Consider the following 60,948-nt stretch of genomic DNA (forward strand, 5'->3'; position numbering starts at 1 on the left):
AGGTAAAGGGGCTCTCAAACTCACCCATTGCATATTTCTCAGTATAGGGGTGATGCATGGCTGCAGAGAAGAGAGTTTGGATAAATTGGAACTGTATCAAATTCCTGCAAATGGAAGGTGAAACACCTATAATCATAGAAATACAGCTACAGTACATATTCCTACCTGAGAAGACTGGACAGTGCAAGGAAAAGAAGTCACTTGCCTCACTGTATGAGTTATTTTCTTCATTGAAACGAATGAAGGCAAGATGGATATCTTTCGGCTTGTGGTTTTTGCAAAAAATCAGTGCACCCATGGCAGGAAAGGCATGCTCATGGGAGGAGCTCTGTTCAGTGTTGGCTGTGAGGTAAGGTCACCAAATAACAAGCATGGAACAGCATCATCAGAAGTGACTCACTTCCGCCAACGGGCCAACATTCCTAAGGTTCCAGGATGTCGTCAAAGAGCACCAATTGCTGTGAACCAAGGGTTGGAACCCACAAGTCTGTGGGTGGCATTTCCCATTCAAATCTTAATAGTCACAATGATACATGTTATGGAAAGATCGGTGACAGCAAAGTCTGGACTAGGCTAGACTTTCAGAAATCTGGTGGATGTGGCAAATGCTAACCACTTATACATAAATTCCTTCTGGAGGACAGCAACGCGGTGAGCATGTTTGCATGATGAAACTGAATGTTTTACTGCATCATTTGCTATGTAGTCCCACTTCTCACACAAAAGTAACTCAAGGTAAATAGAATAAAACATCTCCCGAGAGACTGCCAGACTCTCCACACGCACCTTGACTTTCCTGTAGCATTTTGATGGAGTGTGCATGATGACCACTTGCATTACCTTTACATGAACGTTGAAAAGAAATGTCATGGGTTTCTGGAATTTACTTTTAAGTATTAAAATCAAATTAATAGTGTGAAAATAAATGTAAATATTATACAGATTAATACAAAATAACATGCACTCGCTTTTGATAGCTTTTGGAATCAATTTGGTCATTTCTTTCAAGTCCCAGGTCAGTAATCATTAAACAGAGTGGAGCAATCCATTCACAGCATGAGTAGAAACCACCAGCTTTCAGTACAGTGAGCAGTAGCCAGAGATGGTGGGTATACATTTCACTTATTGAATATTGAATTTTACCTGCAAGTTACGGTTGCCAACAAGGGCTCACGGAGGCTCACATCTTGGTGTGCACAGGCAGGTATTGTGGAGGTAAAGGGGCTCTCAAACTCAAACCAAAATATGATGGGGCATCAGCTAAGAAATCAGACAGGATTTTTTTAAGCATAACATTAGGAAAGTGCTTGTAATTTATCATTAGGGAGCATGATTCCCCATGGCATATTAGGTGCCATTGAGTTGGAAAGCTACAGAAAGATGTACCACTGGTCTAAGGATTCATGGGAAGGGTGTCCCACTAGATGGATCCAGAAAGCAACAAGAGCACAAGGACATGGTGGCTCTGGTATCATTCTCTGAGTGTTTACTACCTCCCAGGAAGTTTCCAGATAAGCTCCAAAGGAGCATCACTGTTGGTCCCTGATGTCTCCATGGTGATCATGGAGGACTCTGGGGAACCCTACACAATCAGGATCCCATCCACACCTGTAACCTGAGACTTGGAGGATAGTCATATAGCTCACCTCACTCTGGTTTCTCTTCAGGCCTCCCATCCCTGCTGGCTTCTATCACTTTCCTGGTGTGCTCAGACTTAGGAGTTTCAAGTGAGGTTCCACATTTTTGCCAGAAGCCCTTGGAAATAAAGTCTGATTCTAGAAAATTACGTTTTTCCAGTCATGAATAGTAGTTTTATTTTTGGACCAAAAAAAACTATTGATTTTTTTAAGATTACACTAAATTATCCTGTAGAGGAATTTTAATCCAGCAATATGGCTGCTCTGGCAAGGGATCACATCCGAAGGCCTTCTATATCTATGTGAGCTGGCTGGACTGCAGACACACTCTGGATTATAGTATGGTCTGGCTAGAATACAGACACTGCTTTAGTACACACCTTTAAGCCCAAACAATGGAGGTAAGGTTAGTTTATAGAGGCCATGTTTGAAAGTGACATCTAACTTAGGGTCAGACAAAGTGATGAATCAGAGAAAGAGCTGACAGATGAGTCACAGATACGATACACCCATTCTTATGAGGACAGGACAGGTAAGAGAGGCTACTTAAGAGCAGCACAGGGAGAGAAAGGGGTCATGTGTGTGACAGTTTTACCAGGACGGTTTTACAGAGACAGGTTGTAGAAAGAACAAGCGAGACACAGGTGAAGACAGAATGAGCCAGAAAATGAGAAGGAGCCAGAAGATTAATACATATTGCCAGAATAAGTTTTAGGCCAGGCTGAGCAATTCAGTGAGAAGCCAAGAGAAGCCAGTTTGAATCAGTTGGCTTGGAGAGGTGTTTGGGCCACAACAGCTGAATTGAACCGGTCAGTGAGAATTCAGAACGACCCAGAAATGCTTGAGAAAAGCTCTGATCTCATCATCCCTTCATCAGAGGGAATGAAAACAACATTTATATTATCCAGAAAAGTTGATTTTGCTGTGGACAAATTGAAAACACAAAATCAGCTGATTTGTTCGGAGAAGAAACTTGGGGTGGCTTCACTGTCTTTCCACATCAGACCCTCCCAAAATCAGAGTGAGGAATGACTAGGTCATCAAACTCTGGGAGAATGGATGTATACAGTTTCTAGAAAGAAGATTTGCAACTATGTAATACAGTTACTTTAAGTTCTTGAGTGGGTACTGGTCTATGTCTTCTATGTGGCATGAGTCACTCCAACTGGTAGAAAAGCAATAGCACAAAAAAATCCACACCCGTCACTGTGATGTGGAGTATATTCCCCAAAAGATACCCCTGAATGTGTGTCCATTTGGAAGTAGGATCTTTGAAGATGTCTTCTATTGAGATGGCCAAGATGACTTCCAGTAGGCCCTGATCCAATGACAGGCATCCTTATACAGAGAGACTCGGGACTCAGAGATACAGAGAAAGGGGTTAGGTAGTGACAGAGACTGGGTGTAGCTGAAGCCATAGCTGGCCACAGATTGCCAGTGCTCTCAGAAGTTAGTTAGGAAATGGAAGGCAGGATTCCGCAGTGTACCTTTTACAGGGGATCATGGCTCTTCAACCATCTTGACCTCAGACTTCCGACCTCCAGACCTGTGAGAATACACTCCGGTTGTCCTAGGCACGCCCGCTTGTGGTAATTTGTCATGGCAGCTGGAAGAAATTAGCATGACCTTCGAATTGCCTCCAGTCAATCCATCTCATCGTTTTCTTCAACACCCCCCACCTTCCTCCAAGACACTGGGGTGTGTTCTGGGGCTGGAGACATGGAAACATCTGGCTATTGTTTTCACTGAACACACATACTTCAATCATCGCATTCTTCCATGCTTGGGCAGATTGAATTCGTGATTTTTTTTTTTGTGGTACTAAATACCCTGGTTGCTAAGAGAAATTAAGAGAAACTCAGAACGAGCAGAAGGAACAAAATAGAACATACCAGGTACGAGCTGCTTCTTTTGGCATCTAAATTCTTGTCATGTGTTGTGGCCTTTGCTTGGCTCTTCATCACCTGGAAAATTCCCATGGTGAAACCTTCTTAAACAGCACCCCCTTGTCTTTCCCTTTTCCTGCAGAATTAAATTCCAAATCCCACCTCCAGTGAATTTCTGTGATTTATTTTCTCCCTACATCTCTCCATGTCCCATATTATCTGGCCCTTTAGTTGACCCTTGGGTGTGTCATTCTCAACTTTCTTGCCTTGTCCTGGATGTCCCTTCTTCCTCTCTGTCTAGCAAACTCTTTTTCATTCTTCAAATCCTTGGTGCTCAAGGAGATAGGAACATAGCTCAGTGGTAGAATCTTTGCCTACCATACACAAGGCTCTGGGTTCAGTTCCTATCCCTGTACAAACAGAAAAGAAAGTTAAGTGTTGAGTTCTTATGAGTCCCTTGTGCTTTTGTATTTTCTTACAGTTGTGTTTGTTACAAAGCAAGCCACATTGTTCTTATAACAATTTGTTTTCCCAAACTAGGCTGTAAGCTACAAACAATGATAGCATAGTATTTTCTCATGTTGGGGGTGGTTTCCTTGCAACACTCAGCAAGGGCTGCCACAAAATCGTGGGTAAGGCCCATGGAACTTTTGAGTAGAATGTTGGTTAGCAGAGGCTGAGGCATGGATGGGATGAGCAAAATCTAGTCTGTTGGTGCTAAAAGAGCAAGCTTCTGGTATGCTAGCACACAGTAGGGCAGCACAGAAAGCAATACTGTACGGAGGCTTTTAAAAAGCTTAAGGAAAAAATTTGAGTTTTCACAATAAAGAAATGGTAAAATGTTGGACCAAAGAAATGTGTTTAATCTGGTTTAAATATTGCACTATAGATATATGCATTGAAATATGACACAGTGCCCCATTAATTCATACAATCCTTTTTTTATGTAGTTAGAAACAAATGGTAAGTGGCAGTAGTTGTCCTTTGGATGGATGGATAGATGGATGGATGCATGGATGGATGGATGGATGGATGCTCTGAAAAGACGGGATGACTCTGAATGGAAGATGATCTGAGTTAGGGCCGAGCTTCCTCAGGGAAGCTGGGGAAGACAGGTGCAGAAAATGGTTTACAGAAAGCAGAAGGCTTTGAGAAATGACAAGCAATGTGACACAGAACACAGAGGGCAGGGGTTTCTTTTTCAGGATTTTAGCAGCTCCCCCTCATTAGTCATGTAAAGGAAATGGAACAGCGGGGAGAGTGGAAGAAGTGATAAATTAGCTCCGTCCTCACCATATTTAACTTAGCTTTTCAACAAGTCTCTGGTACAAGGCTGTGCTGCCATTTTTCCTGGGCCTTAGAAGGAGGAAGGATCCTGGAGTCCCAGCCACCATGGAAGACTTACATACAAACAGGTCCCTAATGGCCACAAATATTTAGTGAATATCCCTTACTGTACAACCTCTTGCGTGATCGAAATTATAAACGAATAAGACTTTATAAAACTGGAGAAAGTTATTTCAATGGTTGTGGCAGAAGAAGCCAGGGCCACTGCCCAACAGAAGCTGAGAGACCTGTAAGGACAGACCACAAAGGAAAACATGACCCTGTCGGCCTTAAATTGCATCATCTGCTTAATAACAAAGCAGGGTCTTAAAAAGTCAACATTGCCTCAAAATGTTTTCACAAGAACTCATGGGATAACCTACGACCATATTTTCATGGTCAAATAGCATGAAAGAGACGATAATGATAGTAATACTAACAATAAATAAATAAACAATGCAACGACCCCATATTCTACTTTTCCCAGTCCTTTGGACTTGAAATGCTAACCGTATTTTTCTAATATTCATCTCTAGATCTTACCCATACCCAATATGCTTATGCCCGCATAGCTTAGATTTTTTTTTGACAGTAACATCTGATGTTTCCAGCACACTGTATCCATCTTTTCCTCTCACTGTGGTGATTTTTTTTGAACAACTTTTAGCAACGCTAACGATTTAGATAGCACAATTGTTCCAGCCGTGCTCACCTTGCCCTGTCTATTTCCTCCACCACGACACATGAGTTTTTCCTGATTTACCAGGTCATCTGCTTTATTCATTCTTCTAGTTGAAACATACCGATCTTTAATAATTTCCAAATGTCCCCTCCCATGTGCCATATGTGAACTTGTGCAGCTATTTCTGTCATGAGACATGCTTTGCCAAGAAAGCCCCATATTCTATAACGCTATGTGCCAAAACATCAGAGTTTATGGGGAGAAAATGAGGTTGAAGGAAACTCTGAAAACAGGTACCGTTCTGTCATCAAAACAGTGGGCAAAGTAACGACTGGCACGTTTGGGCATCACCTTGATCATCCAAATGGGTAGTTCAGTATGACTGGAATTTTCTTTAAGGATTCAAGATGAACATTGAGACACTACAGGTGCAGGTGGAGTTCTAAACGCAGCAGGAAGAGCAACTGGCTGTAAACCAAGAGCTGTTCAAGGCTAATGGTGTGCCTGGTTAGGTAAGAGCCTCCGGTTCGAAGCTCATTTTATGAATTTTTTGAAATATAGTTACTTAACAGGAAGACTCTTGGGAAGATGAGAACAGTCTCCCAAGCCTCACATTAAAAGCATTGGTCTGGGACTGTCAAGTTGGCTAAGTGGGGAAAAGCCCCAAGTCTGAGCAAACCTGAGTTTGGTCCCTGGGACTCACATAATCACATGGAGAAAGTCTACTTGTGCAGATTGTCCTCTGACCTCCACATGTCTGTTGTGGCACTGCCCAATGAATACATAAATGTGATAATTTTTAATTGGTCTGCAGGTTTAACAATGCATAGACAGCCAGGCCTGGTAGCACATGCCTTTAATTTCAGCATTTGGGAGGTAGAGGCAGGTGGATCACTGTGAGTTCAAGGCCAGCCTGGTCTACAAAGAGAGTTCAGGACAGCCAAGGCTACACAGAGAAACTCTGTCTCGAAAAACCAAAACCAACTAACCAACCAAACAAACAATGCATAGACAACTTCACAATAAAAGTGTCTGTAAAAGTCTCTCCAAGAATGGTGGGACACAAGTGGCAATTGCGTGACTATTGGAAGAAAACACCTAAACTCATGAGGCCAGCATAACGTCAGTTCTGTGGGGGAAAGAACAGATAAGGGCAAAGGGGCATGTGACAAGTCCAGAAACAAAGGAACACCAAATAGTCAAGGCTTGGGTACTGGGGATGAGAGAAAGCATCACTTGCAGATAAGAGTCGACACTGCACTATGGAGCTTTTACTCGCCCCATAGAGAACAAATAGAGGGAGCTCACAGAAAATTCTGAAGGCTGGGAATGTGACCCTGAAGGCTGAAACGTGTCTCCTAGGAAAACACGTGCTTAGGGAAGAATGTTCCGGTGGAGTTTTTGCCACTAACCAGGCAGTGCTAAGTTGGTTCAAGGACAAGGCCCCAAATTTAGGAGAATCTTCTGGAAGGTGAATCAAAACAAAGGAAGAAAGTGACAATAAAAAAACAAGGGAAAGAGAATACCCCATAGCAGCCAAATAGAGATCTGGGAGCACTTAGGAGAGTGATCGTATTGAGAGCTTGGAGCACTTAGAAGCTGAGCAACAATACTTCTGAGCACTCCATGTGTCTCAGTTAATGTTCTGTCGCTGTGAAGACACGGCCATGGCTACTCTTACAGAGTGTTTAATTGGGGCTGGCTTACAGTTTCAGAGGTTTAGTCCATCATCATCATGGCGGGAAGCATGGCAGCACACAGGCAGACATGGTGCTGGAGGAGGAGCTGAGAGCTCTACACCTGGATCCACAGACAAAAGAAAGAGAGAGGCTGTGGGCCTGACTTGGCCCCTTAAAACATCAAGGCCCCATCCCCAGTGACACACTTTCCCCAACAAGGCCACACCTAATCCTTTCAAGCAGTGCCACTCTCTGGTGACCTGATAACCAAACATTCAAATCTAGGAATGGGTACTTTATCAATGGAAGAAAAGCCTTCTTAACCATGTCTTGTAAGTTTAGAAAACCTAATTTTAAAGTGTTAAAAGTACTTGAGATCTGTTCTGTAATAATGTCCTCTGAGACTGAAACATTCCATCCTACCGGGATGCTCACTAAGCAGGAAGGTAAACAACTCAAAATAGCTTCAGGAAGTCCCTAAAACTGACTAGATTCACTAGGTCCCTCCCTTCCAGAGTAAACAATAAAAGCTAAGAGTCCCCTCCAAGAGAGGCAAAGCCAAGCTGCAAAGAAAACTAAGACCAGAACAGAGGCCTGAGAGAAGCAGAAACCAGCTGAGCTGCCTGGAAGAGATTTAGGCCAACTGAGGCACCTGAAAAGAAAGCTCTTCAACCTGTTGAGCTGCCTGCGGGCTATGCAGTATGGTCCAGCTTTTGTGACCTGCCATCCATTCTGCGTGGGCTGTGGTGATACAGCTGCCTTTAAACCATCCCTGTTCCTGTCAGTATAACCCCTCACCCATATTTCTCTAAGTAACCACCCAAAAAACTAATTGGTTCACCAAATCAGACTTTGGAATGTCATGGGTTCCCCACTGGAAGTGAGTAGATCTACATGTTGCACCTCTCCAGGAAAAGTTTTTGTCGCAAGCAGCATCAAATTTTATCCTAAGATACTGTTTTAAGAGGAAAACCCAGAACAGAGAAACAGTCCTTCAGAAATAAAAGCATGCCAGAAAGACCTGCTTAAAAAACCAATCAAAAATACCCTTTGCTGTTACAAGATGACACAAAACACATCAAAACACCATAGTGTACAAGATGGAAAAGAACAATATACTTCAAGTGATAAAAAAAAAAAAACAAAGTTAAAACCAAGAATCAGAGATGAAAAATAATTTCAGAAACAAAAGTCCAAACCCAGACTTTTTTTAAAAAAAAGGATCAATAACCACAAGGGACACTGCTTTAGGGAAAGTAAAAGGTGAAATGGGACACAATTTGGAAAACCAGAAACAAAATAAGAAATAAAAAGATTTTTTTAAAGGCCAGTGCTGAAAACAGGGTATCTAAGTCATAGATATTAGGAATCTAAGAAGAACCCATCTCCTTGCCTACGTATGAGGTGTGCGGGATGCACAGAACCATTAAAGCTAGTTTTCTGGTCATTGTATGGATCAACATAAGGCATTTGCAAATCTTCCTTCTTGCCTTACTAGTAGTGGCCTCTAATAGAAAGTTATAGAGAATCTGTGGCCCACATGAGGCCTCTCTACGCCTTTACATTTATATCTCTGCCAGTCTCAGAACTATTCCCATGTAGTGGGATTAGGAATATAAATTACCTGCTTGTTCTGTAGTTTGAGTTCTTTATATCCCAATTGTGGTCCCCTCTCTCATCCTCTGAGGGGCACTGAAGACAAGATAGTATAGTTTTACAACCAAGCTTAGTTGGTTAAGGGACAGGATCATTTTAGATAAAGATAAAGAAGTTAAGCTATTAGAGTTAAGATATGATAAATATTGAATATCATTCGGAAATTTAGACCCCACAAGACAGGAAAGACACTTACTTCAAATGAGACGAATGCAGATGGCCAAGTCACTATGAATGTAACATGTATAGAACTCATTATTCTCATGATTGTCACATGGTTCTCCCTGCTGTATGGAGTTTGTCTTATACATGTGTAAAAAAAATTTTTTTAAACATCAAAAAAAAAAAGAAAAAAGAAAAAAAAAGAAGAACCCAAAGACAAAGATAAAGGAAGATATTAAAGCTATTTTCATTAACCGCTTGTTAATGTCTTCTTTCTAGTGTTAATCAGCTTTTCAAATCCTTTGTTTGTTTGTTTGTTTGTTTGTTTGTTTGTTTTGGCCATTGAAGAAAAATAAGCTATAGCTCAAACACTCAACTTTTACAAATCTCTAGTAGAATCAAAGACTTAATTAAAAGGCACGAAGTTCGGTTCCATAAACTTATTGGCAGTTTTATCTTCATAATGCATTTTATCTCGTTGCAGTTTTTCTCTACCTATTAAAAAAGTTTACAATGCGTCCATAGAAGCACTTTGATGTGAGCAATAATAGTTCACTAGAGCATGATGGGGCAGGCCCGATAGTCCTATAGCACTCAGGAAGCTCAGCCAGCCTGAATTCAAGGCCGGTCTGGGCAACAGAGAGCTCATGACAATGGCAGACTAGATCAGCGGTTCTCAACCTTCCTAACGCTGCGGCCCTTTAATACAGCTCCTCATGTTTGGTGACCAACCGCCGCCATCCCAGTTATGCATTTATTTTTGTGGCTACTTCGTAACTGTAATATGCTACTGTTAAAAATCATCACAATGTAAATACCCGTGGGTTTTGATGGTATTAGCCAACCCCTGTGGAGAAGGTCATTCAACCCACAAAGGGGTTGTAACCCACAGGTTGAGAAATGCCGGGCTAGATAATTGTGGGTCCCCTGTCCCCTGTGCACTGGTAGTGTGAGGGTGCAGTGGAGCTGGGGAGCAGGGTCTCAGCAGAGGTGAGTACAACAGGTATGAACGACCCAAGAAACTATGTCCGAGAACGTTAAAAGAACAAGGCAGGAAATGCACCAAATTTGCATGTACAGACCTGAGTGAAGACAGGCTACTGTTAATGATGCACCAATTCAGGTGTCAAAGCCTGCAGGAGGAGGCAGGGACTTTTCAAGCATATCAGTTAGATTAGCAGAGGGCTGCTCACATGATTTCTGAGAAGCCAGTTCTCTGGCGGTGAAACAGAAGCTTAACTGATTCTAACATGGCTTTTGTCTCTATGGAGTTGGGTTGGTCCAGGCCTGATTTGGGCAGGAAGCAGCGCCACTCCTGCAGTGCTTTCTGAGAGTTGTCTAGGGGTGTGGGCAATGCTCTCCCATCACTCATCTGGCTTGGGAACCTTCAGATAAGGAGTTCAAAACTAGCCTGAACTATACGGCATGACCCTGTCTCAACATACTAAAAAGAAAAGAATGGTTGTTGTTCTCTGGGGTATGTACAAAAGGCATATATATGTATATATAATATGTGTGTGTGTGTGTGTGTGTGTGTGTGTGTGTGTGTGTATAACATAATGATATGTGCTATCAACTATAAATATATGGGCTGGAGAGATGGCTCAGTGGATAAGAACACTGTCTGTTCCTCCAGAGGCTCTGAGTTTAATTCCTAGCAACCACATGGTGGCTCACAACCATCTAATCTCAAGTCTGATGCCCTCTTCTGGCATGGAGGTGTACACATAGATAGAACACTTATACATAAAATAAATAAATAAATAAAATTTTTCCCTTAGTGATGGAATATGGCTTTTTAGTAAAAATGATAAATGAAGTATAATGATTAGACATTAAACAAAATACTTTATGGCAGAAGAACCTGACTAATGTAGTTAGAACACTGAAAGAAAGAAAATATGAGTGAAATATTTTATACCTAGCAAAACTGACTTTCTCAAATATGAATGGTACAAACTACCAAAATTTAGGTAATATGGTTTCATGAGTCTTTCCTGATTAATTTAAATGAGAACAAGATTCAAACACAAAAAGTTCCAGAGAAATGTTACTGTAAGCTTTAGTAACGAATGTAAAAAACACAAACACTGTGTAACAAAAAATAGTGTGATATATAAGGACTGTGGGCTTTAATGATTCAAATATAACACCAATGTTTTCTACTAGGAAGATGACAAAAGAAGAATACACATTATATAAAAAGCCTATTTTCAGTGATTATATTGGTGGTACACATACTTGGCCTATTATTCTGAGACTATTGTGTAGTATAAAATAAAGTATACCCATTGATAAAACATATTGTAATTATATCTTCCCTGTGAGTCTAAGAACAAAGAATCCTTATTACAGAAGAAAAGAGACACAAATATACAACATAAAAAGATGTACAAACATCCTGTGTGATAACTTTGAAGTAGAAATGGACAGCTCAAAGCACAGAGATTTCTATCTTTAAACGTATATTTTCTAATTCAGTTCACAAAAAGACCTAGAAAAAAATGTATGCTGTTAGCTTTTCTGGTGTCAAGGTTGTGGTTTTCCTTGAAAGGAAACCAGAGCTTTTGGAAGAAAAAAATGATTTCAAGTCATTTGTCATTTCAAAAATGTTAAGGAGGAGGAGGAGGAGGAGGAGGAGGAGGAGGAGGAGGAGGAGGAGGAGAAGAAGAAGAAGAAGAAGAAGAAGAAGAAGAAGAAGAAGAAGAAGAAGGGACCTAAAGAAAATACACCCAAAGAGTTGAGGTTTATAAACAATTTAAAGCTTTTTAAACTTGCAATATTTTAAATGTTTTCTACAATGAATCTGTTTCAAGAAAATAAGACCTTTAAGTTAAAAAGATGGAGAACCAAATTATATTATGAGAACACACATGTAAAAATAAATGTATTCAAGTATATCTTTGGAAGCCTCATCAGTCACTAAAAGCAGCAATTTGAATTATTCTTTAAAGGAACCCTTCTCTGAGGGAGCTGTGTATACATGTGTCTCTCTTGGCAGGAAAATTCTTCAAGTCTATAGGCAGAAATGGCCTTGGGACCAAGTTAAGAAATTACAGCCCAGCATCCCGTGTGTGAGACATGAAGCTCTCCCTGAGCCTGCTGCAGCGGAGGAATGAATCATATTCTGTCAGCTCTGTGGGGGAGCAAGGGCACAAGGAAGAAGCGAGACCTCAGCTTTCATTTTCAATGTATCACTCAGCTCTGGGGATTCGGGAGCTACAGACAAATGTGTTCCAGAAGACAGCATTCCGAGTAAGTATGAAACGGAAGACCATACCTCCCACCTGAAGTCTCCCATCACAACCACGGCGTAATCCTACCTTCCCTCATCGTCTGAACAGGAAATAGGCAACCCACAGCGTCTGCGGTAAAAACGTTCTTACAGGAAGTACTCCCAAGTGGCTTTCAATGGCCACAACAGATTGCAGCGGCCAAAGATGTACAAGGACAGGTGGACTATGGAAAGGTGAAGCCATTTAACCCTCTACCTTACACCCAAATTCTCTTCCCAAGTCAGTGACCCGGAACTTCAATTTTCTTCCTACAAAACGACGCCAATCTCACTTGTGACCTCTTTTCCAGGGGCGTAATAAAGATTAATGAGAAGATGTTTATAAATATCTTTAAAACCCTCGGGTGACAAGGAGTTGTGTAAGTGTGAAGTTCTGTGTGTGGAGAGCTATCTCAGAATCCACAGAAATAGAGAGAAGCGGGGCGGTGGGGGGGGGGGCTCAGAAGGAGGCTTCAACTCTTTAAAATACAGCGCGGGTCGGTTTCTCGGTTGTTGCGGGTGTTATGTAGGTCTCTGACTGCAAGTGACTGAGAAGCGAACAACTACAAGATGTAGGGCAGGGGCTGGTCCCTTCCGAGAAGGTCCTGTCTGCTGTGTCCGCATCTGAACGTGCCTTGTCTATCGCAGGAAGCAAGACGACCGACTGAAAGTGAAAATCCAGGAGTCCCTCCTTGGAAGGACGTTCTAAGTTCTCTGAGGGTCGAGGCGGGCTTCTCAAACCTACAGTTTACAAGGGTCTGAGGGATGTGGACACAAGGGGCATGTCTCGGGCCTCACCTTTTGAAACTAACATCAGTTGGACCGGAGTTTTGCCCAGAAATCTGCATTTTAATAAGCTGATTTTTATTTGCCCCAAGCTCTGAGAACCAGTTTACACCTTACAGTCTGAAGGTCTGTAGTGATCTGAAAGATTACCCGCAGAAGGCAAGGAAGTGATGGGGAATCCGAAGTTGAATCCTACTAAGTTTTGCCACAGAACAGATAGTGGGAAAACTATAATAACAGAAGGGAGAGAAAACTAGGCTTCTGGGAACAGACTCTACGCACAGTCCTTCTTGTACCCAGACCACCAGATGTAGACTCTCTGGGGCTGTATCCTTAGATGGAATTAATAAATAGTCTATAGTAAGGCTAATAGTGTATACAGTAGACACATGTGGCTGGCGAACATTTTAAAACATCACTAATTAGAAATAAATCATTTTATATAATATATGACATATTTTAATGTGTGCTGCTTCATGTTTTTTAAATTTGCTACATATTGAAATTTTTTAACTCTTACTTTATTTGAGCTATTAAGATTAAATCCATCCTTTTTTGCTTTTTGGAAACACATTTACCTGAAGATTTTTAATTACTTATATAATTTGCATTATATTTCTATTGAATAGTCCTGTTCTAGATCAATATACTGTCTGAGTCTTAATTTAGAAGATTCTTGACCTTGGGGTATCCTCTGGTTAATACTGGTGTGCCAAGATCTGTCTTCAGCACTCTCTTAGCAAGGTGACCTCATTGCAATGGGCCCTCAAGAGAGATACAGAGTAAGGTAGGTCTGGCCCAGCTCGTTCATCAGGACAGAAAGCCTGCCAAATACACACTTGCCTACAGTATAGAGCCGAATGGTGGGAACTGCTGAATAACTGCAAAGATAAAAAGCATCTGGAGCTCGTGACAGCTCTACACTGTACTACACTGTACAGTAGCCTATGTCTCCCACTGTCCTGTTCCTTCCTGGTCATGATGCTGAGGGCAGGATGGCATTGGAGCAAGTATGAACCCTCTGGTTTTCTCCTGTAGACCTACCCTGTGTCTGACAGAAGCCTGCTCTATCCTAGCCACAGCACCGTCAAAATGCACTTTTGAGAAGTGTTTCTTTAACTCAAGGTGTCAAAATCACTGCTTAGGTTCTTTTAATGGGTGGCCTAGATACCAAGAAAGATACAATTAAAGCATTAGCAAACTTCCCTTTAAATGACAGAACAAGCAGGGATAAGCTTGTAGGTTATTTGAGAGTATGGTAAAATTTGCACCTAGAGAGAAGTGTGAGAGCAGAAGATTCTCACCTCGTCAACTAAACTAGAACTGCAAATAACGATTCAGATGAGCTCCGACTTTTTGGCGTCTTGGGTGCAATAGTGCCCTAAAAATTCTAGAAAGACGAAAACACTTACCAGCCTCCATCTTTCCAGCGGGCTCATTGGAACCCCTCGTATGCCTGCTTTCTGAACCAAAAGTCGCAGAGATGCCCACAATGACAGTGACAAGCACTCTACTTGAATCCTGCAATGTTCAGCTCGTATCCATACTGATGTCTTTAGCTCGTGGCCATAGCAACGTCACTTCATGGCCCACATTATAGTAGCACCTTTGCTCCTAGGAGATGATACCGTGTATGGTAGGGAGGGAAAAAGGACTGAGTCTTCAAAATTCAAACTTCACTTGGTTCAGGTGTATGTCAGTCCCCCAGCAGATGATACTGGCCAAGACCAAAAATTAGTATTAGCTGATAGAGAAACTAGGCTCGCCTTGCCCAAATGAGCTACCCTTCACTATGGAACCCAGAGGAGCCCTAGGGTCCTAATCCACCGCTGTTCTAAATTGAATGTGGCAACCCTGGTTAAGCAGAAGAAAGTGGGTAAAAAATCACAATCATGCCTCCTAGCCACATAGGCTGTGCGGTGGCAAAGTATTCCTCAGCCACACGGGTCAGAGGTCAAGAACTCTCCCCGTTCCGCCATTTTTATTTTACTTATTGTGATTTTTTTTTTTGACAGGAAATGGGAATTCGGTTGATAATTACCAGGCATACAGATAAGGTTTCCTCATTAAAGTCTCATTAAAAAAAACCATGAAAATAAATCATCGCAAGTTGGGAGAGAAAGACAATCTTCTGTTTAGACTTTTTCCATGACCACTCAGACCGATTATTTTTTTGTCTTGCAGCCAGCAATTTTATTCTCAGCTAGTGTAGGGCCTGATAATCATAGGAAAGAATTTAGAGACCTCACAGGACTTTTCTGATTTCAAGTTAATGGCTTGGTATGTCAAGGACATGCTGAGCCTGGCAGAATAAATTATGAGACCACAGCTGAAGAAACACAGAGAAGGAAGCCCATGCAATGCGCATACATCTGTAGATATGGTAGGAATATAAATAAATATGACAATTTGGAGAAAATTGAGGGGGTCCATTTGGCCGGTCCGGGAAATCAAAGCTGTTTAGAGCTACAGGAACACTGATGGTACCCAAGGAGATGAGACCAGAAGTCCAAACAGACCACTTCCTCACTCTGTCTCCAGAATGAGCTCCTTCCTCGAACAGCTCAGTCTCAAAACTCTCCTAGCAATTTCCAACCAAGCCATAGGGCAGGAGGTTTGCAGTTTTTTCTACTGTAATTTCTCTGGTCCTAAGTCTTAGCTCTTCCTGTACCAACAAACGTTAGCTATGGCCATCAGGGTCTTACATGTAATCTCTAGAAAAAAATCCCTGAACCTTGGTATGTTGTGGGCATTCCTGGTGGAGTGGGGATGCCTAGAGCCACTTCCTCAAACTATCTAGAGCAGGGACAGCAACACACTGTACAGTTGCTTCATAATTTCGGAATAAAAGGAGTCAAAAGGAACTTGTTTAAATGCAGCGCTATACCTGCTGCCATGCCCTCCACCATGGTGGTGATGCACTAAGGCTCTAAAACTGTAACCAGCCCTTCATTATATGCTTCCCTTCGTGAGAGTTGCCATGATCATGGTGTCTTTTCACAGTACTAGAACAGTGACTAAGACAGTAGGGATGTGTTCTGAGGGTTATTCTTGATCCCTGACACTTTAATTTCTTTTGTCCATCATGAGGTAAAGAACTTCCTAGCATAGTACTCTGCCAACATACATATATTGACAAGCAACCATGAACTGGACTGTTGGCTCCGATCCCTTAACGATTCTACTTTACTGGGATTTATTAAAGGCATGTACCTCCCTTTCAACCCGACTACCCTAAACAGGAGGGAAAGGAGATTAAGGGGAACAAGAATGAAACATTCTGGGTATCAGTTCCGATACCAAACCTGGAGGTCTCCACTGAGCTCTCTGCTGCTGCCAAAACCTCCAACTCCCCAAGCCAAGCCGTGAGATGGAACCTCCAATTTCTCTCTTAGATTGCCCAATGTCCTTCTCCTCTCTTTTTCTCTCTTCTCTTCTCTTCTCTTCTCTTCTCTTCTCTTCTCTCCTCTCCTCTCCTCTCCTCTTCTCTTCTCTCTCTCTCTCTCTCTCTCTCTCTCTCTCTCTCTCTCTCTGTCCCCCTCTTCCTGGCTTCCTCCTCCTAATCAATGATCCTTTTGGCAATACAATATCCTTCTCAGAATTGCAGGCCACTGTGTTTTGTCTTGGGCTGATCCTTCCTCTTGCTCTGAGTCTATACTAAGATCTTTATCAGTTTGTAGAGACAAAGACTCAGCGGGGTCAAGCATCCCAAGACTATTTCCACCTTGGACCGAGACTAAGGCAAGGTGGCATTCTCTTCACACTGGACTGTTTGTTTGTTACCGCAGTGAGAAAAATAACAACTCAGAAAACTGGAAACAGAGAATCTGGGTCTTTGCTGTGATTAAACAGGACCTTGTGTTTAATCTGTGAAAGTTTTTTTTTTCTTAAGATTTATTTATTTAAAAAAAAGATTTATTTATTTATTATGTGTACAGTGTTCTGCCTCCATGTAGGCCTGCATGCCAGAAGAGGGCACCAGACCTCATTATAGATGGTTGTGAGCCGCCATGTGATTGCTGGGAATTCAACTCAGGAACATTGGAAGAGCACTCAGTGCTCTTAACCTCTGTAGCATCTCTCTAGCCCTCGTGAGACGAACTTTAAAGCATTTGGAGACACAAGCAAGAGAAATCCTAGAAAACTGAAGTGGTGCTTGATGGGTGATTCTGGTAGGAGTTCAGATGCCAATAGAAACGCTGAGAGTAGAGTTTGTTGTCAGGAGGTTTCTCGAGAGAACAAGGCCTCTAACAGAGATTGGACTAGTAACCATTTGTGCTCCATTTTGACCATTAACTTATCTATATTTTGTCTTTGTCCTGAGAAACTTATGTGCAGCTGAGTTTAAAGATGGTGGGTGGATTAATTTGATAGAATAAATTTCAAGGAAATCCAGCATTCAGAGACTAGCTACCTGCTTTGGGCCAGATTTATAGTGAGCATGAGGACCTAAAATCAGAACAGACAGACTTAAAAGACTTTTAGTTTGTTTAGAAATTTAAAGCCAAGTTAAGTCTGAAAAAGTCATAATTTCTGAAGAAGTTAGAACCATTTTTAAAGAGACAATTAGTTTGCATTGAGAAGTTTCCTTGAAGCCACCTTATGTAGGCTCACAGATCTGAAAGATTAAAGTCAGTTTGCCACTGGTTCCAAATTAGGTAAATCCATAAAAATATCCAGACAGGAGCTGAGGTGGAGTTGGTAAGGAATATTAAAATACCATTTAATAGATACAGCTTCTTTTTTTGGTGCTGATAAAATATCTGAGGTTCCATAGAGGTTGCACAGCATTGTGACTATACCCCATGAAAGTGAATGCATGATTTAGAATAGCTTATAAGTGCTATGTGAATTTTATCTCAGTTAAAAAAAAACCTGAAAATAAGATAATTTAATAAAGCACTTGTTATATTTTCTATAATAAAATTATTATTATATGTTATATAATATGTCGTTTTATTAATATATAATACAATTAAAATATGCTAATAATAAAGATAATCGGCTGGTTTTTGTTATTGTTGTTTTTCTGCTATCTTTTTTTCTTTTTTTTCTGAGCGAGAGGATAGATGAGATGCTGCCCCATGGGCCCAGGTACGGAGAAGAGTCAGTATGGGGAAGAGTCAGCTTCGTTCTGAAGAGACAGAGACGGGGCACTCTGAAAGCCTGCACAGACACTGGCAGAGCATTGAGGAGTAGTGCTGAGTGAGAGGAACTCCACGCATCGCATCATAAGGGGTGAGTCCAGCGGAGCACAGCCGGGCAGGGTGGGTCCCCGCAGGGGAAGAAGCCCAAGCCTCATCCAAAAGTCGCATTTCACTTCGTGGAACTGAAATTAAATGTCTTTTACATCTTGGTTTCCTTTCATACACTGATCTAATTTGGTTTATGCATTATTTACTAGGCAATGTTTTTTTCTGTTCGTTTTCTTTTTAAACATTTTCTCTCCTAGCTAGGTGTGGTGGTAATCCCAGAGTCCAGGGAGGCAGAGGCAGGTGGATCTCTGTGAGTTCGAGGTCAGCCTTGTCCACAAAGCAAGTCCAGGGCAGCCAAGGCTACACAAAGAAACCCTGTCTCAAAAATACAAGCAAACAAACAAACAACCAAATTCTATGTTTCCTCAATTTTCTTCCTCTAGGCTATAATTTTAGTTGAATTTCTACTTTATCTTCTTGGTTTAGTTTCTTAAAATCTCTTATGTTCTTGTCTTTTATTCCTCTCTTTACATTTACCTGATTTTCAGATATTTTCTCGTTATGGGGAATTTTTAAATGTCTTCTATTATCATCCTCTTTTCCTGTCCATTCCTTTTATTCCTTTCTCCCTTGCTTCTCTTCTGTTTTTCTACTTTCTCCACCGCCTTCTTTCTCATTCACTTACTATTTCCACATTCACCAGCGGTAATTTTAAGCATCACTCCTGCATCAGCTTTGCTGTTTCCCGGTTTGTGGTCCTTGGTGGTGCATTATGGGGCTCTCCTTGTTCTAAGTGTATTTCCATGCCTTTCGTGGCTGGATGTTGCCGCTGTTCTCACAGCTTGTCTTCTCTCTCTTCTGGTGTCTGCTCATTGAGCCTCCAAGTGCAGGCCACTCAACCAGGAGATCCTCACATACTGCGGGAGATATTTAAGTCAATGGATATGCAAATCACAACACAGAAACACCAGAAGCAAGAAGAGCAGGGCGACGCGATTGCTCTACAGCATCCTACATCCTCAACTACTGAATTCAGAGATCCTGACCAGGTAAAATGCTGGGTGACAGCTTTTAAAATTTTACTAGCAAAAATGGTCAGTGGACTCAGAGAAGATACAAACACACAAATTAATTTAATCCAGGAATTAAAGACAAAAGTCAGAAGCATAGAGGGAAAAATTGTAAAATAAATGAGGAAATTAGCAATATAGATGAAAAAGCAACATGAAAAAATTCAGCAAGGAAACTGAGGTTTTTATATTAATAAATCAAATAAAAATGTTGGAAATAAAACAAATAAATCAAATAAAATATGTAGAATAGTGCATCACCAATAAACAGGACAAAGCAGAATAAGAAATTGCATGGGTGGAACACAGGGTCAAAGAAATGCTATATTCAATCTTCAATGAAGAGAAATAACTTAGCATGGTGAATATGTAACAGTGCTGAGATACAACCAAGAGATCAAACATAAGAACTCACAGGCTATAAAGGATTGAAGTAAAACAGAAAACATTGAGAATCTATCAAATTATAGCAACAAAAAAAAAAGTCTTAAATTTTGAGAAAAGAGAAATAGACATCCAAACACAAGAGTATTTAAAACTTAAAGCACACATGTTCAGAGAAGAGCCTCTGTGTAACATGTTATAGTCAAGATGTCAAAAATATAAAGCAAAGGAACAATATTAAAGGTTATGAGAGGAAGATGCCAACTTGCATACAAACACACCAGAATAACATCATCACTCTTATCAGCAATCCTGAAAGTCAGGACAGCAGGGGATCACATAGTTCAAGCCTTGAAAGTAAATAACTGTCAAACCAAGATACTACCTCCACCAAAGCTGTTTCCCAAAATGGACACATAACATTTTAAGATTTATTTCTTTTCTTTTTGTTTTATGTGTATGAGTGTTTTGCCAGCTTTTTTTTTCTCCACACAAATGCAGTGCTCACAGAGGCCAGAAGTGGGTGTTGGGTCCTTTGAAAGTAGAGTTACAGATGATGGTGAGCTACTATGTGGGTGCTGGGATTCGAATCCAGCTCCTCTGCGAGAGCAACCGATGCTCTTAACTGTTGAGCTATCTCACCAGTCACAATGCTGAAGTGATGACTTTTCAAGGTAAGTATAAACTAAGGCAGTTCAGGCCTATCAACCCAGTACTGCAGAAGATACTTAAAGAAATACTGTACACCGAGAAAGACTGCCTTAATAATGAGATCATATGAAGGAATAAATTGCATGAGAGGAACAGACAATCAGAACAATCTAGCAAGGGTCCATCACGTTGAATCCAGTGAGTCAATAGACTTCAAATATTGATGAGGAAGAAAGAAAGGAGCGAGGCGCTACTATCACAGCAAGGATGAGTGGCAGCAGGTAGATGTGGCAATTGGAGCAGCAGCCTGAGAGCTCACATCCTGAACTAAAAGCAGGAAAGCACAAGAATGCATTGAAAATGGCAAGGTGAAACCTCAAAGCCTGCCCCTTGTGACATACCTCCTCTAACAAGGACACACCTCCTAGAACATATTCCAACCGCTCCACCAACTGGGGACCAGAATTAAAACATTTGAGCCTAGGGGTGCCACTCTTCTTCAAACTACTGCACGCAATAAATGAAAGACCTAACCTAACTGACTGTATATAAGAAGGAGGAGGAGGAGGAGGAGGAGGAGGAGGAGGAGGAGGAGGAGGAGGAGGAGAAGAAGAAGAAGAAGAAGAAGAAGAAGAAGAAGAAGAAGAAGAAGAAGAAGAAGAAGAAAACTCTATTTATCCTCTGGCTCCAAGAAACATACCTCACTCACAAAGACATTCAAAATCTGATTGCCAAAAGGTAGAGATTAATGTATAAATAAATAAAAGCTGTCTTTGTCAGGGTTTCTATTGCTGTAATGAAACACCATGACCAAAAAGCATGTTAGGGGGAAAACGGTTTATTCAGCTTACACTTCCACATTGCTTTTCATCACCGAAGGAAGTCAGGACAGGAACTCAAGCAGGGGAGGAATCTAGAGGCAGGAGCTGATGCAGAGGCCATGGAGGAGAGCTGCTTACTGCTTTGCTCAGCCTGCTTTCTTATAGAGCCCAGGACCACCAGCCTAGGGATGGCACCACCCACAGTGAGCTGGATCCTCCCCCATTGATCACTAATTAGGAAAATGCCTTACAGCTGGATCTTACTGGGGCATTTTCTCAACTGAGGATTCTTCCTCTCTGATGACTCTAGCTTATGTCAAGTTGACATAAAATCAACTAGTACAGAAGCTATAAAAAGTAGCTATTCCCATATCTAGTTTTAAAAAAAAGAGACTTCAAACCAAACTAACCAGAAGGCATAAAGGAGTACATACTGAAAACTTGAACAATTCGTCAAGAAGATACAACATTTTTCAATATTTATTTTACTTTTAAAATTATGTGCATGTAGGTGGATATGTGCACAGGAATATGAAAGCCAAAAAGAGGCTTCAGCATCCCTCGGAGCTGGGGTTTTAGGTATTTGTGAGCCACCCACCTGAGTACTAGAAAATGAACTCAGGTTTTCTGGGAGACCAATAAGCACTCTTAACTGCTGAGTCCTACCTCTGGTCCCTAATAGGTTCTAGTTTAAGTTAGTGTGTTTGAGTGTTTTGTCTGCATGGGTTTCCTGAACGCTTGGTGCCCGGGGAAGCCAAATGAAAGTATTGGATCCGCTCAGAAACTAGAGTTACAGACAGTTGTAGGCACTATGTAGGTGCTGCGAGGTCAACCCAGGCTGTCCAGAAGAGCACCCCGCTCTCAAAACCACCGAGCCACCTCTCCAGTCCCAAGATATGACAGTTTTAGACATCGTGAACTGAGTATTGGAGCTCCTGATTTAATAAAACACACAAAGGCATGAAAAGTCAGGTCCAGGTATTATAATAGTAGAAGACGTTGGTACCCACTCTCATCTTTTGACACATCTTCCAAACTAAAACTTAGCAATGACAACAAAGAGATTAATAATGCCCGAAGGAGTTCATGCTGTAATACTGGACAAACTTGAAGGCACAACTCTGAGGTCTTCTTCGCTACCCAGAGAGTCACCTCCACCACATAAAGGACCAGCTTAAGGTGAGGCACCAGTACCAAGGCCTGTTCCTCGCAAGTTCCTCCTCTGTTCTCAAACTGTGGTAAACCATCTGGGGCAGAAGTTTAAGAGCAAGCGAGGCTTCTGTCCAAGTTCTCTTTCTATTCTGTGATAAACGCCGCATCCCAAAGCAACTTGGGAAGCAATGGGTTTATTCCTTCTCAAAGTTATATCCATCATGAAGGGAAACCCAGGCAAGAAACTCAAGGCAGAAACTGAATGTCAATAACAGGCTTCCTCCTCCTGTCTAGCTCACCCGACTTTTTAAATACAACCCAGGACCACCTGCCTATGGAAGGCACTGCCCACAGTGGACTCGGCCCTCCCACTTCAATTGTTAATCAAGAAAATGTCCCACTATCTTGTCTAGCTGTCAACATGATGGGGCATTTTCTGTATTGAGGTTCCCTCTTCCCGGATGACCCTGGCTTGTGTCACGTTGACAAAAAACTCACCAGCAGGGCTTCTCAACCAACAGCTTGTAGCTCAGAATTCCCTCTTCAGCATTCCTCCTAAGTACAAAGTTGAGATGGGAACAAACAAATCCCAAACAAGCAACCAAAGATTTCAAAGGTTAACAGCCAATAAAGTGGCTTTCCAGGGTAGGTTTCATGTCAGTGGGAAGGTCTACCTTCCTACTTTTCAATCCAGGAGTGGTTTGTACTTTATATATTCTGATCCTTGCATCCATACGCTTTTGTGACAGTGTGTTTACCAAGAAATATTAGAGGAGGAAAAATAAAAACAAATGAGGTTCTTAACTTGTTATGAAATTAAATGGGTTCCATTTTAGGATTTACCCTCAATTTGGACGGTGTATGTCCCTCCTTCTGGGAGAAGGTGCGCGACATCATACGTCCTTTATTTTATGACAGGGCTACAACAGTAGATGACAAGGTTTTTAAATGCTTTTTCTAGCTAAAATTAAATGTAGTCGTTTCTGTCAAGCCCTCAGTTTTCACTTTTCCCTTAAATGGTGAAGTTTTAGAACTTGGGAATTTAGGCCTCCAGTTAAATTCTGGAAAACTTGGGGTGCATTCTCATGAGTGTTTACCAGGACAGGGTTAACCTGTTAGAACAACAAATTAATCTAAAAGTTTTAACATAGATATGTGCATACATGTGTATATATATACATGTGTACATATAAATATATACATATAATATATTTATGCATTTATATGTATGTGTTGTTCATAGGTAGCTCTACCCCAGGCGGTTACTCAGGTACCCCAGCTTATAAAGACTCTATCACTTTGAAATGTATCTCTCTGAAACTTTATATCCCAGGTGCCCTGAAGACACAGAGAAATATATAAAGCCAGAAAGCCACTGAAGACTTCAGGACCAGGCCTCAAAATGACAAACTTTACTTCTGCACAATTTCTTTAGCCAGAACTTTGCTGCCCGGGACCAAACAGTAAAGGAAGTGGGAAATATACACACAGTGAATTACAGTGGGGAAGGTCAATTAAGCCAAGGTGACAATGCTTTTATTTTCTAGGTCCAAGTGTTAGCCTGTGACCCTATGGACATCAAAGACATATCAGCAGATGAGCAGCAATATTAAAAGAACTACGCTGAAAAATTAAACTAGTACCAGCATGAACGATGGATTAGGAGAAGGAACGAGAGCCAGAGAGACCAGTCAACAGATGTGGTCAGAGTCTTGGCATTTGGTAAGAAGATCTGCAAAGGAGAGTGAAAAGATGAACATTAAATTTTCAGTACATTAATTACATGGGGTGCCAGGATTTTCACTACATTAATTACATAGGACACCAGGATTAGAAATCCAGATTTTTGGAGTGGAAAGGTGAAACTGGAAACCGTGAGACCCCGGCAAGGAAAGAAGTGAGCCCCGCCCAGTATTGGCGCCTCTCAGCTGTTGGCACTGATGGCAAGATGTCAGCTCCCTCAACAAAGAGGAGGATGGGAAAGGCAAGGTTTAGCATTGGCCAGACTGCTGTTTGGAAAAGTCTTATACAGTCTTGTGATTAAAAAAAATAAAGGGACGGAGAATTAACTACCCTTTTTTCTGCCCAAGTTTGGGATTTTCTGTATTTTTAAAATTTGTATATAGTGTGTATATATATATATATATATATATATATATATAGTGTATATATATAGTGTATATATATAAGTATATAATTATATATTTATAATAAGATTATGAAGTAACACTTCATCTTATGAGAAAGGAAAACATTTTTTCTTCCCCATCAATTGTAAGATGACTAGTTCTCCCCTGAAAAAAAATTTTGTCTGGTTTTTCAAGACAGGGTCTCTCTGTGTAGCCTTGGCTGTCTTGGACTTACTTTGTAGACCAGTCTGGCCTCGAACTCAGTGATCTGCCTGCCTCTGTCTCCCAAGTGCTGGGATTAAAGGTGTGAGCCACCAGCTTCTCCCCTGAAAATTATAAAGATTCCAGATCTGTGTCTCCCATCTCACTTGAGAAGCAACACACCACAGGAATTGGGTCATGAAGGTTTTCTGTGAGTAATTACCTCATAGAACACTAATTCATTACCACAAACACGCAGCATTGCTCTGGGCAAGTCTCTGGTGAATCTCTCTGTCTATGTTTATAAAGCCATTCTCTGACCCAAAAACTGATAGATTTGATTTACAATAGAAAATGCAGTCTTCAACTGGGTGTATAGAAAAACACTTTTTTTTTAATTTAAGTTTTTCTAAATCTCTTAAAGCACTAATCTCCAACATTATTGGACAAAGCCACCCTTGAAGAGCAGGCGTGTGTGTGTGTGTGTGTGTGTGTGTGTGTGTGTGTGTGTGTGTGTGCAAGGAGAGGGTATTTTTTTTTTAAGAATATAAAGGAATAAGCACAAATCTCCAACAATTATTTTTAGCAAAAGCTTTAACTTTGCACTTTGTGGTGGAAGGAAACTTCACCTGTGTATGAAGAATGACACCCATTAAAAGCACGCCATGTTTTCACTTCTGTTTGACAGCCGCAATCCACAGGTCACTGTAGTAATCTCCTACATCAACAATGTGACAAACATAGGTGATTTTAAAAATAGCCATGGATAGCACAGCACGGTGATTTGGAATTCACCAGCTGAGGACACAGAAGCTGAGTCGGCCCCTTGTCCCTGTGTGACTCTGGGCACGTCACTGGGTTGTGTTTTGTTCCTTGCCTATGAAATGTCACTAATCTCACCTGTGCGGGTACTGTGATGATTTGGGACAGATATGAGCAGACATGGGCTTACCCTGTAGCCATCTACAGCTCACGTGGATGAAAAGAGAAACATCCTTCAGCAAACCAACCTCACAGTTAACAAGAAAGTTAAATCCAAATGCTCCTGTGTCTGGAGGCAGGGGTGCCTCACAGCAAGAGCCTGAGGTGCCGCTATATGTGCTGAGGGATATGCTCTTCGACACCATCACCTGCATCTTAGAAATTTGGCATAGGGGAAGAAGAATAACAGCCGTCACAGGCAGTAGCAGCAGAGTGTGGCTTCAGTAAGCCCTGGCAGCGAGGCTAGGGAACAACTGTTTAGAGATGGCATTGTTGGTGGTTTGGGTAGAACTCACCCACCAATCACTGCACCGGGGGCCTGGCACTCCATGGCCATTCTCTTTCCTGCCTCTACGGCCTTCCAAGGACCCCACTGTCTATAGGCTCTGTTTGCTGCCTCTACTTTGCTCCAGATGACACTTCAGAAGATGTCACTTGCATGGGGCACACCAAAGGATGTGAGTTAGTCTACTTCCTGCAATTGTAATGAAATATGTGAGGCAATTAACGTACACACAGAGAAGGCTTATTTAGCCCATGAGTCTACAGTTTCTTGTTCGAGAGATAATGGCTCTATCGCTTTGTGCATCTGGCTGTATAGTAGGACTGGAACTTGTGGTAGCGCGAACAGCTTACGTCCTAAGCCAGGAGCTGACAGGGAAGACAGAAGGCTAGTCAGCTGTAACTCAGGGGAACCTGTTTCCATAAACCTGAGAACTTCCCTTAAGTTCCATCATCCTCCCAACAGCACCACCCTCAGAATGGAACCTTTAACCCATGGACCGCTGAGGGACACCCACCAAACCATAGTAACATCATCAGCATGAGGGATGCACCATCATTCTCAGAGTGCAGTCAGCTGCCTCTTCCTGATGGGGGCAGGAAAGATGATGTCTAATAGTGTGTCTTTCCAAGTGTGGGGCCTAATGAGCACTTGAAATTTCCAAGATGTCCTCTCTTTCTCAGGTGAGACTCAGGTGAGAAGATATCAGACCTGATAGGCTGAGGTCAGACAGTGGGGGAGAGCCGACCCTCCCCCTATCAGAGGTCTAGGGGAGGGGCATAGGGCAGAAGAAGGAAGGAGGTCAGGAATGGGAAGATAAGAGCGAGGGGATAACAATAGGGATGTAATCTGAATAACTATAATTCATTTAAAAAATTTTAATTGGTCATTGACATCTCTTAGCTCATAATGGACAACACTAAATGCAGTGGACGGGAAAGCTAACAATCTATTTCAAATTCTGACCCAAGTACACCAAAGTATTTTTTTTATAGTAAGATATGTGAAGTAGGAAATTTTTGTAATGCAAAATTATAATAATTGCATTATCTCCTGAAATAAACAATTCCACTTATGCAAACTATTTTCTGTTCTACCAGTCACCCCTGGGCTCTGTTTCCTCTTACAATTTACCACTTGATTTTTTTTTTAAGGGTATGAGTATACCATGTAATCAGTCATTTAAGAAGATGAGTTTGAAAATGTATCTGGTATGATTAAAGCAGAGATGGGAAATCTCGGGAAGGTAGGGGCTGGGGCATGATTTAATAAACATGGAACCTTGTCTGGGGTCTTGACTGAAGAAAAGCTGTAGGCCAAAACTTGTCAGACAACAAGGAGCTCACTGAACACCTTCAAGAGTGTGACTTGGTGAGCACACAGTCCTAAACTCAGTCAGAAAGAGTAGGTCTGAGGGATGCAACCCATATAGAGACACAGAAGAGAGAGGTGTCGGCTGCAGGCTTGAGGGATGAACGGTGTCACTCCTTTTCTGGAAGGCAATCTCTCCTAAAAAGTTACTTCTCTGTGCTCCAAATCCCTTGTTCACCAGTCTATTGACTTATTTAAATCCAACTCACTTCCTAAGGCTCAGGAGGTGGCCCAGGGGAACCCTTGCTGTGGAAGTGTGGAGGCAGGAGTTTGGACCCCCTACCCACACACAAAACCCAGGCAAGTTGTGGTGGCCATGTGAAATCCTGTCACACAGGAGGCAGAGACAGAGTGTGCCCCAGGACAAGCAAGCTGGCTAGATTAGTGAACTCCTGGTCCCAAAAGAGGTCAGGCCTCAACAAAGTAGAGAGTAATGTAAGAGGTGAACTGTGTGTTTCCACATACGTGCACATGTGGGCTCAGACAAGTGATCTCTCTCTCTCTCTCTCTCTCTCTCTCTTTGTGTGTGTGTGTGTGTGTGTGTGTGTGTGTGTCTGTCTGTCTCTCTCTCTCTCTCTCTCTCTCTCTCTCTCTCTCTCTCTCTCACACACACACACACACACACACACACACACACACACACACACCTTGAATGAAATCCCCCAGGAAGAGGTATGAGCATTCTGCTGCCTGGAAAGGTTTATTCAGGAAACACTACAAAATGCTCACCTCGAAACGTCTCTGGAACCTTTTCTTCCATTTGTTTTCTTCACACCAAAACTCCTTTTAGCTTTGGACCAGCCTGAAGCCTTAGGAAGCAGTTTCTAGAAGGATAAACAGCAAGAACAAAAGCTGACTCTCCCGCCCAAACTGCTGTTCAAACATTTCATGTTTCTGATTTTCTCTGCAGTACAATCTCTCTTAATTCAATCTGAAGTCATGGTTTCTACTCACCTTTCAAAGACTATGTGAACTGAGCATCTCAGCCGGCCTGACTTAGCTTCTCAAAGCTGCTTCTTGGTGAAACAGCTTCTTTGTTTTCCCAACCGTCCTGTCCTTTATGGGAGGCACCAGGACGGGTACACCTCCGGTAGGATGCGAACCTCGCTCTCTATGTGTGAAGTGCCATTGGCAGAGTCGCTGCTTTGGCCCCGTGGGGAAAGAGCAAGATTAATTACCTTGCTCCTGGTGTAGAGAATGCTGAAAAAATGACCCACACAATGAAGGTGTCAAACTGTCTTTTTAACCTGACACCTGGACTGGAAATGCGAGGAATCTGTGACACGATTAAATGCCCAAGATCATGAAACCCAAGAGCTAATTTAGAAATTATTGTCAGAACTCACAGAGGAATGGTCATAATCGAGGAGAGAAAAATGTCTTCGGCAGCAAAGACCCCATAAAGGGACCAAGTTCATGGTAGTCTCCTTAGAAAATAAGGAGAAAGCCGAGGATGATGGCTTTATGTAAAATCAAAGTAGCAAAGATTCAAAGACGTGTATGATTTTTAAAAAATTTTGCAGTAATGGAGCTGTTGTGGAAATGAAGACATGTTTCTTTTTTAAAAAACTATTATTTGTATGAGTGTTTTTGCCCGCATGTATGTCTGTCTCCCACATACGAGCAGTGCCCTCAGAGGCCAGAAGAGACCATCTGATCTCCCGGAACTGGAATTACACACAGCTGTGAGCCACCATGTGGGTGCTGAGAGCTTAAACTGCTGAGCCACAGAGCCTCTATGTCTATAAGGGAGGAGGGCAAAACTTTACCTTCCACACCCCCCTTCTAGCCGTATGCTTTGATGAGGAGTGAGGGATGTGCCTCTCCCTCACATGGTCTGCTCAGTCAGTTGGATGCTCCTGCGGCCAGTTCCAAGCCCCTCCCCCAACAAAATAAAACTGAGTCGGAAAATGGTGAGAGAATAAAATTCAAGATGAGGAGGAAACTAAGATCAATCCCAAAACGTATGCGAAATTTCAAGAAGCCTCAAGGATCGTCTATTCATCCTTATTTAAGGGTGGGGGGGGGCAGGGAGGTGGGGGGGGCTGGCGGGGGGGGGAGGGAGGAGGGAGCACAAGAGAGGCTCGCTAATCAAATGAAGAAATTTCCTCCCACTCACCCAACTGAACGTCCCCAAGCCATTTCAAAGAGACTGTCCATGTCTATTGGAAATCCTTGTATCCGGACCATGAGTCGTGTCAGTGATTTTGAGCAGGGCGTGACTGACGTGAAGCAAAGCGGAGGCGCTGAGAGGAAGATCAATATGAGGATATTGCGTGCGTGCCTAACGGCAAACCTAAACAAGACCAGAATCAGACAAACGCTTGTTAAAGAAAACCACAGGCATTCCATCACAGAGTGGAGATTTCAGCTCCGTAGTTCGGGTTTGCACAAATGGGTGTGGTGTCGAAGGCGAGGTTAACACGGGGAGGGAGAGGAAAGGTTGAAGCCACTTGGCATCTGTCAGCTACTGACAGCTCCACAAAGGCACAGGGAAACCAACAGATAGATGGAGAGAGAAGGGCGCAAGGGGAGACAGCCTTGTTTCGGAGAGTTTTAAACACCAACTCCCAACAGGGAAAGAAAGAACAGGATGGGCTGGCTCTCTGGAGAAGGCGCTTCCTTTGACTGCCGAGGAGGAGAAACCTGACTCTGGACACGTGGGCACACAGGTGGGGGTGCTGGCAGCCCGGCTGGCTGCTTGCCCACGGGAGGGGGAAAAATCATTAAACTGAAGTTGCTACTTGTTTTTCAGATACCGGGGATAACTTGAAAGACCCAGCCTCACAGTTGTCCTCAGATTGCCAGCTCGACTGTCGCAAATGCTGAGCATGTCCAAGGCAGGGCTGTAAAGCTGGAGGCCACAGTTTCTTGGGTGGCCCAAGGTTCCCCTGAGGTTTTTGGGTTTCCCTGACTCTGAATCTCCACACTTTTTTGTTATCTGTAGGTAATACATGGGATTGTAGGGGGTCACCGTCAAGTGTGTAAATGATATGCACTACTTACCGTCCTGTCTTCACAGGGTTTAAGAAACAAATCTCTTGTCTGGTGGCAGAGGCCCTCTACATTGTCCGGAGCCAGCCCAGGGTCATTCAAGGCTAAAAGAATCTACTGGCTGAGGCAAAATTCTGAAGCCCCATTCCAAAGCTAAACTTCCTTATTTCAGCCTCTGCATAACTTCCTTATTTCAGCCTCAGCATAACTTCCTCATTTCAGCCTCTGCATAACCCCCTCCTTTCGACCTCTGCATAACCTCCTCCTTTCGACCTCTGCAGATGTTGTTTAGCCGGGACTTTCCAAGAGATAGTTAGCTAAAGTAAGATAGGAATTGTTTCAAGATGAATCACAGGATGTTCCCCTGCTGAGATCACCTGGAGACATTCTCAGACCCCCTACTGCTTGGCTCCTGCTTCCACCCCATATAAGCTTTTGCTTTTGATTCAATAAAGAAGACCTTGATAGGAGTTCTACTTGGTCTCGTCTCCTTCTTTCTCGTCCCATCTTTTCAGGTATGGCTCCCCTCGCGACCCCGTAATTACTGGTCCTGCTGGTCGGGACACTACATGAGAAAGCACGCAGGGTTCAGCTGAGAAAGCATTGAAGGGGAAATCTGTCATCTCGAGGAGGTTCATCTCTCAAATTTGCACTTGAAATTTAGAGGGTGACCCTCAATTAGAACATCGAAAGGGGTTTTGTTTGATTCCTTTGGCCTTCACTTTGATGGCTAGGTGTGCCTGGTGGCGCGCGCCTTTAATCCCAGCACTTGGGAGGTAGAGGCAGGCGGAGCGCCATGAGTTCGAGGCCAGCCTGGTCTCAGGGGGAAAAAAAAAGACCTAAGTAAGAGTTGGGACTCAAGAACCTGCACGAGTGAGCTTGCTTGTACTGGGCTTTGGCAACTGGAGGAGACTGGCATAGTCTATATAGATAGCAATGTTTTAGCATAAGTTAAAGCGGAAGGGAGGAAATAAGACACAGCGTTCTATTGCCGCGTGATCAATCAGTCAAGTTATTTAGCACAAAATCTGTCTCTCTGTGTTTCTGTCTCTGTTTCTCTCTCTCTCTCTCTCTCTCTCTCTCTCTCTCTCTCTCTCTCTCTCTCTCTGCAGTGCTGGGGGTCAAATCCAGGGCTTCGTCATGCCAAGCTCCATCCCTGGCCTCTCATCAACAATAACATGGTGTTAATTGCAACACGTATAGAAGACAGAAATGTTTTGTCACAAAGAAACAATAAGACAAGGCCTCAGATGGTAGTGGGCCAGCCACTACCCTGACTGGATCATGACACAGCATGTGCAGGCACTAACACATTTGTGCATCACACCCCAGCCATGAATTTGTATATTAGCATTTGCCGATTTAAAAAAAACTTTAAAAATAGTTTTGTTTTAATGTTCATACATCCGTTTTGTTTCCCACCTGCTTCCACCGGAGAGCAGTGTTTGAAGATCCCCAACCTCTCATCACACTTCTAAAGAGACTTTGAAAACAAAAGGGTCTAGACTTGGGCAGGAACTTTCACATATATGCAAGAGACCTTTGGGACCAGGGATCACAGCAGAGCCAAACCCAATGTAAGAACCCCAGGATATGCCCAAACCTTTGTGTGAGGACCATCTCAGAACAGACACTCTCTGTTAGACTACGGTGGTCCCTGTGTTCTTAGCTCTTCCCCAATGCCTCTTTACAAAACCTGCTTGTCTCAGTCTCCTTTCTCACTGCTGTGACCAGAAGCTTGTCACAAAGCAACGTAAGGACAGAAGCTTTATTTAGGCATATAGCCCTTTACAGTGGGGAAGGCCGGCAGCAGATCCTACCATGTCCATAGTCAGAAAGCAGAGAATGATAATTGCTGGTGCTCCCTTCATTTTCTCCTTTTTATTCAGCCAAGGACTCCAGCCTAGGGAATGGTGCTGCCCACATTCAAGGTGTCCAGCCTAGGGAATGGTGCTGCCCACACTCAGGGTGTCCAGCCTAGAGGATGGTGCTGGCCACATTCAGTGTGTCCAGCCTAGGGAACGGTGCTGGCCACATTCAATGTGTCCAGCCTAGGAAATGTTGATGCCCACATTCAGTGTGTCCAGCGGAGAGGATGGTGATGCCCACATTCAGGGTGTCCAGCCTAGGGAATGGTGCAGCCCACATTCAGGGTGTCTAGCCTAGGGAACAGTGCTGGCCATATTCAATGTGTTCAGCCTAGGGGATGGTGATGCCCACGTTCAGTGTGTCCAGCCTAAGGAATGGTACTTTGCACATTCAGTGTGTCCAGCCTAGGGGATGGTGATGCCCACATTCAGTGTGTCCAGCCTAGGGAATGGTGCTTTGCACATTCAATGTGGCATTTCATCTCAGTTAATCTAATCTGGAAAATTCCTCCACAGATGTCCCAAAGGTTTGTCTCCTAGGTAAGTCTGGATCCTATAAAAATGGTAAGAGGGGGAAATCCCAGATCTATTTATTCAGCAAACGTGAGTTGAAGGCTCACGGTTCCAGGCCTCTGGAGGAGCTTTGGAGGTCGCAAGGCAGATATCACTTGTTCCCACAAAGAACTGAGCTGCCTACTAGTCATGATACTCGCAGCGTCCACTCAGTCTCATCTCTGGCTATGAAGTGGTTTGTCTTCATTTAAAGACTAACTGCTGTCACCAGCAGTTGTGTGCCAGTTTTCCGTGTCCTTGGATGTTTTACATGGCTGGTTTGGGGCCTGTATCTCAGCCGTATATAGCCTCTTTCACTAACCATAACATTGATCAGATGATAATATAATGTTTGATGCATCACCAGGTGATAACACCTACTTACCGGTAACTCTCGCAAGCTGGAACTTGCCACACCCATCTGGCAGACCCCTCCCTGCATTAGATTAAATCTCATACCAACCAGCAGAACAATGTCCAATAGCCAATTTGCAGAGTGCACTTACACAGCGGTTCCCACTACATTAAGTGACAATGACTTCCCTAGCCACCACCGGCAGGGTACACATGTTGATAAAGCCTGCTTTTGAGAGGAGAGCTAAAAAGTAACATTTCCCACAACCTGCTTTGTAAAGAGATACCCAGACGGGAAGAAAGAGAAAGGGCAGAATCAGAAAGCACAAAGGTATCGCAACTAAAGATACCCATTGAGACACAGGATGCTCATCATCCAGCAAGAAAGCCTATACTTCCGAGTCTTCCACTGGCTGCTCTCTACACACATCCACTATTGATGCCCTTCCAGATTCAGACTCACGGGGTTTTGAGGCCCTCAAAATACTGAGGAAACACAAGAAAAAAAAATGTCATAAAGTGCAAAAGTGAAATGCGTAATTACAATCAATTCCAGCTTCTTTCTATATCTGAGCTATTAGTTTGGTAGGGCTGTCAATACAAAGAACTGCAGACTGAAGAACAAAATGTATTTGTTCTTCAAGTTAAAAAAAAAAAGCCACATTTCTTTGCAGCTTGGGAAGGCCAGAGGGTCAAAATGAAATGTAGACAAAACTATTCTACCAGATTGTCTCTCATGTGTCTTCATGCAGTCTTTCCTCTGTATGTCCATGTTTCTGTCTCTCCTCTCCCTCTTTCTCTCTTCCCCACCCCCCCTCTCCCCAGTTCTATTGAATTATAAAACAACTTTATTCTACATAACTACGGTCAGACTCTGAAATTTTGTTAGAGCAGCGTTTCTCAACCTGTGGGTCACAACCCCCCACCCCCACCCCAAAGACCATTAGGAAAATACAGATACTTACATTACAATTCACAACAGTAGGAAAATTGCAGTTATGAGGTAGTAATGAAAATAAATTTTATGGTTGGTGGGGTCTCCCCAGCATGAGCAGCCTTATTAAAGGGTCACAGCATTACAAAGGTTGTGAACCACCGTGTTCCAGGGTCGTCGTATGAATTGAGCACCATGAAAATGCAGCCCCTTACTATAAAATAGAAATTTAAGATACATGTCATCAGGATTGCTGAATTTAGAACTCACTAGTTGTTTATTTAGAAAATGATTTATAGGTTAAATTTCCTCAGCATATAAAAAGTTTTGGGTATTATAAATGGGATGCTACAAATCCCATACTCACTTTTAAGTTAAGTAGATGACCACCAGTAGCCGTACTTATGCAGATGCCGTGTACCTATCTAGTTCACACTTTTGTTTCTAATTCGGTATGTTTCTGCTCTGACCGCCCATCCAGACTCCACTGTCTGGCGACCCACTGAAGCTCACTGAATACACATTCCTCATGTCTGTTCTACTTGGTAAATTTCCCCTGCTTCCCGACCACGACACTATTTAGCCAGGGTAAGAACCACTGTGTCCAGTTCTAGAACTTCTCAAAACTCAACACAGATAGATATGAAAATCCTGCTGTTTCCACCTTCAAAACATGGTCAAGTCTGAATGCCATCGCCCCTACGGTACAAGCCAATATTGTCTCCTGCCTGTTACAACTGCACTCTCTTAGCAATCTTCTTCCTACCCCGGCCCTCCACTCTTGTCAGTGTCAGTGTAGCACCCAGAGTGTCCGTGTGGACGTAAACCAGGCCACTCTCAATTGCATCCTTCATTTCTGTTTATCTTAGAGTAAAAACGAAGCCCCTACTCCGAGTCCACAAAACGCAGCACCTTTTGCCTCCTTCGTCCCTCTCAGGCTCCTCCTAAACCCACTCTCCCTCTTGGCCAGTCCCTCAAGCCTCCTCTGTTGCTGTTCCTAAATTCCCAGAATGCTCTTCTTTGTCGTTGCGTTTCCTTGACACCAAAGCAAGGTGAATTTCCCGCCTCCTTCAAGTCCTGGTTCAAAGCTAACCTCAACAGGACAACCATGACCACCACATTGGAGGTGGCCGCTTCTCCCCACCTCTGCTCTGGGAAGACCCAATTTCTCTTCCTTGGGCTGCATTTTGCTCCTCCTGGGGAGCGCGCCCTCCACTTGCGGGCCCTGTTATTGCCACAGCTACCCTCGCCACATCCCTGCTCTGGATAAGCTTTGTTGAGGCAGGAATTTTTTTTTTCACTGACATATCGTCTTTGCATTGACTCAAGCGCATCGCACAGTTGATGCTCCATAGATATTTGCTAGCATCGGGCATGTTGGTGCACAGCTGGCTGGGGCAGGATTTTGAATTTGAGGCCAATCAGGGAGGCGCAGGCAGAGTCTGTCTCGACAATCAGTAAATATTTGTTGAGTCAATGACAAAATGAATGAATACAAGTGCAAACTTATTTTCCAAGTGCTGTATATCAGAAAGTGTTGTCAAAATTTTGGAGAGGAAGAGATGGTAACATACTTGTGGGTCTTCTAACTGGAGGAAGGCCCAGGCTCTTGGCATACTCTGATCTCGTGTTTTCTTATACGTCCTATAAAAAGCTTTTTACAAGTCCCAAAGATCTATCTATCATCTCCTGAATGCCTCGTTTTCCTGTTTTCCACCTCACAGTGCCAGTCTTTATTTCTCTTCCTCAGGGCCAAGTGTTTTCTGGACAATTTCTGTAAAAAATAATAATAATAATAATAATAATAATAACTTTTTGTAAAAATATTCACTGGGTCCCAAGCAATCTGGGTTAGTACCCTAGTCTCTCTTTCCTATATGTACAGAAAGATAGTAATTGAAGATATTCCATGGGGTTGAGTTAGATTTAAACAATTTAATACAAATGCCCCAGGTCTGTGCATGTGTAGCACAGCCTTTCTGAGGGTTGGTCATTTTTATTCTGCATAGGTTACATCACAAACAAATGTTTAATTTAGGTCTGTGTTGTATTACTTTGATTTATAAGTGGTGTGTGTCGACATAATAGAAGAAAAGAAAAGAAAAATTACATCTGCATCGAAGAAAATAAATACATGCCTGTGTTTTCACCACATTTGGAGTCAGTCATCTAATTTAAATATGGAATCAGTGGCATGGTCAAAATTCACCCTGGAAAAGTTCTAAAAAAGAACATCAAAATGATGATCAGTTATTGTTCAGAACAGCAAAATCTTGAGTGGAACAAATGACTTACAGGACTTAAAATAGAGACACAGGGCATGACTTTTAAAATGTCAAAGAAGGGGAAACAGAGTCATGTGGAACCCAAGGCCTGAGCTATGAGTTACGAGGACCCAGATTCCTCGCTGCAGGTACCAAGTTGCTCTCAAGTCATTTTCATATAAGCAACCCTGTGTAAGGTGACCGGGGTGAGAGTGCTCACTTAGGCGTCCTCTGACTTATTTCAACAGTGGGTTTTTTTTGTTGTTGTTTGTTTGTTTTGTTTTTTTCTTTTTTGGCTTTAGTGCACAAGTCTTGGGCATCCTTAGTTAAAAGCATTCTCAAGTATTTTATTTTATTTTTGTGGTTATTATAAGTGGATGCATTCCTTAACTTACCTTCTAGATTGTTCGTCTCCAGTGCAATTGATTTTTATCTTGTTTTATGCATTGTTGCTGAATTCTTTTTTTTTTTTTCCCCTTCTTTAATTGTGGGCGGTGGGGGAGGGGAACTTGAAAGGTTATGCAGTGTAACAGAGTGCTTCTCTTTTGGCTCCATGGGTGACTCTCACTTCCCACACATCTAATGGCTCTGGCCAGAATTTTCACAACCGTGTTAAATATAAGTGATAAAAGGGGCACCTCTGTCTTTGTTTCCCGATCATAAGAGAAAAGTTCTTAATCTTTCATCATTTAAAAGCTGTAGAGTGTAAATTCTTACAAATGCACTTTATTATGTTAAGAAATTTGTTCCCGTTCCTTGTTTTGTGTTTGTTCCCTGTTGTTTTATTATTTTTTTTTTAGTGTCTTTCCTTTTCCTTTTTTTTTCTTTCTTTCTTCCTTTCTTTCTTTCTTTCTTTTTTCTTTTTTTAGTATAAGAGATTTAATTTATGGTCTTGGGAAATCTTGGCTTTCTTATCAAGGAACTAGCAATCTGATAAAATGAATTAGGCCATGTTACCTCTTCTGTGATATTTTTGAAAGACCTGCAAAAGAACTGGTTTTTCCCCTCCCTTTGTAGACCAGGCTAGCCTGGAACCCACAGAGCTCTGCCTGCCTCTGCCTCGCTGAGTGCTGGGATTACAGGTGAGCACCACCACGCCCGGCTGCAATTTTTCTTTACATATTTATAGAAATTAATCAAAGAAGCGACCTGGTGCTATACTTTTCCTTGTAGAGAATTTGGGACTCTTTGTTGAAGGCCTGGCCATGGTTTTTATTTCTTTTTGAGTCAGTTTTGGGACTTTACGTGTTTCTAGAAATGTGTGTCTGCATCGCTAAGGCTGTCTAATCTGTTAACATATCTTCTTATAATTATGTTTATGCATCAGAGAAGTAACATTTTGTCACTTTTTGTTTTGTTTTTACTAACGTGAGTCTTTCTTTTTATCCTTTTGCTATCCAGTGACTCACTGATCTTTTCAAAAAACTAAACCTTGGCTTCGTTGATTTCACTGTTTTTCCCTTCTCCGTTTCACGTCTCTCTGCTCCAATACCTACTGCTATTCCCACGAGCTTTGCGCTTTCTCTGGTCTTCCTCTGTTGTTCCTTAAGGTATAAAGTTAGATTATTCATTTGAGGCTTTTCTGATTTTTTTTTTAATGTAGAGCAACAAATTTGTAAGGCTATAAATTTTGTATAGCTATAAACTATGTTTTGACTCGTTATTTATTTAAAATTGCATTGCTTAATTTCAACACATTTATGACTCTCTTCGTTTTTATTCTGTTATTAGTTTCTGGTTTTATTCCTTGTGGTTTTAATCATAGTATGATTTTAAATTTCTCGAGACTTTTTTCATGTTTGAATATATACTCTACTCTACTTCTTAAGAAAATGTGCATTCTTAAGAAGTATGTGTACTGGGCTGGAGAAATGACCAGAGGTTGCTCTTGCAGAAGACCTGGGTCCAGCTCCCAACACCTACATGGAAGCTCACAACAATCTGTAAATACAATTACTGGGGATAGGATGCTGGCTTCAGGCTTCTGAGTGCACTAGACATGCAGTGTGGGACACATACAAACCTACAGGCAACACACACACACACACACACACACACACACACACACACTAAATAAATAAATAAATCTAAAGAAAAAGAATATGTAAGTGTTAGTCTACACATGTCTGTTGGAGCAGTTGGTTTGTAATGTTCAAGCAGCCATGTGGCACATGCAAAGATGAATTCCAGATATACTAAAGCCTGTTAAAGGCTCCTCTTGGGACATTCTACTGAGAGATCCAGGTAGCAAAAGGGAGGAAAGAAGGGACCACAGTTTAGTGAAGCAAACTGTGGCAGGGGGCTATATACAAGCAACTGGAGTTAAATTAGGAAATATATATGTATATTTTCTATTTTATATATATATATATATATATATATATATATATATATATATATATGTTTATTTTCTATTGAGAATGAATAAATAGGAAGCATCTTACCAAGATAATTCCCATGGAAAATAATCGTAAAATACTATAGAGCAAATGGAGCACTTCTACGTGGTCTCATTTATGTGTTTGTTTATGTACTTAGTGTAAGTGTGTACCTCTGGGAAGGTATGTGTGGGGTATCCTGACTCCACGGTATATGCACGCATATCTCAGAGGACCACTTGCAGGACTCAGTTCTCTCTTTCTGATACATGGGTTCTGGGGAATCAAACTCAGGGTGGGAGGCTTGAAGGCAAGTGTGTTTATCCAGTGAGCCATCTCACCAAAGACGTGGTATACATGTGACTTAGGAAAACCAGGAAAGCAGTTGGCATACTAGTATTTCACAATATGATTTTAAAAAACATAAGAAGATGAATTAGAAATTATCTGACAAGACAGTGAAGATACAGTGCAAAAGCAACAGGCTGAAGTACAAGAGGATGTACTTAAAATCACAACTGTAACGTTAAAATTCCACTGGCTCTTACTTAGCTGATTTTCTCATCATTATGATCAAATACTAGACAATGATCAATGTTAGGAGAAAAGGATTTGTTTGGCTCAAAGATGGAAGACATATGGTTCATTGTTGTAAGGAAGACTTGGCAGTAGGAGGCTCGGTGGGTGATGCTCGGACCTCCCTGTTCTCTCATTTCTGTGGGACAAGAAGTAGAGAGATGACAGGGGACAGATCAGGGCTATAACCTCAAGGCCTTTCCTCCAGTGACCCATTTCTTCCTGGTAGGCCCCACCTACTAAAAGTCCACAACCTCCCAAAGCAGTGCCACCAACTAGGGACCAAGTATTCAACGCATGAGATATGAGGGACATTGTGCGTCCAAGCTTTAACAAAGTTTATACAAAGCAATGCTTGACTAATGCTGCTTGAGTTCATCAGGCCCAAATCCATTTCCCAGAGTGCATCTGTGACTTGCGCAGACTCCCTTGCGGTTGAGTTTCAGCAAATAGAATGAGAGGGCAGAATTATTTGTGAGTCAGTCACATAAAATTTTCCTGGATTCTCAGTTTTTTTTTACTTGCAAATCAGATGTTAAGGGTTTAGTACAAGGGCCCAGAGTGAGACCCCAGTAGAAGACTGAACATTAAGAAGACCTTCATATGAAATTAGAGGTGGTATTCTCCCTGAAGCATGCAAATCACAAACTAGAAACATGAGAGATGTGATTAAAAACAAGACAGCATGATTCCTCCAAATGCCCATAAATCTTCAATAACTGAAACAGTGACAGAGACAAAATGTTGAGCAAGGAAAAATTCAAAGGACTAGGGATTTTTAATTATTGACTTCAGATACCAGTAAATAATTTAGTAGTATAAAACTTGCCTAGCATGTACGGGCTCATAGGTCTAGGGTTCCAACTAATGACAGGCAAAGAGGGGAAAGAAAATTAAATGAAAAATTATTTCAGAAACATGTACATAAACAACTCTACAAATCAAGAAAGACAACACAAGATTTAGAAGATATTTTGGCAAAGAGAGATTCTTTTACAAATGGTAGGGGGAACCTTATAAGGGAAAAGCCCAGTAAATCAAATATAAAACTCAGTGAGGGGCATCACCAAGAGCCTAAATCAATTGGAAGAGAGAGTCTGATGACAAGGCTGATGGATGGCTGCACTGAGCTGGAAATAAAGGGAAAAAACAACCAAAAAACCATGGCCCCAAATTCCAAGGCCTCTAGGATATAACTGAGAGAGAAACTAGGAATTTTTAGCATAAAGGGGTGTAGATATACAAACTAAAGGCATAAAAAAACTAGTTATTCAGTGAGTCTCTCTTATATTTATGGTTGTGAGCCTAGCCTTTAATGGCTGAGCCATCTCCAGCCCTCAAATTGCCTAAATTTAGGGGAATACATGGAGACAGTCGAACTGCTGGAAGATATGACCAGAAAATTAGTATTCCACAGATCTTATAGCTTAATACAATAATATATAACAAAGGAATAATAGTGCAGCCTTCAGTGAGAGTACCATGTTGCTTTTCAACACGAACACCAGTTGCTGGAAAATAGGTGGAATAATGTGTTTCAGACCTTAAAAGAAAATCATTTCCAACCAAGTCTACTATACTCTGCAATACTGTTTTGTTTTTTTAATAGAAAGAGAAATAATTTTAAATAGTCTGTTACCACCTAGTTGGCATTGTAGAGTACTTAAAGGGATACCGCACAGAAAAAAAAAATTAAGCTGTGCCTAATCACAAGAATTTGGGAAAAAATAAACCTTACTAGGATAGATAAATAGTTGAGAAATAGGAAGGAATCAAACACAATTGTTTCAGGAAACAAATCTTGAACATGAATGAGAAAGAATATACAGTATTCAAAGCACTCAGGAAAATAATATATATAATATATAATATATAATATATAATATATAATATATATACATACATACATACATATCTTTCAATGATAACCCTAATCATGAATAATCTTAATTCTTGACTCCTTGATTTGACCAAAAGCAAGATAGCACTCTCTGTGCAAGAAACCCCGTCAGTGCCAAAGACACACACACAGAGTAAACACGAAACGGTCGAAGCCCAGGGCAAGCTAGGGCGTCAGTGCTCAGGGCTGACCTCAGACTAAGAGGAGCTACAGAGCAGCACCAAGGCCATGATGGTGCCTACACCTGAGGTTCTGGTACTTGAGAAGTAGAGGGGGAATCAACACTTCAAGGTCTTCTTCACACAGTGACTTTGAGTCCATCCTGAACCACACAAGACCCTTCCACCAAGATAAGTAAAAATAAAACAAAAAGGCCCACTACATATAAAGAAAGGGAACAATCCATCAAGAAGACGTAATGAGTATAAAAAATATACATACCAACCATTCGTAGAACCGATTTCATAAAACAAATACTACATAAAGGGACAGGTAAATCCAGACACAGTAATGCTGATCACTTTTACATACAAGCCTCATCGATACATAAATAATCTAAACAAAAAGATTAGTAAAGAAACTTAAAAATTAAATTTTTAAAAATTAAAAGATCAAATGGGTTTACCATGATATTCCACACCAATAGTGATGTCATATTCATTACTTTCAGCATCTCATAAAACTTTATTTTAAAAAGACTGCATTTTAAGCAATAAAGAAAATCTCGACAAACTAAAAAAAAAAAATCTTTTCTTGAATTTCATCAGCTTCTAATGGCATAAAAGAAGAAATCACAAGCAATTGAAACTACATTAAACATACAGACACACAAATACTTAAAAGTAGACTTGCAGTCTAGAGAGATGGCTCAGCAGCTAAGAGCACTGGCTGCTCCTCCAGAAGACCTGGTTTTGATTCTTAGCACCCCCATAGCAGCTGAAAACAAGCTCTAAATCCAGTTAGGGTTAGGATACAATGCCCTCTTCAGGCATCAGTGGGAACTGCACACATGCTGTCATGCGTCATACATGCAGGCAAAACAGAAAACTAATAATAACAAAAATTTAAGAAAAGGGCCTACAATCAGGATGTAAAGTGAACAAATTAAAAATATAAAAATAATAAAACTTAAAAATATAAAAAATAAAAAGACTTTAGTCAACAATCAGTGGGTCTTTGAAGAAAGTGACAAGATGTAAAAATTGCTAGAATCAAATGAAAAGAAAACCAATTATCAAAACCTGTAGGCTGCAGGGAAGGGAGTTTTAAAAGGAAAGCTCATGACTATGAGTGAATACACTAAAAAAATCAAATCTAATTTTTTAAAGTACAAAAACAATACAATGTCAACAAACAAACAAACAAACAAACAAGGCCACCGGGAGGAGGGGGACAAAAGAATGAGAGAAACTCTAGATGAGTAGAATGAAAGAAGTATTGGAGATCAAAGATAAAATAAATTAAATAAATACTGAAAAAAATATAGAGGATCAATGAAGCAAAGACTTGGTTGTTCTTTTTTTAATATTCAGAAGATTAACAAACCTTTAGCCAAACTAACCAGTAAGATGGGAAAAGAGACTCAAGACAATAAAACAAAAGATTAATAAAGGGATATCACAACAGAAACTCTGAAATCCAGTGGATCATTAAGGAATATTTTGAAATTTTATATTCCAATCAGTTAGAGAAGCTTAATAAAATAGATAAATTATGCATGCATACAACCTGCTAAAATTTAGCCAAGGATATTAAAAATGTCAACAGCCTACTAATGAGCAATGAGATTGAAGCAATGATGGTGATTAAAAAAAAAAAACAAAACAAAAAACTTAAGTATGGGCTAGAGAACAGGTTCAGTGGTTAATAGCACTTGCTGCTCTTGCAAAGGACCCAGGTTTGGGTCTAAGAACCCACATGGGGTGTTTCAAAACACTTGTAACTCTAGTTCAAAGAGATTTACTGTTCTTTTCTGGACTCCATGGGCACCTGCATGCACGTGGTACAACATACACAAAACATACACTTAGGCACGTGAACATACACAAGGGTAAGACTAAAAAAACAACAATATCTTCCAATAAACAAAAAAGTCTAAGGCTATACAGATTCACTAGTGAATTCTGTCACATTTTTGTTTTATTTTATTTTACTTACGGTTTTTGAGGGAGAGTCTCACTGTTCAGTCTAGGCTGCCCTGAAGCTATTATGTAGCCCAGGTTGACTTCTAATTCACAATCTTCCTGCCTCAGACTCTGATGTGTAAGATTACAGGCATGCGCCACGATTCCTGGGTTCTCCCAAACCTTCGAAGGAGAACTAATAGAAGAATCCTTTCTTTAAAAATCTATATGAAGGAAGGTGTGGCACACACTTGTAATCCTAGCACTCAGGGAGGCAGAGTCAAGTGGATTTCTGTGAGTTTGAGGCCAGCCTGGTACACAAAAGGAGTCCAGGACCATCAAGGCTACACAGAGAAACCCTGTCTCAGGAAAGATAAAAAGGAAGAAAGAAAGAAAGAAAGAAAGAAAGAAAGAAAGAAAGAAAGAAAGAGAGAAAGAAAGAGAGAAAGAAAGAACAGAAAAAAATTAAAAATCTATATGATATAAATGGAAATAATGTTTCCAGCTTCTATAAAGCAAGTGATACTTTAATGGCAAAATCAGACAAGGCACCACCAAAAAAGAGAAAATCATAGACTAAGTTTGATAGAGATGCAAAAATTCTCAATAATATTTTTGTAAACTAAACTTTACAATATGTTAAAATTATCATGCACCATGACCAAGTTACTTTGGTTCCAGGGCTGCAAGGATGGTTCAATATACACAAGTCAAATGCAATACAGTACATAAATAGGTTCAAAGAGAAAAATATATGATTAGTTCCATAGAGGGAGAAAATAATTTTGACCAAGTTTAATATTCTTTCATGATAAAAATCCCTGAAGACACTAGGAATATAATGACGATAAGGAAACAAAATGAAATCTATGTATAGCAAACCTATAATAAACATTATATTACAAAAAGTTAAGAAAGATTTTAACAAGACCATTGTGTACACTCTTATCAGTCTTGCTAAACACAGTGTTTCAAATCTTTGCCAGAGCAATAAGGCAAGAAAAAGAAATAAAATGATACAAATATGAAAGTAAGAAGTCATATTATGACCACCTGTAGACAATATGACTCCATACTTAAAAGACTCAGTTAGAAGACTCAGCTCTAACACAAGTTTGGCAAAGTAACACGATATAAAATAACATATGAAAGTCAAGAGATTTACTATCTTCTAAAAATTAACACTCTTAGCAAGAAACTAAACAAGCTCATTTATAGTACTCTCAAAAAGAAACCTAGAAATAAATCTAGCCATGGACATTAAATTCTAATGATGTTCTTCGTAAGATGAGGAAAAAATATCCTAATGTTCATATAGAAGCATAATAGACCAAAAATATTGAGTGGATCCTTGGTCAAAACAGCAATGATAGAATTTTTCTCAAAACTTAGGTTCAAACTAAACTATAGAACCAAAGTAACAAAACTGCCATAGTTGTAGTACAAAAAATAACACATATAAGCCAAATGAAATAGAAGGCTTAGATATAACCTCACACAGCTACAACCTTCCGACTCCTGACAACAGTGCCAACAATATACGGCAGAGAAAAGAGCGCTGAGAAAGGTGGGGATTCGCACATCGAAGAATAAAATAAGATTTATGTATAAATCCAAACTGGGCCAGATACCTGAATGTAACACTTGAAGCTTTGGAATTGCCAGGGAAAAACACTTCAAGATACAGGCGTAGACAGTAAGTTTCAGAATAGGACTCTAGTAGGTCAAGAACTGCAAAAGGCGATTGTAACACATTCCAAAGCTCATGCGCAGCACCAGATGCAGTGAATAAACTGAAGAGTCCGTCTACAGAGCGTGGGGAAATGCGAGCTATTCATTTGGCGCTGCATTAACATCCAGAATTCATAAAGACCTAAACTAAGCAACAGAACAGCAGATAATCAAATTAACTAATGGGCAAATGAACGTAGCCACTGCTTTCCAACAGAAGAAAGACAAACGGATCGTTAACACAAGGAGGACGTATGACATTTTTAACCAGCAAGGAAATGCAAAGCAAAACTACACAGAGGACAGTGAGATAGCTCCATGGGTAGAAGCCTGTGCTGAGAGGGATGGATGACCTGAGTCTGCTACCCTGGACTTGTGGGGAGCTGCAGCTGTGCTGGTACTGACCATGACTTGTTTTTGTCTGCAGTTGAAACATTACTTGTTTTTCTCTGCAGTTCAAACATTGTGCTCCACTGGTTGCCTTCATTTTCCTTGTTTTGCGTCTCATGATTTGGCCCTTGGCTTGCTCCCTCTTGGGGACTTTCCACAGTGCTGTTTGATGGCTGGTTCCTCCCTTATATGAGCAGCTCTGTTACTCCCAATAAACGGCATTCTCTTAGCGCGTATGATCCATTGCTGTGCCGTCTTTTCAATCCACAGACCCTCGCCGTAGCCTAGACGAGCAGCACGGGTGCTGCATGGACTCACATGGGAGGAAGAGTGAACAGGCCGCCCCGAATTGTTCCCTGACCTCTATTCACAAGCTGTGGCCTGCACTAACCCCATCTCCCTCCCACAAATCAGCAAACGTAACATATACATGTAATTTTTAATTACACTGATGTTCTTGCCCAGACAGAGTGTCAGTCATTAAGAAAGTAAAACTTGACAACTGCTGTGGTGAATATGGGGGAAGGGGGAGCTTTATAAATATTGATAACAATACGAGTTAGTACAGCTGCTGTGACAACCACTATGGGAGTTCTTCGAAACCTAAAAACAGAAGTACCATATGGCCTTGCTATCAGTCAGCATGTAACAGAGACGCCAAAATAGTTCAAGAGATTAAAGTGGAAGACAGATGAAACAGGTGCTGTGGTGTCCCTAACAAAGGAAAGAGAAACGGTAAGATGGAAGCATCCTTGAAACGATCATCGAGGAACAATGCCCATTTATAAAGGAAGAATTGCGCCTACGCAATGATAGATCTAGCAAGGAGAGATTGCCCAGAATGATGAAGCCCAATAGACAGTCTAGTAAAGTTATTAGTTCATAAAGATAAGGAAAAATGATCTCAGAGTCTTCAAGGGGGAAAACAGATAAAATACCTTCAAATACAAAAAACAAACAAACAAAAAGCAAAAGCAAATAACAGAAAACAAACAAACAAACAACAAAATGCCAAAAAGATGGTGTCAAACTCCAAACACAGCACTGAGAACATTGAGGCCGTATTTTCTTTCTTTCTTTCTTTTTGATTTTTTAAATTTTACTTATTGTATATGAGTGCTTTATCTACAGAAGAAGGCATCAGATCACATTATAGACAGTTGTGAGCCACCATGTGGTTGCTGGGAATTGAACTCAGGACCTCTGGAAGAGCAGGCAGTGCTCTTAACCACTGAGCCATCTCTCCAGCCCTGAGGCCGTATTTTCAAGAGACCTAGAAAAGAAACTTGAGCTGAAGCTATGAGGCGCGTACAAATTGTCTCCCAGGCAAAGACTGATAGAAAAGTGACTTAAATCGGCACGATTTCAGGAACTGAGGTGCCCGTGTTCTTCCTGGCTGGAGGGGCTTACACCAACCGGAAGCTGATGTGAGGAGGTCTGGGAAAGCGACTGGTGTGAGATCCTCTTCACGGTTAACATGGGCCTGGGGATATACAAGCCTAAAGCTGTGGATAAAGCGATGAGGTATAGGAAGTATACATCCTGATAAAGTAGAAAAGAATACAACAAAGAAGATGCTGGAAAGTGGTGATTAAAACGGCAAAGTAGAATAAAATGAGAGTTTACGGAGGCCGTTAAAAGAGCGGTGTCAATAAACAGGTTTAAAGTGCCCACACACGGTAACAGGGAAAAGCAATCACCTGAATCAAAGTAGGAACCTTCCTAAAATCCCCCAAGTGAATCGAAAGCAAATAAGCCAGATAAAACACAAGGTTACAAGATGACATATCTGAATCGAGAGCAAACGTCTGTGGCTGATTTTGGCTTAGCTCACCTTTTGAAAAATATTCCCAAATTTTCTTGTAATCAAAATCCAATTATTAGATATATAAACTAGGTACTAAAGCAAAATGAGTCAAAACAATGAAGAGACTGACCTCCATATATTGTGCATAAAAATAAGACAAAGGCTAGAGAGACGATGACGATGGTTCAGCAGTTAGGAAACGCTTGTTGCTATCGCAGAGGACCAGTGTTTGATTCCCAGAATCTACATCACAGCTGCGCTGCCTGCAACTCCAGCTCCAGTGAGTCTTGTGCCCTCTGCTGGTCTTTTCAGGCACTGCACACACTGCACATCCAAAAGAAGCAGAGAGGTACACATAAATAGCATTTAAAATTATTAAAATAATTAAAGTCAAGTCTACCAAAGATTAAAAAATTAATAAAACAAAATTCCACCTTAGATTAAGTGTGGGTGAACCCTTCCATATCTTGGCTATTGGATAAACGATTCTGTGATTAAATGCACAAATGTACAAATGTACCCAAAGGAAAACCGACAAAATCATCTACAAACAATTTTAATAACCATTTTGGATAAAAAAAACTCAGAAGAAATATCAATGACAAACTGGGGAAAATAATGCAATATACATTACCGTTCTGTTAGTAAAAAAACAAACAAACTATAAACAACCTTTTTAACCTGAAGGGAAAACAAAATCATAAATAAGAATAAGCAAAAAATGGGAACAAGCAATTCAAAAACAAGATTTAAACAGCCTAAGCACGAGAAAAGATGTATTCTATTTGCCCAATCTATGAAGAAACGTACGTTTTCATATATCGTTGGTGGCAAAGCAAATGAATGCAAATCTTTTGGAAGGAGTTAGGGGAAATGTAAATATTTAAACAGTTCCCTTCAAGTCACCAGTCATACTTGTAAGTATTTATTCTAAACATGCTTGCAGAATAAAACTGTTCATGTATAAATTATGCACCAGCATAGTATTGGCTAACGGTCATTGGAAACCCTGGAAGCTGTGAGGGCAGTCACATGCTTCTAGCGAGATGCTCTAGAAAGGGCACACATCATAGATGTGGCGTTCCCCCCAAGAACGGGAACTTGTATTTAACCCTCTGACAAGTCAGACTATTAAAAACTAAACAATGTTTATTTTAAAAAGAAGGGACAGTGCCTATGTTCTTCAAAATATATTAATGTCACTAAGGAGAACAAGATCAAAAATCATTGAAGTATTACTGATAGAGGTTCCATTAAAAGACAGAGACACTAAACATATTGTGTGACCCTGGACTGGGCACCATAGTAGAGGAAAGAGATGTCAGAATTATTGGACCAACTGGCAACACTAGGAAATGAATGGCTATGCTATATTGAAAGACACTTTTCAGTGTTACATTTTACAGAAGTTAAAAATGAGCTTCCTAGTCATAAGCAATACTAGCAGCTTTATTTACAAATAGAGGGTCATGAGATATATATATATGTGTGTGTGTGTGTGTGTATATATATATATATATATATATATATATATCTCACCTCACCCTCACTGTCTCAGAAAACCATGTGCTTGGCAGCGGAGTGGAGAGGAGGGGGAGGGGCGTCGAGAGAGAAGGCAGGAGAGACAGAGAGGGGCACCTGGGACATGAGCAACAGGTGAATCTGGGTAAAGGCCACATGAATGGTCTTTGTATTGATCTTTCCATATAACTTTTAAAAATAAAATTCATACTATTGTTTAAGTTCTTAAAAAATTATAAAATTCATCTAAGAGAGAAAACAATTCAGCTGGACCAGCAGACCCGGGGTCATTTTTCCTGCCACACTCGGCTGCAAAATGGATGAAAAGTAATGACCTGTATACTTATGCCCGAGACATCTTCACTCAAAATATCCAGAGTGTGGAAGTAAAGCCAGGTGTCCACTGGCAGGTGCCTAAGACAGCGAAGTGAGGTGCACATGTGTGACGGAATATGACTTGTCCTTCAAAAGGAAAGGTGCGCTGACAAGGGCTATGGCACAGAGGGCCCGTGAGGACACTGTGTAATGTGAAACTAGCTGGTCACAGAATGGTGCCACATGAGCAACATAAAGCCGAATGGCGCGTGCTGTGGAGAGACGACGGGGAATTCTTGTTTAATGTATAGATTTTTCAGTTTTGTAAGATGAAGCATTCTGAAAATGAGTGTGGCAGATGGTTATCTAAGACTGTAGATATAATGCTACTGTGCATATGGCGGCTAAGAGTGGAAACTGTGGCACATATAATATATTAATATATAAATATAATATGTAATACAATAAAATGTGATTAAAAACAGCTAAACAGTTTTTTAGGATTTATGAGAAAAATAATGCTTCTCCCAGTGCCTCCTCTTTCATTTGAAGATAATGAATCCTGGCTCGCTACCAGATCCTGGTAGACAGCGCTGCCCATGATAACTCTGGTGACCAGATACCCAATACTTACTGGTCAGAAATAGGGTGTTTATCTGACCTATTTGACCATAAAGATGGAAAGTTCAAGAAGGATTCAACCATTACAGAAAGATGATACGTGCAGGTCAATATCTAACTGCCCTTCCAGACATTGAGAAGCATGTGAGCGAGCCCCATGGCCTCATGGCAAACTCCGGTGACTATTTGACAAAGGAGACAAGTCTCTGAGGCCAGACTTACAGATGGCTCTGTGCCATATGCCATGACCAGCCTTAAATGAGCAGCATTCTAACCCCACTTAGGTGAAGCCCTGAACACCGGAGCAAAGAAAATCTTCCTGTGGGGATATGAGGATGTAAGAAGAGATGGTCTAGGAACCACAAAGTGACTCACACTTGACCATATGGTAAGAGATAATGGAATAAATTTTAAGTATATCTGTCATAGATATATAATATATACATGTCATATATATGTGTGTAATAGTAACTTGATTTTATTTAAAATGTATACACATACAATTATAAGATTGAAGGTATCTGTGCTGAAGCATCAGCCTTCTTAGTGGTTATCATTTTTCCCTTATATTTACCTAAAGTTTCTCTCTCTCTATGATTAGGTATTATTTTTATAATGAAGCAAAAGCTGGCAAATGTTATCTGGGAAAGAATCTTCTTTATGGCCTGGCATCATAGAGACATGTTTAGCACGCTCCGTGGAGTTTGTTTTTGCCGAGAAGTCTGTCTCCTGTAAGCAATGTTGTGGGTAGCAATCTCGGCACATTCTATTGGGCCCCCACCTTGGCATGGGTGGTGGAGTAACCCATTCAGTAAGCTTAATGGGGAAGCTTCCCCTGCCCTAAACTGCATTGCACCATCACAGTCATAGAGGCTTTGAGGCAAGATGACTTGAGTTTAATTCCTGTCTATTGTCTTTTAGCCAGATGCTATAGGGAAGCACGGCTTGACCTCTGCGTTCAAACATCCTTTACTGGAAAAGGGAACATCCTTTATTGGAAAAATAATTCAAAGCCATAGCCAGGACCCGGCTCCTGGTGGGTGGGAGGTGCCCATGCATTTCACACTCCGGAAGGAAGACTGGAGGAGTTACTCAGTTCTTCACAAATACTGCAAGGCTGTTCAAGAAAGAAAGCCCAAAGTGCCCCTTAATTTTCTGGTCGCCATCAACCAGGATTCTTGAGGGATGGAAATCCCTCACGTGAACAGAGGATGGCCAGTTAGAAGAGAATTCTCTTATGTACATCTCTACTTCCCTGAGCCCTGATTCCTCCATCGGGCTCACTCAAATATGGACTTAATGATATTCCTATAGCTAGGCAAACCCCATAGAACAGGAAAGCAGTTTTATCTCTATAATTCAATCACTTCTCTCTCAGCTCTCTGCTGACACCTTTAATTGGGAACAATCAACTCAAGCATTTTTGCGGGGGTGGGGAGCAGAGGTTTGAGAGCAATGAGACAGGTTTTTTTGCAATCAGGAAAGGGTTTTCTAAACTCCACAGTCACAGCGAGTTCAGTAGTCTATTCTATGTCTCTCCATATTCTTCCCACACAGTGTGAGGAGATCTGTGGACTCCGACGGTACACGGAGGCCTCCAGCCAGTGTAGCGTAGGGTGCACACAGACAGATCCCACAGCTGCTACGCCGTTGTCTACCCAGATCCACAGGACTGAGTAGTGTCAGAGGGAGAGCCAGAAAACCAGCCACATAGGAATTCTTAACTGTCAGGGAGAGAGGGAAGGAGGGAGGTAGAGAAAGAGAGATGGAGAGGAGGGAAGGAGGGAGGGAGAGAGGGAGGGAGGAAGGGAGGGAGGGAGGGAGGGAGGGAGGGAGGGAGGGAGAAAGAGTTGAGTAAGACAGATTGAGATTTCTAGCCCGCTATCACTCTTTTCTCAGCTTCATCCTAGTAGGACCAAATACTGCCCACAACCTCATGGTTTCTTTATAATCAGTGATCAATTCCTCTCTATGACAAGTAGGCAGATTCTTCCGCTTCTTAAGAGTGGATTTGGTGTGACCAGCTGCCTCTCACTCCTGCCTCCATGCCTTCCCCACTGTGGTGGGCTATATTGCTCCGAACTAACTCTGTGAGTATTCCTGAAAAGGATGGTAAGAAAAAAAGGCCAGCCATGATCAAAATGGTACAAAAAGGAGGGAAGCCAAGGGTTCCCCCTTGAATTCTCAAGCATCCTGGACACAGGCACTCTGATATACAACAGGTAATGATCAAAGAACTTCAAAGTCCCGAACAGCAAAATACAATGGTGTTGACAGATGTTCTGCAAACTTATGTTGAAACCAGGTCTGACCAATGCCATGTGGACATTTCTAGTAGATGTATTGAAAGGAGCCAGAGCCAAGAGCAACTCATCTGGATGCTCCTAATCTTACAGGTCTGCCAGGACCAAGGCTTTCCTTTCTAGCACGGTTGCTGTTTACTACCTCTGTGATGCCTTTATTCTCATCTCTAAATGAATTCTTCATCCCAACAGGAAGATGAAACAAAGCCTGCCAGCACAAGACCGAGGCACGAGGAAGGGTTAACCACTAGTGAGGCTGTGTCCCCTAAAGCATCCTTACTCTAAAATTGTCCCCATCATTTGGAAGCAAGGAAGTACAGCAGCGCGCTCACGCCACGGTGCCCCGTGCATCCCCGTGTGATCCCGACGTTTGTGCCACCTGAAACGGGATCCACCTGATCCAAGTCCTTCAGCCTAGGAGGTCAGTTGCAGTTATTAAAATGCGGGATGACTTATTCCATAAAATGTGACGTCTAATCAGCCTAGAAGGGAAGTAATGGAGAGAAGACAGAAAACGAAGAGGTGTTGGGGCGGGAGAGAAGGGGAGAGAAAGGGAGGGAGAGGAGGGAGAGACTATTCGGTTCCATCCTGTTTTCTCTGATGTCATCTATTATGTCTGGGATTGACAGATCCACAGAAACATCTGGAACCCATCATATGACTTCTGCTGTAGCAGTGAAAGGGTGGTTTCTGGGTATTAATCAAATAGGGAGACACTCTATATGCCCACGACAGGGAAGCAGGTTTTTTCAATTTACTGTGTCAGAGAAGTCAGAGATTGGAGGGAAAGTTTTCCTCTCAGTGTCAAGGTAGGAGTCCTTGGAACCGTCGCCCTGTAGATAAACACGCGTCTGTCTGCTTCAGGGACCATTCAAGCAGCAAGAAAACAAACTCCCATTGTCTCCCCAAACACAATCAACTAAGCAACAGTTGATGGCCTTGGAGCTTCCAGGCAGCTTAGGGTGAGGACATCCTCCAGACTCAAGCAAGAACAAGAGAGATCTTCATCGGTAGCTACCGACAATGGCCCACAGCTTAAAAGGAGTCTGCTATAGAGAAGACTAACCCGCAATTAAACCCCAGCAGAAACAGGCCTGCTAAGCAGACAGACACCGGTTAGAACTGGCAACAGACTCGGGACCATGGCTTGATTGTTTCTAATTCACCTCAGTCCTGAAAGGTCTTGGGGGAGAGACTGGAATTATTTGCATAGACGGGAGCTGTAGGTTCAGTTTGCTCTGGGGGAATGGATGGTCAATGCCATATGTACAGAGATGATGAACAGCCCAAAATGACATCGGCATAATTACCAAGAACAATAATATTTATCCCCTGTGTCTACAGAAAAGATGGTTCTGTGTCAAAAAAAAAAGAAAAAAAAAAGCAGTCTGAATAAATGATCTGTTCTTTTTGGTAACTTAAAGAAGAAATATTTACAAGATTTTAAAATGCGATCATTGGTTTATTGTCAAGAAATTCATCTGTTATTTTAAATTATGGAGGAAAAGGAGGTCTCCATTTTTCATGTGTTCAAAATTGTAACTGTTTATTGGGAGTAAGATAACTAAAGCTTCCATTTTACTGCAGCTTATGATATAGTCTCAGCTATTAACCTTTAACAGAGAAACCAGACTGCCCCTCTAGGTTCTTGAATTCTTTGGGAATCTAAACATTTACCCCCCCCAATATTCTTTTATTACTAACAGTTTCTGGTTCAGTAAGAGTGCACCCCCTTACAAGACTGCGCTCGGAACTCTGGGAACTGTGTTTTAATGCGCTCCGGCAGGCTTTTCATTATCTGTTGTCCGTTAATAAGCCAGGAGTGGCTTACTGCAGGGGACAGGCTCTTTATGACTAGCCTGTGAACCAGAGCAGCTGGTCTTCATGATAGAGAAATGTTTTTTGACAGCCACCTTTTCATGAGGAGATACCATTTATAAGCGGGGACATACTAAACACATTGCAGCCCAATCATCACTGTGAAAGAAAATGTCAAATAAAAAGCTCTCTTTGCTTTAAGTACCCTTGAGTTTCTTCATTATGGACAAATTAGAAGAAAAGAAAAGAAAAGAAAAAGCCTGAAAAAAACCCCGCTGCATTCTGGGAATTGAATGTTACCAACAGAGGCGAATACTGTCGAGTGGTCTCCATGTGTTTCATTTGAGGCTCAAATGGAAAACAGTTTCTGTAAGAGGTTGCATTTTCATGGGAATTAGAGAGACCTTGCACTCACGGTGCACAGACATGATGCAAGTGTCTGGGTTATATTGTCAACGCCTCCCAGCAAACTGGGTACAGCTTTGCCCTGTATTCAAGCACTTGAGGATGAAAATGCAGAAAACAATTTTGAATTTGAAAATGTTGTTTCTGGCTGCTCAGGCTTTAAAAAAAAAAAGGTATGTAGAAATCAATTTGTCTCAAAATATCCAGAAATTCTTGGTTTAGTTTCTCATGGTAGTTTTAGAAATACAAAAGTCAAGAAATCTTTTTTGTTATAATCCTAGCTTATTAAAACTTAATTAGAGATATAATACCTTTGTGGGTAAATACTTAACACTCAAAATAACTTAGCAAAGTACACAACATCTCAGCTTTCAAATACCACCGGCAAATAAATGGCTGCAATTGGTAAAATAGCAGTACACAAGTGATTTTATGGTCTGGCAGAAAATGTTAACTGTTGGCACGAATTTGTTGATCACAACAAATTATTCTGGGTACTTTGACCACATGTTTAAGAAGTCTTCATACGTGGACAGCATTTTATAATTCTAATTCTAGAACACATTCATATTTTTTCCAGCAAATTTTGTTGAAGCCTAAAATTTCAGCATCAAGAACATACTTAGGAAATGCACAGGAACAGGAGCTAGAAGGAAGCTGACCCAGGAGGCCAGAGCTAGCCAGCCACTGAGAGACAGACGCCTTGCTGCCAATCACAGAAAATGTCAGGGTGACTGTGGAGAAGAGTTTGGACCTCATGGTCCCAAATGTGCTCCAAAATACATAAAAATCAATTTAAGAAATCACTTCCTAACTGTGATGTTGATATTGTTACAAGTTGTAATGTACCCACTGAGTACCTATTTTTACCGGTTGCAACGCACAGGTTGAGAGCCACTGCCTTACACAAGCCCCTACACTTTCCTTTCTTTTTATATCCTTGGGGGTCTATCCCAAGGACATTCCTGCTTGCACACACCTTTAACATGGCGTCTGCATCCTGCAGAAGCACAGGCAAGAAAGGCAACGAGGAGAAATAACCCCCAGTGGTGACGAACAGTATGCATCCAGGCACTATGATGATGTAGGGAGAACAGAGTGCTGTTTCCAGAGCTTTCTACTATCCTCCAAAGTGTTCTTAAGGAAGCAAAGAACCTGAGCCACCAGGTTGGATTGGTTGAGCCACCAGGAAGCCAAGTGTGAAAAAACAGGTAGAGAATAAAAACTAGGGTTAACAAGACTTACAAAACAGCCAAATCTAACAGGCTATCTTTTTTTATTAATTAATTTTTGTTCACTTTACATCCCTATTGTAGCCCCCTCCCCCATTGCCTCCAGGTCCCACTCTCCCTTTCATCCTCCCTATCCCCCCCCCCCCCCCCCCGCCCCAGTCCTCAGAAATGGGGAGGGGACTTGGGCTTCAGCTCTAATGAATAAATCCACTATCGCATGACTGCTTTGGACCTGAAGGAAAATAAAAAGGGTCTCTCTTGAGCATCATCGAATACCATAAGCCTGTGGTATTTAGGTTTATCTTTTTAGATATGATAAAAAAATAAGCGGTAAACCAGGTGTGGTGGCACACGCCTTTAATCCCAGCGTTCGGGAGGCAAAGGCAGGCTGATCTCTGTGAGTTCAAGGCCCACCTGGTGGACAAAGTGAGTTCCAGGGCAGCTAGGGCTATGTAGAGAGAGACTCTGTCTCAAAAAAACGAACTAAACCAATCCCAAATAAACAAAAGCCAGGAGGCAGGAAAACCAGGAAGAGACTTGAAGTGACGTGTTCTAAATGGGCGTGGCTATGGTGGTGGAGTAGGAGGTAAGTGGAAACATTCAGGAGAGAATTAGGAGGCTAATGGACACAACCTGGTGATGGAGTCGGTGGGGTGTGGGAAGGAGAAGAGAGTGCTCACTGCTAAGCGTGTGGCTTTGACAAGGAGGTAGTCAATGGAATCTTCGACCAGACTGGAGACATGGAAGGAAGACTTGGTGTTTATGGTGGAAATGTAACATTAACTTGAAGGAACAGTTTTGAAAAAAAAAATGAAGATGTCCAATCAGAAACGTGGGGACAGTACGCTAATGAATTATTTTATTTGGGAGCGGAGTAAATAAAGAAGAAAGAGGTTCCTAGGCAGTGCCATTATTTCGAGGGTAGACAGGGCACTTGAGGAAGAGAGCACACATGGTTGTGGGGGAGGGGGGCGGGAATCAGAAATGTGTGGTTGAGGATTCAGATGTAATTTTGTTTTATCCATATCGTTATACGTAAATAGCGGTAAGAGCCTAACATCTTCACCTTTGTGACAGTGGTTTGGTGACTTAGCACAAGGTCATGGGTATTTCAGAAGTCATATAATCCATTTGTCATCTTTTTTTTTTTTCAAATGCATTACTTTGTGAGTACTTGATAGATAGAAGTGCAAAAGGCTAGGACTGTTAGAGTTAGTGATCTCATTAAGACTAAGATGAAAGAATAAGGTTGTGTGTTTGTAGCGCTGTGGCATAAGCCCAGGGCCGCCGCCATCTTGGGCAAGCACACTACAAGCGAGCTTAAAATCCCTAGCCCAAATGAGCAGTTCAAATTGGCAGCATCAACTTAGAACCAACCTCTCTTTGCCTGTGAAGTGATGTGGTTAGAAAGTGGTCCCAACCTCAAGGACTTTACGGCCCAGTTAGACACATTCAGTAAATCTATAGGAAAAAAAGAAAAGTAAGGAACATGGGAGTTGAGGTGATTGGAGGTGGACAGGCTATGAATGTTTAGACTTGGGGAAAAAAATTGAAAGCGCCTGTAGGGCAGTAACTGCGGCTCTGGGTAAGGCGTGAGGCGCTAGCACGAGACAGACTTCCAGTGCTCGTTTTGAAAATGATCGATGGGAAACTGTTAGAAACAAGTCTGATTGTGGAAGGAGAGACATCCTAGCACTTAACATCCTTATTGGTTTCTCAGAGGATCCAGGTTCAGTTCCCAACACCCAGCATGGCAGTTTACAACCACCTGTAATTTTAGTCCCAACCAATCCAAATGCCCTCTCCTAGACTTGTAGCACCTGCACATGTATGGTCTACACACACACACACACACACACACACACACACACACACACACACAATTTGTTAGCTCTACTTTCCCCATATACACATACAGCCTAAGCATTAAGTTGAGGAAAAATAATTATACGTACTCTGTATTACAAATGTTATTTTTGTCATTCTTGCTTTTAAAAAAGTCTTTGTGTGTATGTCTGTGTGTGAGTATTTGTGTGTGTGAGTGCATGGGTGCCTTGGCATGCATGTGTCATAATACACGTGGAAGTCAGAGAACCACCTCAGGTGCTGGTCACCACCTTGAGTTAGACAGGGTCTCTCTTGGTCAGACACTGCATATGCTGGGCTAGTTGGCCCAGAGCTTTGGAGACTGATCTTATCACCGCCTCACATCCAGGTTTAAGATTTGTTCCAGCTTTTAAGCCTTTGAAACCCCTCTGCCTTTACCATGTATCTGCAGGAACACCTTTACCGCAATGGAACAAAGAGAGCTCTGGTCCCTCCAAACTCACACACGCTAGCGCTGTATGGTTTTGTGCCTTACCTGACATGTGTTTCTCAAGGGTATCATGTGATCCCCACAAAAAGACATCGGGAGGCATAGAAGACACGATCCACAGCCATTCGGTTAGAGCTCCGAGCCTCAGCAGCTCAGTGCATGACACTGGCTACCACATTCCGGTTAGGGACCCAGTGGGAAAGCTTCCGGCTGGGGTCTGTTCCAGGCAGGCGTACTTCTCCGTGGCAGCGCTTGTTGCATCGCTAAGTTCCCTCTCCCGCCTTCCTTTCTGAGCCACTTAGGAGGTAGTTCTCTTATCTTCTACTTGGCATTTGAAGAACCGCACAGGTTCACTTTCTCCTATGAGGAAAACACTGAACATTTGTTACTTTAAATAGTCTTTGTGTCAAAATGAGGAGCCTACGAGGGAGACATGGTGGTGCATGCCTGTAATCCCAACCCTTGGGACACTGAGGCAGAAGGGTCTCCGGTTAAGGTCAGATGGGCTACCCCTTCTTTAAAAACTGAATACTCAAATGACATTACAATAGAGCACACACGGCTACCCTGGTATAAACATCCTTAACGGGCCTGAGATCCTGATTACTCCGTTCTGGATTTAGAAAAGCAGCACTCAAGTTACAAGTTGAACGTCTGCCTTGGTTACTTTTCTATTGGTGAGCAGACACCATGACTGAGGCCACTTATAAAATAAAGAGTTTATTGGGGCTTACGGTTTCAGCGGGCGAGTCCATGGCCATCATGGTGGAGCATGGCAGCAGGCAGGCAGGCAGGCAGGCATGGCTCTGGAGCAGTAGCTGAAAGCTTACACCTTGAGAGACAACTACAAGGCAGAGAGAGCACACTGGAAATGGGAGGGGTTATTGCAACCTCAAAGCCCACCCCCAGTGACACACCTCCTCCAACAAGGCCACACCTTCTAATCCTTCCCAAATAGTTCTACCACCCAGGGATCTGAGTCAAGCATATGAGTCTATGGGAGCCATTCTCACTCAAACCACCATGGCATCCGTAATCTGAAAATCCTCAAGCAATCAGAATAAAGTATACTCAACCTAAATTTAAACACTTCTAATTTAGCTTCCCTTTATTTGTCTAGTGTCTCAAAACCTAAAAAAACAAAAAACAAAAAAACCCACCTTTGAAACCATTCTAAACATCTATAACCAGTCCCTAAATTAAATTTTTTTTCATTTTTTTGTGATTAATGATAATATTTTATTCTTTTTAAATTTTTTTTTATTTTTTATTAACTTATTCAGATTACATCTCAATTGTTATCCCTTCACTCCCTAAATTTTAAAAGGCACCTCTATTGGCTTACCTTTTGGGAGCTCTGTTTTTACAATGCAGGGTTTCAATGTATTATAAATTATGTTAAGAATGAATCAAGCCCCAGTGCTGGTTGGTAAGTGCTAGATTACTGTCTAGTGTGAAGAACACTGGAAGATTTTCATGTGGATGCTGAGGGCAGATGAGTTAGCTGTGACAAGTCATTTTAGGAGGTCGGGGGGGGGGGGGTTGAGTATTAAAGAAAAACTAAAGGGACCTTGGTACCTGTGAGGAGAATGTAATCCTGCCCTAGTCTGGGACCAAGGTGAAAACAGTCTTGGGATGCCACCCCACTAGACTCTGTCTCTACAAATCTTAGTATAGACTGAGAGGGAGGAATGATCAGCCCAAGACAAAAGACAGGGCCCTGCCAGTCTGTGCAGGGCATTGTATTGCAAAAAAAAAAAAAAAAAAAAAAAAACAACCATGGACTGGGAGAGGAAGTGGGGGGGGGGGGGAGACGAAGATTGGGTAACCAGAGGGGAGATGGCAGGAACTGCTGCGGTGATGGTGACCTCAGGGGATACCTCCAAGTTCGGTCCATGGATGGTGCGGCTTCTTCTGTTGAGTAGATCTGCTGGACCCCTGAGCATTACGCCAGGGGAATAGCCCGCAGAACTGATCCCCAGAAGGTTTCACTCTTTTCTTTTCTTTCTTTCTTTCTTTTTTTTTTTTTCATGCTTTACAGAATGCATGCTTATTTTTGTTCTCCTTCATCTCCTTTCCCTCCTATTTAGGGTAGTCGGGCTGTAAGGGAGGAACATGCCTTTAATAAATCCCTAATGAAGTAGAATTGTCAAGGAATTGGAGCCAGCAGGCACCACAGTGTACCCCTGTAGCTTCAGCTTGAATCCAGACTCTCAAAGCTCGACGCCAGAAACGAGAAGAGACCCTCCACATCGAACGAAGGGACTCTATCCAGCTCAAGCTAGACAAACCTGGCTCTGGCAGGCCCTGCCCTTCTCCCCCATCTCCCTCCTCCTTGCTAAAAACCCTTTAGATGACATTCCTAAAGCTAGCCCCCAAGGTCTATTCCCGTATTTGGCCACTTCCTCCCCCTGAGGCTGACTACCAAGGACCAGCTATCAAAGTACTAAAGCACAGCCATCAGAAGCCCCCTTTGGCTCACCTAATTAACACGCCCATTTAAAATCAAACACCTCACCCTAACCCAGGGTTCCCCCTTGTACCTTCATAAACCGCCATTTTCCTTTATGTCGTGCCTGGCTCCTCTCTACCCGGAGGCAGCCCTTTGTCCCTCTCTAGGATAAATACCCCTGGCCTTTCCCTCTTGTTCCCTTTCTCATTTCCCTCATCATTTTCCTCCTGTCTCTGTCTCTTATTCCCTGCCCTCTGTCCCTCTGGGGCGAATAAATCTCCTTTGTGCTGAGAACTTGGTCTTGGGGCTCCTGAGCCAATACTGATCTCTTCAGCAAATAAATAAACAAGAAAATAAATAAATGGTAAAAAAGAAGTAACAAGAGACCACTAGCTGTTTACGTTGGCTAGCAGGGGGTCATGTTTCTCACACAGTGGTCTTCCCTCTGACGCTGAAAGAAGAGATGGTATTTATTTTCAGTCCTGTCTCTTCCTCCTCTATCTCATTCCGAAAGTTGTGGATGGGTTTACTTAAGACCACGTGAGCGCTTTCGCTCTGCTAAGGAGGAGACAAATCAATGTGCAACTTGATAAAGATACTAGGGTTATTTCTGTAGTGCTACTGGGGATGGAACCTACAGCAAGCACTCTTTCACTGAGCTACAGGTCTGCGTTCTTTTTAGTGTGCGTGTGTGTGAGGTGTGTGTGTGTGTGTGTGTGTGTGTGTGTGTGTGTGTGTGTGGTTTGTGTGTGCTGTGTGTGTGTGTG

The 60,948-nt window shown here is 41.8% G+C and overlaps 3 long non-coding RNA genes across 3 annotated transcripts; all 3 read right to left on the reverse strand.

Annotated features, from left to right (window-relative positions):
- Nucleotides 1–2,488: 2,488 nt before the first annotated feature.
- On the reverse strand, nt 2,489–4,840 carry LOC311584038. The gene is made up of 4 exons (XR_014774765.1): nt 4,817–4,840; nt 3,790–3,933; nt 3,530–3,601; nt 2,489–3,243 (listed from the first exon to the last, which is right to left on the reverse strand). It is a non-coding gene; the product is annotated as an uncharacterized lncRNA (long non-coding RNA).
- Nucleotides 4,841–26,016: 21,176 nt separating this feature from the next.
- LOC311584912 lies at nt 26,017–29,811 on the reverse strand. The gene is made up of 3 exons (XR_014775033.1): nt 29,446–29,811; nt 28,056–28,150; nt 26,017–26,147 (listed from the first exon to the last, which is right to left on the reverse strand). It is a non-coding gene; the product is annotated as an uncharacterized lncRNA (long non-coding RNA).
- Nucleotides 29,812–36,166: 6,355 nt separating this feature from the next.
- LOC311584541 lies at nt 36,167–60,565 on the reverse strand. Its single transcript, XR_014774928.1, has 4 exons — nt 59,610–60,565; nt 57,775–58,573; nt 47,328–47,521; nt 36,167–36,249 (listed from the first exon to the last, which is right to left on the reverse strand). It is a non-coding gene; the product is annotated as an uncharacterized lncRNA (long non-coding RNA).
- Between the last annotated feature and the right edge of the window lie 383 nt (nt 60,566–60,948).

The sequence above is a fragment of the Acomys minous genome (assembly GCF_964271855.1).
Source record: "Acomys minous genome assembly, chromosome: 15".
NCBI lineage: Eukaryota > Metazoa > Chordata > Mammalia > Rodentia > Muridae > Acomys > Acomys minous.